Source organism: Miscanthus floridulus, chromosome 19 (genome assembly GCF_019320115.1).
Source record: "Miscanthus floridulus cultivar M001 chromosome 19, ASM1932011v1, whole genome shotgun sequence".
Taxonomy (NCBI): Eukaryota; Viridiplantae; Streptophyta; class Magnoliopsida; order Poales; family Poaceae; genus Miscanthus; species Miscanthus floridulus.
The window spans coordinates 6,943,397-7,003,098 of record NC_089598.1 but is presented as its reverse complement, the minus strand read 5'-3'; the positions used below and the strand labels follow the sequence as shown (position 1 = coordinate 7,003,098).

Here is a 59,702-nt window from a genome sequence, read left to right as displayed (position 1 = left end):
TGTTCAGGACTAGTGTTGTCTACTCGTCCTGGTTTCCTCCTAAACACGAGCAAGCACACAGGTACAGGTAGCTTGGCTAAATTATGGCATATATGCATCTACATGTTTGGTGTGTGTAGTCTGAACATTGTGTGTAGTCTGAACGTTTGAACATAGTATAAAATCTTGTATATCGAGATGCACTGAATATATGTCTCACACATCATCTAGCACAAGTTCAGGCAAGTGCTTGCTAAATCTCTCCGACTAATAAGGTCATAGCTGACTAAGCTTTTCAGTACAAGTGATCTGTGGAGAGAATACAAAGCTTCAAAATGGCAACTTTGATCAAGTATAAATTGTAGTGTCTATCGCAGTTTTGGATGTGATGATGATGAGGGCATGATGCTTTTGCAGGAGTGATTTATTCTGTGTGTTACATTGCCGAAGGAACAGAGAAAGGAGAAAAGATTTTCCTGCTTCATTTGTTGTCATCTGTATAGATTCCTGGGTGCATGCTGTAGAATGCTATAAAAAATTATTAGAGTTCATATGTAATAATACAATTTATACAGCCATGGAAGAGAGTTTCTTCCTGCCACTGTCCTGCTTTGTGGCTAGCCTGATACCCTGCGTGCCTCGTAGTTTCATGTATGCTTTAAAAAAATGTTATTTATCTATGCTGCAGCTTCTTTACCAAAATAACCTTTTTTCTGGCAGCAGGGATTCAGAAATAAGATGTTCGTCTATAGTTTCATGTATCTTTAAAAAGTAAAATTTATATATGCTACAGTGTTTTCACAGTTGAACTATCCCAAACAAATCCAGTGTTTTCATGCAAGGGCACAGATAGACAGTGATTGTGCTATTAGCCATGCTATGTGCGTGCGTCATCTGGCTGCATAAACAAATCCTCTGATGGTTTGGACTCTCTATTTGTTTCATTTCAGTGCTTGGTCTCTTAGTTTGGACTCTCTGTTTGTAGTAAGATGTTGACATGTTTGGAAGTATTCTGGAAGTAAGGTGTTGAGATGTTTCAGTTCGTGCATGTGTTACACCGGAAGAAACTCATCTGACAGGTGTAGCCTGTAACTAACTTCCCATTCCATTCCATATTTGTCTATGATAAAAGAAAAGAAAAGCCTACACTAGTTGATCTGAACTGAACTACTGCTACATGTGTTAGCTTGCTGCAGCTTTATTCTTTAAACTTCTATTTTTTTATATGATACATTCATATACAAACTTGTTGGGAAAAAGCCAAATCTGTTACAAGAGTTCACCATTTTTAGAGGTTTTGGCGTGGAAGAAATGCATGATTTGAGACAAGTGAAGTGTGGTAAAGTTTTATAATGATTGTTGAACATTTCTGGCTTCTACGTAGCTATGCAAAGACTTGATTTCAGTTTGAATACCTATGTATTTTTCTGTAAATAGACTTATTTCTGATATTTTTTATGATTATATAGGATAGTAGCATTGATATGTATGGTCCTTCTTATATTTTTTTTCCTGAATTTTCTTTATTTTCGTATTTTTAAAAGATGTTTCTATACTATATATCAGCCAAGACTTTCCTATAATCCTGGACATCGTAGATGAACACCAGAGAAGCCGAGAGCCATCAGGAAGGACTAATTCATCACATAATGTATCTCCTCTGCAATTCCGTGCTTCCAAATAGCCACAGTAAAATAACCCCGCATGTGAAATCTCTCCGCCGGAGAAGAGGGATTAGCATTGTCCAGAAAAATCCCTTCCCCCGAGCTGCCAAAGTAGTCCTAACTCTGTTCTAATTGTCCAATGTGTGTGAAAAAGACATTTTGACTGAGGCCTTGTTCACTTTGTAAAATTTTTTGAACCTGATGAATAGTACCACTTTCGTCTTATTTGGCAAATATTGTCCAATCGTGGACCAACTAGGCTCAAAAGATTCATCTCGTGATTTTCAACTAAACTGTGTAATTAGTTATTTTTTTACCTACATTTAATACTCCATGCAAGCGGCTAAAAATTGATGTGATAGAGAGAGTGAAAAAACTTGGAATTTGGATGGCATCTAAACAATATAAAGAGTAAAAAGAGTAAAAAGCATGTGACGCAGTGGCGGATCCCGAAAATTTCAACAGCCTGGGCGAGGTACAAAATCGAGTTATGAGCATTCGTGCGGCGCTTGCCATTCCATTCCGCTGCGATCATGTTCAGTAGCGAGAGAAAAGACTACGCCTTTGACCAAAAAAAAAGTCATTTTCACCTCTCAATAAGTCAGTTTTTTAACTTTAATCAATTATATATAAAAGAATATTAATATTTATAATACATAATTAGTATCATTAGATGAATCGTTGAATAAACTTTCATAATAAATTTATTTAGAGATATAAATATTATACGCATTTTCTACAAATCTAGCCAAAATTCTAAAAATTTGATCACGCGTATCCCATAACGACTTCTATTTAGGACAAGGGAGTACCCCCTTAATGGGCTTCGCAAGGGATGAACTCGGGCAAGGGCTTAGGCCTTGTTTGGATCCCATAGTCTAAGTCATTTTAAGTTCTCGAGGCTTCAAACAGGAGGTTAAAGTTTAGACCATCTTATAAAACTTTAGATCGCACGAGTGGGCTAAAAGTGGTCTAAAGTTTTAGTCTTTAACTTTAGTCAATTAAACTTTAGACCTAATAATCCAAACAAGTCCTTAGAGCCGTTTGGTCCTAAGTCTACCCTTGATGTCATAGATCGATATTGTTCCAATACAGAAACTATATCCATGTCATATATAATACTCCCTCGGTCTCAGAAACAAGGTTGTTATGGGATGCGTGCGGGTCAAACTTTCTCAACTTTGATTAGGTTTATAGAAAATACGTGCAACATTTATATCTCCAAATAAGTTATTATAAAAGTATGTTTAACGATCTATCTAATAATACTAATTATGTATTATAAATATTGATATTCTTTTATATATAATTGGTCAAAGTTAAAAAAAAGTTAGACTTATTGGAAAACGAGAATGACTTCTATTTTGAGATAGATAGAGTATTAGAATAAGATTGGATGTTTATGGGTCTGTTTGGTTGGGTGGCTAGGTTAACCATCTAATCAGGATCTAAAAAATCAGCTTCCAATTGTTTAGTTGCCTATAAATATCCTATAGCCAGACTTAGCTAAGCCACTTTAGAGCATCAGCAGTGTATAGGATCGATCCTGGTTCTATCCCATGACATAGCAATGTATAGAACCGACATCGAACCTATAAATGGAGCCCACGACATTAAAAAAAAGGCAGCCCAACTTGTGATCCTCGGTGACCAACAGGCCAACAGCGCCCGGTGCCGGTGCCCAGTGGCCCCCACCCTTCCTTTCTTTACGAGATGATTCTGCGGCAGGAGAGAGAATGGTGGATGGGAGCGGGTTCTATCCATCGCACCTGCTTCTCCAACGAACCAGCGACGCAATGGCCCCGTTCGCTTGTCTTAAAAATAGCTTGTTCGGCTTCTTTTTTCAGCCGGAACAGTGTTTTTCTCTCACAATAATTCAGCCGGAACAATGTTTTTAGCCAGTTTCAGCCAAATTTCAGACCAGCGAACGAGACCAATATATCGACCCAGGTCGATAAAAGATAGGACCGGTGTAGAACCGCACACTGCAGACGCTCTTAGAGGCTAACCAGGCTAAAAAATAAATGTGACAGGGATCCGTTTTTCCGTGGCCAGTCGACCTAACAGTAAAAGTTTAGACCATCTTGGCTATACTTCTTTTAAAAACAAATAATTTTTAGCCCTAGTTTATCTGCCCTTCACCAGCGCAGGCTGATGTGTTTGTTAGCTTCGTGCAAAAGTAAAAGTCCATGTAGATGAAAACACGAGGCTAGTACTTTTCCCAACATTAGTCACTAGTGTATGTCCTCTCTGCTCCGGCTTTACTTTTCTGGCGCGCTGTTGGATCCCTAGAAAACTTGTACCGAGGTCACCCCCTTTTGTTGCAACGCGCGTCCTGGAGAGTGCTTCAACATTTTGTCAGATGAAACATTTTGTCAGATGAAAGCTCGAGGGCGGTGTGGGAGAGAAAAAAGCGTGAGGCGCAACCGCAAGCGGCGTGCGGCGCCGTCGTCGAGTTCCTCCAGCACGCCGCCTGATGTGCCCGCCATCCACGCACATATGCACTTGCGCCACCTGATGTACCTGCTGTCATGGTCACGCGAGAGAGATTGAGAATTCGGTAGTCATGATAAAGCACCCGTTCGGCTTACCCATATTTGTCTGGTTCGGTTTGTTTTTTTAATAGAAACAGCGTTTTTTTCTCACAACAATTTAGCCAGAAGAGTGTTTTTCAGTCAGTTTCAGCCAAAATTTAGACCAGCGAACGAAGCCAAAGTTGGCTAGCTTTCATCTTTCTCTATTCTTTTATCTTTTTGTATTTGTTTTTTTACAACATTTTTTTGTTTTTTTTTGTTTTGTTTGGACTGCATGTCGATGTGTTGTGTGAAATTTTTTCTAACGTGCCGGTTCTTTGAAAATTTTAAAATAGCTGCATAGTTCACGTAGACACAATTGATCACAACATCTCGTACGAATTAAATGTGGCAATTAGTATATGAAACAGTGAAATGAAAGTGTGTACTGAGAGAGCTAGTTTCATCCACAATTACTAATATTGTTACGTCTCGAAAACAGTTAGATAAAACTCCCTACTGAGACTGAACTTATAATAAAATAAATTACAGAAGTCATCAGTAATTCACGAGGTGAATTTATTAAGCCTAATTAATCTATCATTACCATATATTTACGGTAGCACTACATTATCAAATTATGGACTAATTAGGTTTAAAAAATTCATCGCATAAATTAGTCGTAATATGTGTAATTAATTATTTTTTAAGTCTACATTTAATACTTTATACATATGTCAAACATCCAATGTGATAGAGACTAAATTTTAGAAAAAAAAACTAAAATAAGGCCTCAATGTCATCATCCTCTTGTATAAGCCTACTCTAGATCAGACAAAAATCCTATTTACTTATGCTAAAATTTAGCTTTCTCGCAACATTTCAGAATCAGCATAAATCAAATTTAAAATTAGTATTCGAGTCGAGCAGGGAAAAAAAAAAAACAGAACCGGGAGTCCGGGACGAAGTGGAACTGTGGAAGGCGAGCGTGACGTCGGCGGCGCATCGCATCGTACGCGTCTCTTCCCTCTCCAATCTTCTCCTCCACTGCAGCGGAAGTCCACCAAAGCGAAACCAGGAGCGGCCCGCCAGATCCACCTTCTTCCCCCGTCCATCGAACCAAACCCTAGGGACCAGGGCTAATTCCCCTCCTCACTCCCATGGCCTCGGATTTTGACGAGACCGACGAAGCCTTCTTCGACAAGCTAGTCAACTCCGACGACGACGATCCCCCGGCCGCCGCCGCCGCCGCGGGCGGCCTCGCCGCGCTATCGCTGACCGACCAACCCGACGCGGTGCCGCCTCGCGAGTCCGAGCCTCGTGACCAGCCTGCAGCGGCGCCACCGACGGAGGAGCCGGAGCGTGGCCTCTCGTCGGAGGTTGACCCTGCGGCCGCGCTGCAGCATCCGGAGACCCAGGCCCGGGCCCCGGAGCCGGTCGCCGACCTCGCTGCGACCGCCGAGGCAGATCCGTCCGGGGACCTGGCTGCGGTTGTGCCCGGGTATCATCAGGGCCTGCAGGCGTCGCCGTCGATTCCAGCAGGTACCGGCGATGTCAGCGCGCCGGATCGCACCGTCTCTGGCCAGACGGAGAGCAATGCCAGTTCCCAGTTGGATTCCATCACAGCTGCGGAAGGGTCTGGGGATCAGAGCGCCAATGCGCAGTTGGAATCCACCGATCCCAGGTATCTAGAGAGCCTCTACCCTGGCTGGAAGTACGACGACGCCACGCAGCAGTGGTATCAGGTAGACACTCTCAGCGCGCAGAGCTATGCTGCTCAGAATACTGGTGCTGCTGTGGCAGGCCATGGAAGTGATGATGTTCTTCAGCAGCAGCAGCAGCAGCAGTTTGGTGCTTCATACCTGCAAACCACTTCACATGCAGAGGATGCACTTGAACACGCGCAGCCGACTACTCAGCCTGAGGCTGACAATCAGCCTGCAGTGGCACCACGGAAAGAGGAGGTACAACCTGAATCCGTGCCTACGCATCGTGCGGCTCATACAGAGGTGGGATATGGGGAGAGCAATGCCAGTTCCCAGTTCGATTCCAGCACAACTGCTGAGGGATACGGGGATCAGAACGCCAATGTGCAGTTGGAATACACCGATCCCAGATATCTAGAGAGCCTCTACCCTGGCTGGAAGTACGATGAGGCCACACAACAATGGTATCAGGTGGACACTCTCAACACACAGACTTATGCTGCTCATGATACTGCTGGTGCTGCGGCAGACCAGGCGAGTGGTAGTGTTCAGCAGCAACAACAGTTTACTGGTTCGTACCTAGAAAACACTTCACATGCAGAGCCTGCGCTTGAACCTACAGAGCTGACTTCTGAGTCAAAACCTCAGCTTGAGCCTGCGGCTGCCCCTCCTGAGACTGAGGTTGATAATCAGCCTGCAGTGGCCCCACAGAAAGAGGAGCGGGCGGAGCATGAACCCATGCCGGTGCATACGAAGCCTGAAGCTGAGGAGATTCCTGCCGATGCTGGTGACACTGCCGCAGCGAAAGAGGGTGGGTCCCCAGGGTCAGAGAAAGGCATCCATACCACCATCAAGCAGGTGCAGTGGAACGACTTTGGTGCCAGCACTGGTGGCGGTGGGGCGGATCTGTTTGATGACCTCTTGCCCGACGGAGCTGAGGACGACTTCTTCGGGGACACTGTCCCTGGCAACCAAGGCGTCCAGTCATCCTTGGTAGGTGCTAAAAATGTTAGCGCACCAGATCACAGCTTCTCTGCAGGAGTAGATAACAGTGCCATGATTAGTGCTGGACACAGCTTCTCTGGCGGAGTTGATAAAAATGCTAACTCTTATTTCGGTTCCAGTGGAAGTAGTATAGGGTACGGGGATCAGAGCACTAATGCACAATTGGATTCCACTGATCCCAAATACCTGGAGAGCCTCTACCCGGGGTGGAAGTACGATGAGGCGACGCAGCAGTGGTATCAGGTAGGTACCCACAGTACACAGAGTTACGTTGCTGATAATACTGGTGCTGCTGTAGCCCTTGGGAGTGACTATGCCCAGCAACATCAGCAGCAGTTTAGTGCATCGTACTTGCAAAACAATTTACATGCAGCACTTGAGACCATTGCGGAGGAGAGCAGCACGAATGCCACGGGCTGGGCCCAGGGTGGGACCAACACAGGACCCACAGAATACCCACCGAACATGCTGTTCTATGCAGAATACCCAGGATGGTACTTTGACTCCAACACTCAACAATGGCAAACACTTGAGTCATACCAGCAAAGTGTTGCACAGGTTGCAACTACTGCAGCAGCCTCAGATGTGTTAGCAGGGGCAGGCCATAATGTAGCTAATTACACTGAGGATTCTTATGCAAGTAGCTATAACCAGCAGAGCCAGTGGCAACCAAATTTGTTGGGTAACACCATGCAGCCTGATGTTTCGGGGGGCAGGAGCTTGTTAGGTAGTTCCTATAGTTCCAATCAGCAGGCTGGGAATCAGATTGGGCAGCAAGCCAATGCTGAGTCTTTGCAATCGTCTATAAATTACAAGCCTAATCATATAGAGACATTTATGCCTTCTACAGGTCAATACACTGGTAGTGAGGGAAATCAGGCTAGCTATAAGGGGTTCGAACCTTTTACAGGGAACCAGAGTTGGTACAGGGGTTTGGAGCATTCTACAAGTAAGGAGTTAAGATACAAAGGGTTTGAACCTTCAACCGGTTTCCAGAATAGTCGCAAGGAATTCCAGCCTCCTAAAGATCACCAGGCTGGCCACATGGCAGATGAACCTTTGATAAGAGATGGGTATGTTAGTTCAAATGGTGTTGCCAATACACAAAATTTCGTACCAAAAGAAAGCATATACAAGACACAAATGCTTGATGATTCCACTGCACATACTCATGCAGCAAGCAACTATTGGGGTAATCAGACCTCAATGGGCATTGCTCAGCAGCAACTGATTGGTACAAATGATCCATCCCAACAGTTTGGTTTCTCACCACACGAGCAGAGATCATCAGTTGGACGCCCACCACACACTGTGGTATCCTTTGGATTTGGGGGGAAGCTTGTAGTTCTTAAAGAAACCAGCTCCATGGCTGCAAACTTTGACAGCGGAAATCAGGTACCACAAAATTATTTCCTTGTAATATTCTTGCTGTAATGAGTTGTAACTAAAAGCTTTTTGTTGCTGCAATCCAAGGGCAATTCTGGTCGAACGGTATCAGTTCTTAATATTCAAGAGGTTGTTGCTGATAAAATTGACCACTCAAGCATCACTAACAGCGGTGCATTTAGCTACTTCCATGCTTTGTGTCGCCATCCTATTCCTGGCCCTCTTGTTGGTGGAAGTGCTGCATCAAAGGATGTGAATAAATGGTTTGATGATATGACTGGAGTATATGAATCTTCTCAGACGGAATTTCAGGGAGGGGATGTTCAGAAGGTGCTTATTTCGTTGTTGAAAATATTGTGTCAACACTATGGAAAGCTTCGTTCACCCTTTGGGTCTGACCCATCACAAGAGGTATTTTCTGCCTGTCAATGATCCTGTCCGTGGAATTAATATTTTGTTTGAACAACATTTTTCATTTGCTGTATTGCAAATCCTTCAATAAGTGAAATATATACCAAACACCACTGTCATTCGGTGTCAGTTCTTCTCTATGATTGCACATCAATGATACTCTGGTTTCTGATAACTTGTAAGGAGACATGTTAGGTATGGATCTGTTCAACATTAATATGTTAAGGTGGCACTCCTAGATACTTGAAGATTTACTCGATGTCATCTATCTGAATGCCTTTTGCGTCTCTTTTTAGTCTAATCTTTAAACTGGGATTTGCATTCTTGCTTAAATGACAGTATCTTGATGCTTAAGCTGGCCTCGTAAGAAAATACTTAAGGTGTTCTGTATCATGATTGTGTTTTATTTATCGACCGACCACCAAAGTATCAGTTTTTAATAGAAATTGATTGAGCTATGATAGTGAAACAACAGAAATATGTATGGAAGATGATTAGTAATCAGTCTGATATTGCCCATGTATGCAATTTTTTTCTCGAAAATGCAGGAGAGCTGCGCATCATTATATTGTAAGAAAAAATATTATATATTCTGACATGAGAAATGAAAAGATACATTACTCTCTTTATTCTCTTAATTAAATCCAGCCTGATGAATCATGTGGTGGGAAGGGCTCTTTTCAACAAGATGCTTCACTCTATTGTGATTATTTTCTAATGGAATACTGATTTTGTTGAACTATTTGCTAAAGGGTATAGATGGCCCAGAGATGGCAGTGACGAAACTTTTTTCATCTTGCAAGAGCAGTGCTAATATGAAAGGGTATGGAGCTGTTGTCCATTGCATGAGAAATCTTCCCTCAGAAAGCCAGATTCAGGTAATTCTAATTTCTCTTTATCTGTGGTGCATTATTTAGCAATGTATACCCTTGTTTAGACAAATACCCTATTGCAGACTACTGCCCAGGAGGTTCAAAATCTCCTGGTTTCTGGTAGAAGGAAAGAGGCCCTTCAGCATGCACAGGAAGGTCAGCTTTGGGGCCCTGCACTGATCCTTGCTTTGCAACTTGGTGATAAGGTCTGCTGCAGAATTGAAATCTTCACTCTAGTTAGTTGGATGGCGTGTACATTTCTCTTTCCTGAGTTATTTCTCATTGTCTTGCTACCTGACAATGCAGTTTTATGCGGATACTGTGAAGAAAATGGCTCACTGCCATTTTGTTTCCGGATCACCCTTGAGGACATTGTGCCTTCTTATTGCTGGACAACCTGCAGATGTTTTCAATTTTGAGAATCCTGTTAACAGTGGTTCTTTGTATTCTCCCCACCAGCCTGTAGAGGTAATATTATGTTATTATTATGCTCCCTCCCGTCCATATATGCTGTTTTGGGCATCAACGTGGTTTCTAGCAGTCTACTTTGATCACTAGTTTTTATATGACCTTTTTTCTTCAAAGATTGTAAAACTGCTTTATCATAAAACTATTTTTTTGTTACAAATCCATTGATACTATATTCATTGATCTATTGGATTAGTTCTTTCAAAATTACAGGTCAAAGTTAGAGAGGTTTGACCAATTATTTGCATATGGAGTTATTGTAATTGAAATAGTCTTAAATACAACAACGAATGCTGCAATGGAAAATAAATTTGTCATCCATGACTTTAGTGATTGTTTACTTTGAAGCAGGAGCATCTACATTCTACATTTTTTATACCATGATACCTTACATTTCTGTATTATATTATAATCATGTGCTATTATCTAAAATTATAGTCACATTTCGTATGTATCCTTAAATGATTTTTCGATTCACCGCTCCCCTGCTCTCGTGTTTTGATTCTCATATTTTGAGAAATCTTGTTAGACATGGCCTTATTTTTTCATTGTAATATTCGGGTTTGGACAGGCTGCTCCTAAGGGTATGCTGGATGACTGGCAAGAGAATTTGGCTATTATAACAGCAAACAGGACAAAAGGTGATGACCTTGTAATTACCCACCTTGGGGATTGCCTTTGGAAAGAGAAGAATGAGGTTTGAGTCTTGTTTGCTGTGATGAATACAGCCCCTTTTCAGTTTTAAGGTTGAGTCTAATGGACCATTGATTTTATGCAGGTTGCATCTGCTCACTCATGCTATTTAGTTGCTGAACTAAATATTGATTCGTACTCTGAAAGTGCAAGGATGTGCCTTATTGGTGCAGATCACTTGAGATGTCCACGCACATTTACCAGCCCTGAAGCGATCCAGGTCTTTTTCAATATCAAATCTGCACCATTTTTTCCTAGTTTACTCTGAAGATTATCTATCTAATTCTGGTAGTGCAAGTGTTAGGTTCCGCACCATTTGTTTCCTAGTTTACTCTGAAGATTATCTATCTAATTCTGGTAGTGCAAGTGTTAGGTTCCGACTGAGGGTGCTATGGATAACATCATGCTTTGGTGCCAATTTTAATGGCATGGATCAAATTAACCCTTAGGGCTTGTTTGGCTGCACACCAAACCACCCCAATCCACATGGTTTGGGCAACCCATGTGGATTGGGTGGTTTGGTGTGCACCCAAACAAACCCTTAGGCAACCACACAAATGCATGTAAAGGATATTTTCATGACATAATGCGATATGAGCATTTCTGTATGTGCTTCAAAGTTCAAATTCTCTATAGCTGTTGGGCAGATATATTTCCTGATCTGTCAAATAGGATTTATGATGTACTCCAATAACTTGTGATTTTTTAACTTACTCTTTTGTTCTATTTTGGGACTCTCCTTTGGCCATATCTTTACTTTGCCCCATTACTGGTTTCCATACTCTTGTGTTTTTTCTTGTTTTTTCATTGTCCCTGATTAATATCCTCCTTATGCAACTAACAGAGAACAGAGGTTTATGAGTATGCAAAGGTTCTTGGCAATTCTCAGTATATTCTCTTGCCATTTCAACCATACAAGCTGATATATGCATATATGCTTGCGGAGGTTGGGAAGATTTCTGATTCACTAAAGTAGGTTGTTGAATTATCATTTCCATATTTGTCCTTGGTTCATTTCCTTATTTCTTGGGTTCTTAGTTGACATTGAATTGCATTATGAAGGTATTGTCAAGCATCTCTGAAGGTGCTGAAGTCCTCTGGTCGTGCACCTGAACTAGAAGCATGGAAGCAATTGTTTATGACCCTGGAGGACCGGATACGTACCCATCAACAGGTTTGCGTATATTGTAGTTGTTTTTATTTTAATTGAGCATTTTTTTTTTCTTTTCACTGATAGTCGACTCACTGCTATTTAGGGTGGATATGCAACAAATCTTGCCCCTGGAAAGATTGTTGGAAAGCTTTTCACATCACTTGATAAATCTTTGTCCCGCATGATGGGTACACAAGCTGCACCGTTGCCTCAACTGCCGCAGGGTGCTGCAAATGAGAGAGATGTTTATTCTCCTCCTGATACAAAAGTTGTAAATAGCCAGTCAGTGATGTCCATGGTACCTTTAGTGTCTTCTGCTTCAGAGCAGTCTATGAGTGAAATTGGAGGAAATAGTGGCTATGGCAGGGAAGTTGCGCATAACAGAAGTATTTCTGAGCCAGACTTTGGCAAAACCCCCCAACAGGTACTTGTCTCTTGGTATTGTTTTCTGAAGATTTTTCAATTCTTTTTATACCTATACATATGATAATGCAGCAGGGTGCTGTATCAAGTAAGGCACAAAGCACAACAGGTTCAGGCAGTTCACGCTTTGGATGGTTGGTGCAGAAGACAATGGGGCTTGTTTCGAAATCTCACCGCCAGGTACTTGTTAGCACATTAAATACAATTTGTCTATGCCTCTGGTTCTCTGCAGTAACATGGTTAACCTCCTGATGTTCTATAGGCAAAGCTAGGGGAACAGAACAAGTTCTACTATGATGAGAAGCTGAAGCGGTGGGTGGAAGAAGGCGCTGAGATCCCTGCTGAGGAGCCCCCACTTCCCCCACCTCCGTCAAAAGTGCCATTCCAGAGCAGTGTTCCAGATCCCAACTCGAATGCTCCTCCCACTGGTGGAGGTTATTCCTCAAATCCTCCGGAGCCTAGTTCCGGGATGCCACCGATGCCACCAACCCAGAACCAGTTTTCAGCACGTGGAAGGATGGGTGTTAGATCAAGGTGATTTGTTTAGTTCTTTCCCCTAATTCCTTTCTATATCATCTGGTTGCAACTGTATAACATTTCCTTCTGTAGATATGTGGATACTTTTAACAAGGGTGGTGGTGGTGGCGGTGCAAATGCCTTTGGAGCAGCGACATCATATAGCAAACCAGCGGCTCCATCTATAAATCCAATGGCTGGTGCGAAGTTCTTTGTGCCAACTCCAGCTACTGTTGCTTCAGAACAGATGGCTGAGCCAGGTGCCCACAGTGAAGCCACCCGACAGGATGAACCATTGTCCTCACCAGCGATGGAGACAGCATTCAGTTCGCCGCCACCACTGATACAGATGCAGTCAACCATTCAGCGGTACCCAAGCGGTGACAACATTCAGTGGTACCCAAGCGGTGACAACATTCAGCGGTACCCAAGCGGTGACAACATTCCACGGCACCCAAGCGGTGACAACATTCCACGGCACCCAAGCAGCGACAACATTCAGCGGTACCCAAGTATGGACAACATTGTGTCCCCCTCAGGCAGTGTTAACAGCTCAATGTCAAGGTCAAGAGCGTCGTCATGGAGCGGAACATTACCAGAACAGTTGAGCAGCACTGCTGCTACCAGGTCACCTGATGGACAGATCATGCAGTCACCATCGATGCCTGGAAAAAGACCTCCGCACAGCCGTTCCAGCAGCACTTCTTCTGCCCAGTTCAATGGTTTGGGTGAGGAACTTCACGAGGTGGAGCTCTGACACTTGGCCGCAGATTTCGCCTTTTTGACCATCATGTGATTTATTAGTAGCTGGATGTGTGTCTAGAAAGCAAAGGGAAGGAAATTGAAGGAAAAAAAAAGAGTGGTGTCCCTTTTCAATTTTTACATGAGAAGCCTGTGGATGCCGCTGCATTGTACAGATAGTTCACTCGTTCGCCAGATGAAAAATGTATAAGAAGAGAAGTAGGTTCAAGATAGGAAGTTGTAGAAAGGCTGACAATACGTCTTTTGTTTTGTGCTTAACAAAGATTAAAACCATAATGATTCATCATTGTTAAGATGGACGCTTGGAAAAACTTGGACAAATAAGGCCTTGTGGCTGGTAACCCGTAACCTCAATAATGTTGGTCCGCATCTTGTGCGTCCACCCTCCTGTACTCAACGAAACTCTCTTGTTTGTGTTGTGTATGCTTATTTCTTTTTTCCTGTATCGACAAATGTATTTGTGTTGTGTGTATGCTTATTTCTTTTTCCCTGTATCGACTAAGGCCCTGTTTAGTTCCACTTTAAAATGCCAAATTTTTTAAGATTTTCCGTCACATCGAATCTTTGAACGTATGCATGAAGCATTAAATATAAATAAAAAATAAACTAATTACACAGTTTAGACGAAATTTACGAGACGAATCTTTTAAGTCTAATTAGACTATGATTGGACACTAATTGTTAAATAACAACGAAAGTGTTATAGTGGTATTTTACCAAAAATTTTGCCAACTAAACGGTACCTAACGAGAGAATGTGGGTTTTGTATGGATGAAGCTTGAAAAATCGCACATGCATGACCCTTGGCAGCCATATGCATCCAACTGTTTGAATTGGCTGTCAAGAAATATAAACAATTACAATGGAATGGGCATCAAATCAAAATAAAAGACCCTTCGGTCGTCTCTGTTTTGCCCCCCTGCCTGAACAAAGAATAGATTACAATAGATTAGCATACCACAGCAATTAAAAAACAAGAATGTCATCACTCGAAGAAATTAAAACATGGCGATCATCTGAATACTTTATAATTATTACTACACCACACGTCAGGAATTAGGGGCAATTGGAGGTAATTCTACTGTTATACTTATTAAAAATATCAGGATTACTCTTTCGCAGGTGACTGATTTTTTATTTTTTTTTATTTTTTTTCCAAAGAATCAATCGCCCACGCTCGACCGTGCCATCTCTCTCCAGTGAGCTCCTTCCCGGCGGCCGCCCCCGCGCCCGCCCTACTCCCTTGTTCCCCAACTTCGACGGGCTTAGAAGAGAAGGGGTTTGGGGAGGAAGCCGGCCAAGCAGTGGGGACGGCGGCAGGGTGGTTTAGTGGCCTTGGCGGCGGTGGAGGCGAAGGCGGAGGCGGATGGCCAAGTCGGGATGGGGGAGCTCCATGGTCAGACCGTCGGAGCGCGTCGCAGAAGGAGGGGTGGAGGGCAAGAAGGCAACCACCGCGACACTGGAGCTCCATGGCCGCAGCCGCGGAACTCCGGCAAAACCCTAGCGCGCTGCGGCTGGGTGGTAGGAGGCGGCGGGGGCGAGGAGGAGGAGGGCGCCGGCGAGGACAAGGAGGAAGGCGCCGGCATGACGTTGTGCTAGTCACCTGCAGCAGATATACACCCTAAAAATAAACAAAAAAAATCATATTTTTTAGGGCAAAACTATATAACACAATAAAACTCCAATCGCTAGGAGTACTTAACTGCCAGGCGGCAGCCCTGATTTGGGTGAGTCTCCGAACCGAACCGCTGCCGCCAAGACGTCGACCTTTCCTCTTGTATCGAGTAGATAGTTGTGAGACCTGTTTTTTTTTTGTTTTTTTTTTGTTTCGCTAAACACTCATTTCTAAAACAGCTTCATGGGTAAAGTTGTTTTTCTTTTCTAGCAAAGACATGAGTTGGGATGAAGCTGAAAATAGTAGCTTATCCTAGCTCTCTCCCTCATCAGCTCTCTCTCACCCATGCATAAAACTGTTGATGAAGCTGTTTTACCAAATAGTTTTCCCAAAACAGCTCAGCTTCACCTAGAAAGTTGCTCATAAAGTTGTTTTTCAAAAAATAGCTTTGCTAGTGAAGCGGAGTGCCAATCGCTATTAGCACGTTTGGTTGGAGGGAATTGTTAGAAGAGAATGAGAGTTAAGAGATGTGTGATTAAAATTCGTTTGATTGGTTGGTAGGCATGGGAAGTATTTGGAATGGTTCAGCTATGTTAAAATTGGAGAGTATTTGGAATATTGAATGGTTCAGCTATGTGAAAATTCGACCGCCGGAATGCTCTCTATATTACTCTGAATCGGCCATCTGGAAACATCACAATCTAGTGCATGCTTCTTAGGTGTCATAACATGTTGATGAACCGATCTGTTTTGGTAACATGCAATCTTTTCGATTTAGATAGTAGTCTCATCAAAGTGTGGCTGTGCAAGGAAACAATACATTTCTGGTTTCTTAACAGGCTTGGCAATGGCAGGCGTGAGATCTTTGTCCAGAGGTGGACTGAATGATGGAGTCATCTGTATCCGGTAACGGGAAGAACAATGAATTTCATTGTTTGTAGCAATGTTATGCTAAAAGTATAGTATCTGTCGTTCAAAAAAAAAAAAAAGAGTACAGTATTTGGGCTTGCATTGGAGGCCACATGAATCCATTGACATAGGTCGGAAGGAAGTAGGATTAGCTTCTAGTAGGCCGTAAGATACACTCCGACACTACTGAACACATACCTGCATCACGTACTCACAAGATTCTCTGTTAATCTAGCTTAACTTGCAGTCTGTTTCGGCAAACAATATAAAAGTACTCCGGAATATAATTTGAATAATAATGCGTGGATATTTCTCTTACGTAAAAAAATGTTGTATTCAATCAATAATATTTTTTTGTTTGCATTTAGAAGTTCACTTTGATCTTACCTACCTGAGCACCCTCTTAGATTTCAACTATGTGTTTGCAAGGATTGCCAGAGCTCAGATTCATCTGCGCTTGTTGTGGCTCTGAGAGACGCCTCTACTGTACACTGAGCTTGGATAAGTACTAGTGGCTTCATGTGACGATGAAACAGTGCTAGGCTTTATTCTGAGAGACATCTAATTAAGTTAAGTATTATATTGAGTGATTCCATTTGTGATTATGGTAAGGATAATGTCTCAGACCATGTTTTGCTTTATTATGAGTACGTGTAACCAGATCAATTTGAAAGGGCTAAGATCATGTTTTGCTCCGGATCAATCTGAAAGGGCTATGGACACGTGTGCACTGAATTGTAATGATCCCTAGCCTAACGGAACAGCAAACAGAGAGCAGCAGGGATTGAGGATTAGCTTGGGGATTGGATTTTAATCATAAACAAGGCAGGAGATGAAAGATGAAAGCAGCATCGTAGAATGTGCTCTGCATGGAGATCATGGCCATGCACAACCGCACAGGAGACGAAATTTTCGTCTCCCCTTCCTCTCTGTGTAGTTGGATCACACAAATTGAGACATCGGAACATCATGTAGATATATGACAGAAATAGTAAAAATCCGAATTCATTACCACAGACTGAGAACTGAAGTAGCCATGAAGTATTTATTTGGCTTATGCAATTCGGACTCAGGACTTGTAATTATTCCAATCACAACCACAGTAATTCCAACACGTGCAATCATTCCAAAAACGTTATCCCTTGGTGCGGTCCAACTCTCTCTTCTCCTGGAATTCAGGGGTGATTTCTTCCTTGAGTTTCTCAGTCGCTGTGTAGCCCATCTCCTCTGTCCTCTTCTCCTTCTTAGATGGTTTCCCAGGCTTGCGGTGGCGCTTCTTCGTGATGCCGACGCCGCACATGGCGCCGTCGGCAGCCAGACCAGGTGCTTGGCCGGGGGAGCGCATGGTGACGACTGATGATGCCGTCGGCCGCCATGGTGACGATGCACCCTAATATATTGCTCACAGCATCCCTAGGCCTGCGCTAGCTAAATGGGCCATAACTAACCACAAGCCCAGATCATTGCTCAGGTTGGGCTTCCGCTTCCTCCTCCGAATATATGCAAAAGTTAACAGCAGCATATCGTATTTCTAAAAAAAAACACAAAAAAACAGCAGCATATTGTGGAGTTGAACGTTGATGGTGGGCTAGAGAAACAAAAAAAATCAAGATCAACACGAGGACAAAGCCCAAACAAATAGATCTAAGAAGGTTGCACTTGAGATTGTTTGCCTACACGGCCATTTAACATGCCGTGTAAACGCTACACAGTAGCTGCCGTGTCCGTTTAATCAGCCGTCTAATCTATTTAAATGGCCGTTTAGCCCGAATAATAAATAGCTAAACGATAGGTGTCATTTAAATGTGTAGCCTAACACTGCTTGATATATAAGCGTCCCGAGCTGAGGTTGCAAAAGAATGGACTGAAGTCAACCCAAACTTTAAATATGGTCGACCAATATTAACTGAGGACAAGCTTTAGAGTACGGAAACTGCTATAGTTGCCCTCCACAAATACGGAGTACTACATGGAAAGATGTTTAAGGAAGCAGAAGGAAATAATGGTCACGTTCTGGGGTTCAATGATCTATATGATGGTTTTGCATGGGTTGGATGTGTTGATCACATTTGCATCTTCACCCTGTAAGTTCTACTCGCTTCCCTCGCATCATCATTAACAATTGTTGTTTGTTTTGAGTTGCATAGGTAATAACGATTCAATAATATATTATTATAATAGTAGTGGTAGAATCATATTTTTACTTCCTGGATCCTGATTATTGGTTCAATAAATATAAATTTGCATTTGAAAAATTACTTACAGTTTGGAATGCACCTCACTGCCTTCTCTCGACTCTCTGTGGTGTCAAACAAATATTGAGGGGCTATTTGGGATGCATGAATTTCATAGGATTTTCATAGGAACCAGTTCAGTTTTACATGAAAAACACAGAAACAGAGAAGAAATCCCATGTTCGTGTCTTTTCTAACAATCACAACGCTAGCTGTGGATATATATGATCATGTCTAAAGATCGGCAAGATGTTCAAAAATCAACAAAACACAGAAAATGCTATGAAATGTTGAATAGTACGTATATATATGTTTGCAAGAGGGTGCAACTATTCCTTGCCGTGGCCCCTCGATCTGGATATTATATATATTATATCATATTATATAATATAGGATGGTGCATGCGCAATCTTGTGTTCCTCTTGTTGACTTGTTTATTGTCCCCAATGGCAATGGGGAATGTGACTGGTAATGATAAAAGGCGATCGAGGAGCCCATATCAGGAGGCTGTGGTTGCAAAGGCATCCGCGCGCAGAAAGGAGAGGCAGGCAGCGAAAGCTTCCTGCTTATTGAGACCTTAACCATGACGGCAGGCACAGCCATCGCCATCATGATCGAGATTAGGAGAGAGAATGGATAGCTAGCTGTTTCCATCACGCCCTTATTGCATCGTGAACTCGACGTGTTCTTCATTTGTATAGGTGCATATATATAGAATGCCTAAATCCGATCACGATAAGATATGCAGCCTTCGTCTTATCATTATATACTTCTACAATTGAACTCAGTGACAGAACATATCATTGCATCGGCACCACCGGCAAATCATTTCGCCAGACAGACAAATCAAAGGTCGTATTTTACAGTAAGGACCAAGCATCAGCTATACCTGTACTGTACGTATTGCATACAGTTTTTGCATGTTATCATCTTTGTCCATAATGCTACATCCTGTGTTTCCTAGCCTAGCTACTTGAAAGAATGGAAGCATTTTCATATCGTCGGGAGGTCAGGTGTCGTTGCCTGTCTGTAAACACGTTGAACAGCAAAAAACAACTGACGAGATGCCTGCGTACGAACTTTGCTTGACAAGTGCAAAATACCTTTCCTGGGCGGCAAGAGATCGAAGAGATCAACCAAGCCGTAAAGCACATATGTAGCTACCTTTTGTCTCGTGAGGTCAGGCGAGTTCATTGACCTGCAATGCAAGGCTCCGGCCGGATCAGCTTGTTTTCTTTGCATTTGCAGCATGCAATTGAGGACTTACCTGTACTATTTACTGTTCATCTCCGGCTGTACGTTGGGTTGGAATTGACTTTATCACTAGTAGTTTGAGTTTTTAACGAGATGTTGGCAGGCATCCGATGTAGGTAATGCATGGTCTGTGGTCCTAAGTACGAGCTATACTACCACTTTAAAGGTCATCACTACTGGATTCAGGTTCTTTGCCGACTGTCTGAGGCACTCGGCAAAGGCCAAATTGCACTCGGCAAAGCCTTTGCCGAGTGTGGTACTTAGCAAAGAACACACGGCAAAAAATTGATCGGCAAAGCTCTCTTTGTCGAGTGTCTTTCATCGGGCACTCGGCAAAGGCTTTGCTAAGCGACCGTCACGGCGCCGATCCTGTTGACGGTCGCTTTGCCGAATGCCAATCCTACCGGCACTCGGCAAAGATTTTTTATTTTTTTTTTAAATTTCTTTACCGAGTGCCCTCTATCCGGCCCTTGGCAAAGATGTTTTATTTTTTTTTCTAAAAATTCTTTGCCGAGTGCCCCCTGGTCGGCGCTCGGCAAAGTTTGATTTTTTTTAAAAAAATTCTTTGCCGATGGCTCTCTGGCCGGCACTCGGCAAAGTTTGATTTTTTTTTAAAAAAAAATTATTTGCCGAGTACCATGGTCATGGCACTCGGCAAAGCTGAAAAAATGGTTTTCCGAGCGCCCATTTTTCCAGCTTTGCCGAGTGATGTGACCATAGCACTCGGCAACGGGGTCCTTTGCCGAGTGCAACACTCGGCAAAGTGACCCAAAACGGCAATTTTTTTTATATTCCATCATGACAAATAAATTCATACAAACATATATCACATATATATCTCATTCATCACATATATATCTCATCCATCACATATATATCTCATCCATCCACATATCCATCCGCACATATCACATCCATCACAATATATATCACATATATAATAATAAGTGCTCAAGTCTATCCAAATAAATCCACAAGTCCATCATAAGTCCACAAGTGCATCACAAGTATATCACAAGTCCATCACCAAGTGAACAACAAATGAAAAAAATACAACGTGCACTCATCTCGGCTACTGCGACTGTGGTGAAGGCCCAGCTCCATCATTCGGAGGTGCATGAGGTGGATTATTGGAACCACCGTCAGATGAAGACTGCATAAAGAAGAAAAGATTGCATGTGAGACAAGATTATTTGGATAGCTAATCTAGGAAGGTAGAGGCCATACAAGCAAAGCACAAGCGAAAGTAAAAAAAACTTTCATACTCACTGGAGTAGCTGCAGCTGTAGGACGCGGAGGCGGAGGTGGAACTAACAGTCCAGCTGGCAGAGAGAAGCTCACACGTTGTCCAAGCCCTTATAGGAACTCAGTAATGTCCGTCAGCCTCTGCGCCTGGGCCTACCGCTCGGCCCGCTCGGCCTCCAGCTGTGCCGCCATCCTCTGCTGCCCGGCCTCCAGCTCCTGACATTGCCTCATTTCTTGTTCCAGCCGGGCCTGCAATATTTCACTCTAATGTTTCAGTAATACAAAGCTAATTAAGGTGTGTAAAGATCAATGTATGATGAGTAAAACAGAAATAACCTCGAGTGCGTCGACCCGGTGCCGTGCAGCGGTCGGCCGTGTGCGAATGGCCAGGCTCTCGTTCGTGCTTCGTGCTTGGATCTAGGAGAGAGAGGGAGTAGAGACCGTGTCGATGACGCCATTGCCAAGCCAAAACCGCCCATACTTCTTGCCTTGCCCCACCCTCATGACGGCCTCTCCATCGAAATCCTAGGTGCTCGGATTGTGGTCTGGCCCATGGAGCGACCTCGCCACCTCAGTGTACTCACTGATGCGGGAGTGGACGCTCGGGTTCGTGTATGCCTCGGGCAGGTCCTTCAGGTTGAAGGAGACGTCGGACGTTGCCTTACCCTTGTGGGCCATACACCATGCCTGGAAGTCCGAGCAAGCCTAGCCACTATATGATGCCGACTGCGAGAAAGACAGCACGATGATTAGAAATCAGGCAGAACTGAGCGTCACAATAGATAAATGAATTCACGTACCCATGCTTGTTTGTATCCGGTGAGGCTGTAACTGTCTTGATGGTGTGTTGGACCTTTCATCTGCAAACGACGGTCCCGTGCATCCCTGTGCATCTTGAGGTACTCCTCCGTGAACCACCTCTCCACCATCATCGTCCAGCACTCGGGATACACTTGGCACCACCAGGGAATCATCTACACGTCATCAAGTATTGGACATATAAGAAGATCAAATTAAACCAACTTAATCTCAAAATAAATCAATATTGATGTTCTTCATTTATCTCAAGGTACTTCTCCCGGGTCAGCTGCATCTCTCTTGCATCTTTCTTGGTTTTCCTCTCTCCAAGCTTCGACTCATAGTAGGTTACGATGGCCTGGATGCGCACCTCATGATGCATGTCGGTGACGAGTTTTTTACAGGCTTTGGTAGTCACCTGCTCCGCCCTGGCCTCAAATCCCTCCTTGCATCTGTAATAAGTCTGCATACAAAAGCAATATATCCATTCATTATTTCAAGAAAAGTCCAATGAATGCGACGTATTGAGCAATGTTGTGCGAGAGAGACTTACCCAAAACTCTGTCTTCACCCGTGTCGCCTTGTTGGGGTACTCCGCATCGGGGGCGATGGCGTAGTGGTCAAACGAGTAGGCCGGCTCCGTCTTCGATGCGTACGTGACAATGCCGGGGAAGTGTTGCCTGCACAGAAGATCTAGGATGCCGTTGACTAGCCGTGCGCTACCACCCGACACAACCACCCAGTTTCTGCACAAATGATTAAGAAAAATTATTAGTTTTTTTATCATATCATATGGAGTAGTGGCGATAACATATAAAGTTACTTTTGCCCTTCGGGGCGATCACTGGGCGTTGGTGAGGAAGCGGAACCTGTGGGAGGCTCGTGGGACCTCGCAAGTAGACACTTGAAGAGGAGTCAGAGGAAGCGGAATCCGTGCCTGCCACCTCCCACGGCGTGGGAGGAGACTCGTCCTCGTGCGGCCCCTCCTCCTCGTCCGTCTGTCGAACCAGCTCCTCCTCCGACTCATCCACGGGCGCCACCTCCTCCTCCAGCTCCTCCTCACGCAGCGTGGGAGGAGACGGCCCCCTCCTACGGCTAGCGGTCCTAGTTTGTAAGCATCGTACGTGATAACGTGCACCAAACCTTCTCAAATTTTTATCACATCCTCCACATACGATATCATGACATCTTGACAAGTTTCATGATTTTCGAACTTCGTTTGCATTTTATAGAATTTAAAAATAATTCGTCCGCAAGTTTGTGGTCATGTTTCGTGAACAAGATGTTCGAAATTTCGGGTCCGTTCCTGGATACGGCCTCAAACTACACTCAATACCATGAATATCATTTTTTGAATCATTAAATTCCATTATTCGATGCAAGTGCAGTTCAAATTTGTATTTTTCGAAAAAATTTAATTAAATGAAATAAATTAACTAAATATAGCAAAAAGCCATAAAAATGTACCAAATTTTAACATGGAGTCTCATGTACTGTAGGAGGACTCGAGAAAAATTTTGGAGTTCAAAAGTGAGAAAAAATAGTTTGCCGTTATTCTTTGCCGAGTGTCAGGGTCTGGCACTCGGCAAAGAAGTGGTTTGCCGAGTGCCTACCCGCTGGCACTCAGCAAACCTGGACGGCAGGCGGCGGCCGTTACCTGACGTCGCTTTTTGCCGAGCGCCAGGGTTTACCGAGTGTCTGACACTCGGCAAAAAGAGCCTTTGCCGAGTGTATATCGTTGCCGAGTGCGGCACTCGGCAAAATAGCTCATTGTCGGGTGCCCGATTTTTAGCCCTCGGCAAAAAAAGTTGCACTCGGCAAAGGATCTGTTTCCCGTAGTGCATAATACTCACTCAAGAAACGGCCGGCACACAGTGCAGTGGTCCTCATTATCAGAGATGCAGACATCTGTGCGTCTATATATCTCTTCCTGCAGTAAATAAAATTAGATTAAAGGTGAGACAAAGATTTCGATATATATTTTTCAGCTGAGAATTTTCTGGGTCAGCTGGATATATTATATAATCATGCTAATCCAGAGGAATTGAGGAAGTCATGGATTAGCTGGCCGGATTATATTATTGGACATGCTGATGCAGGAACATGTACACTCCTACTAGCTACCTAGCTAGCTTGTGTCGTGTGGAGACTGTCTATGATATGATGTAGCTCGATCATGCCTTTAATTTGCTAGGATGAGGCATGTCACCACATAGAAAAAGAAAAATCATGCCTGCATGTGCGTGGTGAGGGGCAACGCCCATGTGATGTGATCACACCAAATGATTCAACTCTAGACACAATGCATATATGTTGTATGCACTAGATATACAGGAGTGTGTAATACTTAATTGGTACACAAATCTTGAAGCTTTCAAAAGTGTTGGATATATATATATGGATAGAACAAAGAGGGCCAAGTAATGTGTGATGCCTGACTAAAATACTACAACCAGTTGATGCAAGGAGATTTGTTTAAGATTACAGTACTACTACCTTCTAGCTAGGACAAAACAAGAATATATATATATATATATATATATATATATATATCAACCAAATAACGACAGCACTACAAGAGTTTTTTTTGGTGTGTGACTGAGCACTACTCCAAGAGCTTATCGAGGTTGCAAAAATTGTGAGCAGAGTCTCACTCTAACCGATGAAATGAAAATTTATTTGTCAAAGTTGAAGTGCAAGCTAGTAGCCATTCACTATCACCAGTTCAGGGTAAAAACGCTACCTTTCGTCCTGAAACTTGTAAATTTGAATACTTTCACCACTTCGGGTCAGATTATTATCAGTAATCATGGCATAACCAGCCCTGTTTGTTTGGGCTGGTTTGGTTTATAAGCCATGGCTGAAAATACCGTTGGTTGATTTGGTGTGAGAGAAAAACACTATGTAAAAAATGATTTTTAGCAACGGTTCGAATTTTTTGTAGGGGCGGCTGGTGATGGAGCCGTCCCTACAGTGACGTGCTTGGGTGCCCAGACACCAGCCACCCATACAAATGGAACAGCAGGGGCGGCTGGTGATATGAGCCGCCCCTACAAATGGGGTCTAATTTGTAGGGGCGACTCACTCACCAGTCGCCCCCGGCGTTGCTATTTGTAGGGACGGCTGGTGATTGAGCCGCCCCTACAAATGCCCCCGTATAAATAGCTCCGATTTATAGGAGCGGCTCAATCATCAGCCGTCCCTATAAATGACCCACATACAAAACAGCTGCAGCACCTTCTTTCTCCTCGGGTCACTCACTTCAACCCGTGAAAAAAAGGTGGGGAGGCCTTGGGCACCTCCCAAAAATTATTCTACTAAGGGGGGAAGGTTTTGATCTCAAATCCTTTGGTGGAGAGGTTGTAGAAGGTAAGAAAATGCCATTCCACACTTTTTTTGAAGTTTTAATGGTTGATTAGTGAGTAATTAGAGTTTTATTTTTCTCTCTCTTCTATGGTGCTTGAGCTACTTATGAAGCAAATTAGACCCAAGTTTTAAATGTACTAGGGTAAATTAGGGAGGGGAACAAGATTATACCCTTATTTGGTCCATGTTTCTTGATTTTAGTGAACAATTAGTTAGTTTTATGGATGTTTCATGTGCATGTGGATCTAGATCTAGGGTTTGGTTTTTTTATTAATTTTGTTTTTATAAATTTATGTTTGATGAAATTGGACTAGGGTTTGTATGAAAGATATTGGGTAAAGTATAATTATTGCTAATTGTTGTCTTTTAAATTATTTATTGTGATCAATAAATATATATTTTAATTATTTATGGATAAATGGGCCATTAATTAATTTTCCTCTACCATGGTGTGTTTGTATGCTTCATGTAATTATATTAGATTTATATTCATATATATCTGAAGTATATACAATTATTCTCAAGTAATTATTAATTTGATTTATTTTTATATATATCTGAATAAGTAGTTCTTTAATGTTTGTTTTGTTATTGTTGTAAAAGATGGAGTACATGAACTATTGGATGTATGGTTCGTTAAGGTTCAAGACAGGTTTCCGTGAAGAAGTGGATAAATTTATTGAAGCCACAAAGAAGCATGCAACGACATTGAAAGAGAATAAGGATACAATTATTTGCTCCTGTAAAGATTGCAAGAACCGTATGTCATGGACAGATGTGACTATCATCATATCACATTTGATTATACAAGGATTTGTTGAGGACTACACAGTGTGGATTCATCATGGTGAAACGATTATTGTTAACGACGAGGATGAGGAGAAATACGACGACGAAACCATAGAATCCCTGTCCCAATATTCAGCAGAGCTTGATGCACGAATGGATTTTGAGTTTGGCAATGAACAAGGTGGTGATGTTGGTGGTTGGGATGGTAATGACGAAGGTGGTGCCAATAATGATGGTGGAGCACGTGTTGGGGATGAAGATGATTTGGAGGACATGATTCGAGCCCTTGGACCAGAGATTTTACTAAATAGCCCAAAAGGTCTAGAAAATTTGGAAATGGTGATAAAAGCATCGAAGGAGACTGTGTATGGTGTTGAAAAGGGCTGTCCAATACATTGGACATTGCTACATTTTGTGCTTGAGTTGCTCATCCTAAAGGCTAAGTACGGCTGGTCAGACTATAGTTTCAATAATCTATTGCATCTCTTGTCATGGGTGCTGCCACAACCAAACTCAGTTCCCGCCAACACATACCAAGCGAAGAAGGTCATAAGTCCATTGACAATGGGGGTTGAAAAAATCCATGCAGCCCCAACCACTGTATACTTTTTTGTGGTAAAATGTTCAAGTCACTAGATAAATGTCCTCGGTGTGGGGCTAGCCGGTATAAAAACAATGACCTTTATGGTGGGGACAAAGCCTCCACGGGGAAAAAGAGGAATAAGAAGGGTATAAAAAAGGTGGTACAAGAATCTCAGCCCCTAGAGGACACTCCATTACGCAACGATGCAAAGCAGAGAAGAATTCCTGCCTTGGTAATGTGATACCTGCCAGTGACCGACCGCTTGAGACGTATATTCCTAAACACTAAAAAAGCCACACTCATGACATGGTGGGATGATGAGTGCAAGGTGGATGATGATAAGATTGCACACCCGGCTGATTATAGTCAGTGGCAAATGTTTGATGAGAAGCACAAAGAATTCAGCGATGACCCAAGGAATGTACGGTTTGGCTTGAGCACCGATGGAATGAATCCCTTCAATGAAAGGATGAGCGACCACAGCACATGCCTAGTGATCTTACCCATGTACAACATCCCAACATGGTTGGGTCAGAAGAGAAAGTACCTTTTCCTCACTATTCTTATTTCTGGCCCTAAACAACTAGGCATTGATATAGACGTGTTCCTCGAGCCTTTGATGCAAGAAATGGAGAGGCTATGGAGGCATGGGGAGTATATGTACGATGCGTTCCAAAAGGAGGACTTCATATGTAGAGCGATAATATTTGTTACTACCAATGATTACCCCGCGCTGTTTGCTTTGTCTAGACAAATCAAAGGAAAGATGGGATGCTTAGTTTGCTTGGATGGTACTACCTGGGTGTACCTAGATGCATCCAACAAGATAGTTTACCTAAGGAACCGACACTTTTTAAAGACAAGTCACAAGTACCGCAGCAAATTGTTCTTTAGATTTTATGACAACGCCCCAGAGATTGAACCCCCTCTGGAGAGACGTCATAACGGAGAACACGTGTACAGAATGGTGAAAAACATATGCATCGTCTATGGAAAGAAGAATCCAGATGGGACGAATAGATATAGAAGCACACCTCCTATCGAAGGCGTACCTTTTAAGAAACAATCGATCTTCTTTTAGTATTTGCCTTATTGGCCAGACTTGGAGGTCCCCCATGCCATTGATGCTATGCACATGCAGAAGAATATCTTTGAGAGTCTCATTGCTACCTTGATGGACACGGACAAGTCAAAAGATGGTCTGAAAGCACAGAAAGACATGGTGCAGCTAAACGTGATGCCACAGCTTCACCCGGTACTTGAGGCTAATGGAAAATACACTCTGCCCGTGGCATGCTTCAATCTAACACTAGACGAGAAGAGAGCTACATGCACTTTCCTAAGGGAGATCAAAGTCTCAACTAGGTTTTCAGCAAATGTGAAGAAGCTAGTGTCGATGAAGGACTTGTCAATAACACATTGCAAGGCTCACGATTGCCATGTGATGCTGACACTATTTCTACCTATTGCAATCAGGGCTATAAAGCCAGAGTTCTTAAAAATGTCCATCACCCACATGTGATACTTCTTTTCGAAGATCTCATAGAAGATGATTGGCAAGCAAGAGCTGAGTGACCTACATGAATTTGTGGTGGAGACACAAAACCAACTGGAGATATGTTTACCTCCTACTTTTTTGATATAATGCCACATCTCATGATTCACATGGTTCATCAGATACAGGCGCTGGGCCCTTGCTACTTGCATGAAATGTGGTCCTACAGATGGTTCATGTCTATTCTAAGTCGATATGTGCATAATCGAGCATACCCAGAGAGCTCCATGATAGAGGGTTACAATACTGAAGAAGTCGTCGAGTGCTATCAAGAGTACCTAAAAGTATAGAAAGGGATTGGTAAACCCGATTCTTGTCACAAGGGTAGGCTAGCTAGGAAGGGCACCAGTGGTAGAAAAGTGTTCATCGACCATGATTACAAAGAGGTGAGTCGGGCGCATTACAATGTCTTGCAGAGTACACAACTAATGCAACTGTATATTGATGAACACTTGGCTATCATTATAGCGGAGAGAAATGACTGTTTGGATGATTGGGTCATGAAACAACACAAGCAATGACTAACTACGTGGTTGAAGGACCAAAACATACCACCTGGAGAAATCATAGACTCTATTACCATCAGTAGGTTGGCGGAGGGGCCATCGAGACAAGCGACATCTTGGAATGCTTATGACATTAATGGGTATATGTACTATACCCACGTAAAGGATAGTAAATATGTGAACCAAAACAGCGGCGTTCGAATAGAGGCTCTTGATGGATTGGGGCGAAAGATCCAATACTTTAGCATCATTGAAGAGATATGGGAACTTGACTATGGAAGGGATATAACGGTGGCCCTGTTTTGATGCCGCTGGATCAAACAACACCAACTAAACGAGATCAGATTGAGAGTCCTGGACCTCAAGAATCTAGGCTACCAAGATGACCCTTAGGGGCTCACTTCACATGTCACACAAGTTTTCTATATGTCTGACCCACAAAGTAACCTCCCCCCGAAGAAGAAGACAAAGCATGTGGTTGCCTCCGGGAAATAGCCTATTATTAGAGTTGATGGCATAGACGATGTTGAAGCTTACAATAACTAGGATGAGATGCTGCTATTCATAGACTTTCCTAAGAAGATCAGTATTATGGAAAAGAACCTTCCCAAAGACATATTGCTATGGAAACAAAAAGGTGTCAAGGGAAAAGTTGTTACAACGGGCTAGCTAGTTGTTGAACGTAGAGTGTTTGTGTAAGTGTGTATTTGTAAGACTTTATTTATGCATGCGTATGAGACTATATATTTATGTACGTGTATAAGACTACATATTTTTATACGTGTGTGAGACTATATTTATGCATGTGTGTGAGACTACCCTTTGCAACATCCAGATGACTCTATTTGAACATCCACTCCATTACTACTAAAACTTTATGAAATCACTTAACACTTCAAATTTGTAACTAGTCTTTCTCCCTCATACTAACTCCAAATGTGACGATTTTTTCCTAAAATTTTCTAAAATCTTGCCCTATCAAGTTAGTGTGTTGATTTGGTCATTCTTTTTATTTGACAAAGTTTGAGCACTTCAAATTTTCAAATTTTAAAAAATGACAAGTTCGAACAAGATTTTTAACCATTAAATGATTTCAGCTGAAAAAGTGATGGATACCAAAGTTGTATAACTCATCAAGATCTACAACTTTTATTTTGATCATTTCTTCATCTAACAAAGTGATAGTAAACATTGTTCACAAATCAACATGTTTCTCGTATAGTTCATGAAACTTTGAGTCATATGTGAATTTATGAACAATGTTTACTAATACTTTGTCACATAAAGAAGTGACCAAAATAAAAGTTGTAGATAGTAATGAGTTCAACAACTTTTATGTTCATGACTTTTATTGTTGAAATCATTTAAGGTTTTAAAATCTTGTTTGAAGTTGCCATTTATTGAAATTCAAAATTTCAACTATTCAAATTTGGTCAAATGAAAATATGATCAAAATAAAAGTTGTACATATTGATGAGTTCTACAACTTTGGTATTCATGAGTTTTTCATCTAAAATTATTTACTCTTTCAAAATATTATTTCAAGTTGAAATTGTTTGAATTTCAAAATTTGAATCATTCAAATAAAGTCACATGATAGGATGACCAAAATAAAAGTTGTACATGTTGATGAGTTATACAACTTTTATGTTTACAACATTTTAAGTTTATTTCATTTAATATCATAAAATTGTAGTTAAAGTTTTAAAAATCAAATTTTTATTTTTTTTGTTTTCTATATTATTTTGACTACAATTGTTTATATATACATTTCTTCATATATAGAATAATACAAAATATTATATTTGTGTATATACACAATTATTTTTATATTACTTTGTGTTTTTATGATATAAAAAATACATAATTAATAATTTTTAAAAATAGAAAATATTTGTAGGGGCGTTTGGATCAGAAACCACCCCTATAAATGCATTTGTAGGGGCGGCTAGATCAGGAACCGCCCCTACAAATGCATTTGTAGGGGTGGCTGGATCAGGAATCACTCCTAGAAATTGTCCCGAGTATAAATTCAAGGGCGTACGGGTGTTAGCCTGTTGGGTGCTTTCTTCTTCCTCCGATGCCGTCAGGCTACCCTATTGACGCCACCTCCCGGACCTGTCCCGACGCCCGCGCCCCCTCCCCGCACCCACATGCCCCATCTCCGCACCCGCGCCCCCCTCCTCGCACCCATGCCCCCTCCCTGCACCTGCGCGCCTGCTCCCCTCCCTAGGGTTTCCGACCAGTCGACGACGCTAGGGTTTCCGACCGGCCAGCGGCGCGAAGACGAGGCCCACGTCCCTGCGCTCGGCCATGGCCACGGTGCGACTCCGCCGCCTGGGTATGGCCACGGTACTGGAGGAGAGCGGCGTGGAGACGTGGGCCACAACCCTTGCGCTGGAGGAGTGGAGGAGATGGCATCGAGTTCTCACCTGCATGGTCAGGTCAGTATCCAGTGTTGGAGTGCTCCTTTTTCTGCTATAACTTATGCACAAGTGATTGTATTTCTTGCAAAAATAGAACATGAATGCTACTTGTTTTGTAGAGCTTATCATGCTAGTCTCTTTTCTGTTTTGATTCAGCTAATGCTTCAGATTAACTATGCCATCACTATTTTTTTCTTATATATTAGAAATACTCATGGGTGCAAAGATAATTCTTTATTCTTTGTGAAACATAATATACTAGTTATAGGAACTAGAAAGCAATGGATCGGATATCACACTGAGCTGATCATGGAAGCATGTTTGTTCGCGTTGGCACCTGCCATGCTGTGCCATGTTTGTTCGTATTGGCACCTGCCATACTTTCACAACTCACAACATCCCGCTTGCCCATTTTCAATGAAATTCTGATACCTTTTTTTTGCGGTGTACTGACCAAGAGTTTGGTTACCAATTTTGTAAGTTATTTACTTCTACCCATCTTTTGTGAAAATTTCTGTCAGTTCAAGTTGTGTTACTGAATTTACGTTATGGTCTTCTTAATCTTTTCACTGGCAAACAACTACTTATGAGGCGGTTGTGTGAGACATGCCTGGGCAGTTTCCTACAGCAGGTATCTATTTTGGTTGACTGGCCGTAGTGCTTCATTAGTAGTGGTGGCAGCTCTGCCTTCAAGATATAGTAGCAGTTTGTGTTGCCTGGACAACATGACCTTGTAGTGCTCTTAAACAATGAAAAGCTTTGCTATATTTCTAGTGTGAGGCTCACAATGATGGTGTATGCTTTATTCAGATAATGCCTTTACATTTAGCCATGTGCTAGAATTAAAGCTTTTTGGTCAAATATGATTTTCTTGACTGGTTTTGTCTAGTCTTATCATTTTAATGATGCATGAGAGCATGAGTTTTTATCTACTCAACAAAGTACTCTTGGGATAGAATCTATATGTCATATGACAAATGATTTTGTGCTAATGCTTTTTACAAAAAAAGAACAATTCAAGTTCCAACAGGTGTTCAGGTAGATGGCACTTAAGCCCTGATTATTTACAAATTTAGTGCATAGTTAAAATAAGTAACCTGTTTAGGTCATGCACACATTCAGTGATTCAGTATGCATCCTGTATGGTTTATTTCAGCATTTTTCACATGAGTTGTGTGCCTATCCGCTTCATCTAGTGCTACAACTAAGTATGCTTGAAGGCAGAGCTGCCACCACTACTAGTAGTTATGGACTCTGTAGCAGTAGGAATACTAGTGGTAATAGTGGTAATCTAATTTCTCTTTTCAGCCATGTGTATTTGTAATGTATCTCTGCAGTTATCTCAAATAGAACATATGGGTATAATCTTATCATGTTTTTGTTCTCTAATTGACTAATTGATAATATCTCCATAGTTATTTCAAATAGCCTTGTTGTGCATAGGACCAACTAAGAACTTTTTATGCTTCATTGCACCTAGCTGAAACATTATTGATGTCTAGTAGTTCCAGAGTTAATGTTAGTTTATTCAGGATACATGCCATCTCAGGCTAACTCCATTAATAGTGTACGTGGCAACACTTTCTAAAAATAGATGGAGGTTGAGTTGTATGTGGTCTATATCCCCCCTTAGGATGGGATTTAGGTTCTATTTGTCACATCTTTTCACACAGTCATATTTAGTTAGCCACAAATCATTGCCTCACATATACCCTGTAGGTACTGTCTTGCTGCATTTCTTTAATTTTTTGTGGTCATCCAGTTCCTAGTCTTGCTGTATTTTTTTCAATTTTTTTCAATTTTTTGTGGTCATCTAGTTGCCTCTATTTTGTTTTTCCTGGGTGGTACTCAAACAAATCAATTTATTGTATATTGTTACTGATTTTCTCATAAATAAAATTGTTTTTAGGCTGTTCATAATCAAGGGATTATGTTGTTTGCATCCTAGCAAACTGAGTGGAGCATGAGATTATCTCTTACTACTCCTAAATTTTTGTACCATCTTTTGCCAGGATTCTCCTATTTTGTGGCACCCTTTGACCTCAAATTAGGAATCTATGGTCATGTTTTCTAGTTCCATTTTTCATTATATAATCTGAAATCATCTTGCATCGAGTTCTCTGTCATGTTTAATGGAATTACTAGTGCAACTTTAGCAGTCGCCTATATCTCTGTTCAAGTAATTTATAAAACTCATGCAACCCCTTCCTCCTGTTCGACGAGTTCTTGGGTCTAAGGATGAGGAACCTTGACTGATTTCTACCTAAAATTCTAGTCTTTTGCAAATTGCATTACCAAATCGTCGTCAACTACTTCTTCTATCAACTACTTCTACTACTTTCCTACTACTACTACTGTCTACTACTTCTACTTCTGTCTTCTGTCAACTACTTCTACATCTGTCAACTACTTCAACTACTTTCCTACTACTACTGTCTACTGCTTCTGTCTTCTGTCAACTACTTCTACTTCTATCTACTACTTCTACTACTTCCCTACTACTATTGTCTACTACTTCTATCTTCTCTCAACTACTTCTACTACTTCATTACTAATACTATCTACTACTTCTACTTCTATCTTCTGTCAACTACTTCTACTTCTGTCTACTACTTCCCTACTACTACTGTCTAATACTTCTATTACTTCTGTCTTCCCTACTACTTCTGTCTACTACTTCCCTACTACTATTTCTAGTCTTTTGTCTACTACTTCTATGTTTGGCAGTAGCTGCTCTATTTTTTTGGCAACCAACAGCTGTCTTTTTTTTGGCAAACTCTCACCTCCTCTCTCCTCTTTTGCCTATGATGAAATTTCCAACTCTATATGTTTTGCCGAATCTCCCCTCTCCTCTCCTTTGTTTTGCCCATGATGAAATTGTCTCAGTCCATACATTATATGGAATATGAGCTAATGATCAAGAACTTGTGAGGAACTTGGCATCATTAGCAGCCGCCCCTACATTACCTTCTCTCTTCTCTGTTATGATGCCTTAATGCTCCAAGTTCATGATTAAATGATGATTGGCATGTTTCAAAGGCCTCTACTACTGCTACTGCTCATTTTTTTTAATATATTGTTGTTTTATAGGACTACTTTGGTTTATAGACCTTTTTTATTTCTTATACCTAGAAGTGATCTAGAAGTGATGCTTACTCAGGAGCAAGCACTAGAGGACCAGCTAACTCAGGAGCAGTTCAATAACGAGTTAGAAAAGGATCTAGAAGTGATGCTTACTCAGGAGTAGTGTGACGAGGAGGAAGGGGAGCAAAAGGAAGAGCAGGAGAGGCTGCTGAAGGCGAAGAAGAAGAGAATGATGATGATGATGACTCAGAAGAGGGATATAAAAGTCTCAAGGATCCTTTCCCACGTGAAGCTAGAAGGAGGCCAACAGAGGAAGATTTGGACAAGGATTTTGACCCAAATAAGGAGGTAGGGAAAAAGCCTTAGCTTATAAATTTTGCTAAAGCTTTGGCTATGTTACCTCTGCTAACACTTTGACCTGTTATATATACAGGTCCCTCCTAAAACTCAAAAAAGACGACATCAACATTCGTGACATCTTGCTGGACAAGATGGAGTAGAGGAAAGGAGAACAAAGGCAACAGCCATAGAGACGGATCACGATGCCTCTGCTCCACAACCTCAAGACACAACCATGACTACCAAGCCTAAGAGGAAACAACGGGATAGAAAAGGAAATCTATATTCAGATAAGACATGTTATGTGATAACAGAGGTCGGGCCAACAGAGGAGATCCTTGAGCCGAAGGAATTAAGAGGATGATTCCATAATGCGATCGGGGCCCTAGTAAGAGATAAATTGAACTCAGCAATCCCTAACTAGAAAGAGGTACCAGAGAATAAAAAGAATGAACTATGGGATAGGCAGCTAAAGCTAATTTTAGATTTTTAGAGGATAAGCATGAACTGGTAAAAATGCTTTCGGGATGATGGGAGAGTCATTCCGACATTGGAGGTCAGAGCTCAAGATAAAGTATATCCAAAAGGGGTTAACTCCCTTCAACGAGTTCGATAAAATAACTCCTAGTCAATGGGAGGAGCTCGTGGCTCAGAAGACTTCACCAGAGGCATTGGAGCTCAGTGCCCGTAACACCGAGCTGGCGAAGAAGAACAAACACCACCACCATCTAGGCTTCGGTGGCTACTATGCCAAGGAAGAGTAGTTTAAGAAGATGGACGAAGAGGCCGCATCTACTGAGATTATCGATGTGACGAATTTGAAGGTACGCTCAAGGAATTGGATATATACGAGGAGTACAAAATCATCCGACGGTAATCTTAAGTTTGATAAGCCAAAGATTCAAGAGGCAGTATCAAGGATACTGAAATATGCTAAAGACAAGGAGAAGGGCTCATTCAATCCTTCCAGAGAGAGGGACGAGCTTAGCCTTGGCTTAGGAAACAAGGAGCACACAAGCTGCACCGGGGGCTAGAGAAAAGGACGACCTGGAAGCAAGGATTCGAAGAGGATAGGCACATGTACAAGAAACATGGCAGAGATCGGAAGACTAGTCTTGAGCTCCAAGTGAAGGCTCTAGTTGCGAAGGCGCTGGAGGAGCAAGGACTGTCTATGGAGCCACGGATATTAGTGACGTCGCCGGGAGAACTAACATTAGTTGGCAGCCCTCCAAAAGTTCCTAGCAGCCAAGGTTCCACTACAGCCACAACCCCCGTCGATCGCATACAGGAACCAACTAGTTGCACCTTGGTGTTTCTCAGTGGCCGGCAGAACACTGTGATGGAGGTGGCAATGAGTGTGGCACATCCTCCCGGTGGCTTACACCACAATAATAAGATAGCGCCGGACTACACTAGGGTCGAGGTGCATACAGTGAAGCCCGAGTTCATGCAGTGGAGGATAGACTACGCAACTCCTGAGGGGCTGGTGTTACTCGGAGACGTTATGGGGCAGTTCATCCTCTGGCACAAACAAGACATTATATTGACTGCTTCTTCGCTGCCTCCCCCTCTCCTAAATTTGGAGCGAGTTGTTGAGGTCGAGGAGATATTTTCACTGTCTCATGACCACCACATTTCTGAGATGTCACATTCTTCCTTGCCTCCTAGCGAGCATGTGCTTGATGAGATACCACAACCTTCTCCAGCTCGTACCGAGCAAGTGCATGATGAGATACCACATTGTTCTCAACAAGCACAACCGATACATGAACAACGAGTGCCTCCTGAAGAAGGTGACGCACAAGAAGATGAGGACGTGCCTGAATGGGAACTTTGAAAGAAGCATCCAATCACCATAAGGCCAGTTTATGTTTCGATGAAAGACGTCTCGTCGGTGTCCAAGTGGTTTTCCCATGACCAGTTCAAGCCTAAGAACCAAATTAAAAAGTCCCATCACAGGGTTCTGAGGAGGCCGTCACTAGCAAACTCCACCAAATTACAAAGCAGTATTCAAATGTTGATGCCATCAAATGGTCAAAGGATTGCCCAAAAACATATGAAAGAGGCAAGCCCTTCCTACCAAACCGGGACATCTAGCGCCTACCACTTGGAATGAGAAGGTTCCATAATTGGTACTTACGTGTTCTCCCAACAAGCATAGATCTCATACTAGCATGCTTCTCCACCGGCACATTTGGAAGCCCAGCCAGAAAAAATATCTTTGACTTCAATGACATGCACACATGCTTTCATCTGGGAGAAATGGAGATGAATCTAATTCGCACGTGGCGCCTATAAGTCTTTGTCCTCCCGATATGATATGAATGTAATCTTTGAATTTTATTGAAACTAACCCACGCCGTGATTTATAGAATGCAAGTGCACATTATCAAACAAATGCCAAGTGTGAAAGCTGGGTATCTAGACCCTCAAGCTATAGCCCAAACAAATTTTAATTACCCTAAACAGTGGACACTGGATGCCAAAGAGCTAGCTACTGCAAAGACTCTTCAGGAGAAATAGCGCATCCGTACGGCGAAACTAAGGGAAGAGTCCCTTAAGGTTGCGACATATATTGCCATGGCTTTTAAAACTCTCCAACAACACTCTACTATATGGCTACCATACAACTTCGAGTAAGTTCAACTCTATACTTAAAGCTTTGTTCGATATGTTTTATTCGATGCAAAAGAATTTATCTAGTTCTATAATTAAATTCATGCAGCAACCACTGGATTTATATAGCCATCGATATCGGGAGGAGCATGGCATGGGTCTTGTTTTAATAGATAGGGACCCGGTGACATACAAAGACTTCATATCGATTCTCAAGACATATACATATCGACAATCCTCATTAGCTTATATGTTTGTATACGTACTTGTAATGTTCACTTTTGGATACTAACAAGTTATATTTGCTAAAATAATTCGAACAGGGCATTTAGGTTCTATGTCACTAATCATCACGGAAGGTATGATCCAGCAAGAAAGGAAAAGCTGGCTATAAAAACACTATGTGCGGTAAGTGTAACTTACTTCTTCAGTACTCCGTTACATGGCTGTCAAAAGCATTACTTAATATTTTCATATGCAAAATACACAGTGCCCCAAGCAGAAGCCTGAGAATGTACATTGTGGATACTATATATGACACCGGTGCCTACAGGAGACACCCCTTAAGGGTAAGTTTGAACCTCTTCACCCGTAGTATAAAAACTTCGTACATGGTAAGAAATATTAAACCAAAACTTGTTCTTTTGTAGTTGAGAGAAGAGAAATAAATGAAAAGAGACCCATACAAGGATGACCAACTCTTAGAGCTCGTCGGCGACCTTTGCAACTTTATATTGGACTAGATTGTACACGTCAAAGGCACCTACCATGACCGACAGTCTGAGTTAGGTACAGATCTTCAGTACCAACACCTTCGTGAGACTGAAATGCTAGCTCTAGGACGTTGATAACAATATATATGGAATTTGTATATTTAATGATGGATTGTATATATTCTTATGAATTGGACTTGTGATTGTAGTTTATATAATACATACTCTTGTGCTTGTAGTCGCAGTCACAGAGCGTTTGGCAACGTGATTTTGAATTGTAAATTTGATATTTTTTTTGCGGAAAAACGTACGGTTCTAGATTGAATCGTCACTACAAACAGCTATTTGTAGGAGCGGCTGGTACTATAGCCGCCCCTATAAATCAATTTATAGAGGCGGCTGGTACTACAGCCGCCCCTACAAATCGATTTGTAGGGGCGGCCTGGGAACCGCCCCTACAAATGCATGATTTGTAGAGACGGTTCGATAGGGGCGGCTGGCCAAGCCGCTCCTACAAAGGGTTACGAGCTGCCCTTAAAAATCAATTCTATAATAGTGAAATATTATTCGTTGACTGATAAGTCATGGCTTATAAGTTAGATACGAGCAAACGAACATACTGAAATGGATCTGAAATGCAGATTATGTACCACATGCATGCCCAACTAACGCGAGAGTAGTCCTAACAATTAATGGACCTAGCAACTAATTGCATGGGCAAATGACTAGCAGCTAGCTACATGCATGATGTACGAGTGACCACCTCATTATTTTGACAGTCGTCCAACAAGCAAGTTGTCACTGCAAATCTGTGGCTTCCAATTGTTCCTCAAATAGGTACTGACGACAGGGGACGAAAATTGCTCATATAATCCAAGGTCGGTGGCTTCCAATTGTTCCTCAAATAGGTACTGACGACAGGGGACGAAAATTGCTCATATAATCCAAGGTCGGTGTCAAACTGTCATATCACAGATGATGAGGACGCACAAACAGAAACCACATCCCCGGCCGTGTTGTTCACTGGTAGGTACGGGTGCATGCATGTATATGTGTTCCGCAACTTCATCATTTCCATGCCATCTCAACGACCCTAACTCGGAAAACAAAACGATCCCTTATATAGCTGCATCATGAAATTTAGATGAAAGAAAATATATAAGTAGCATCTTTTTTTATAAAAAAAAAGTTTGTATATGCACCGCCGTTGCATGGGCTAAACAAAAATTTTCCTACTGTATGTAGCAATTAAGGAGCGCACTATATATGCATATATAAACCTGACGGTGAAAAATACAATGGATTGGTGAAGGTACGTCACAATCATATCTGTTGCACAGGTTTGTTGTACATTACAAGAGACAATGGACTATGTTTACAAACCCTAAAGGAGAGGAGAGAGAGATCTTACAATATGATGATCAATTACTTTTGTACAACTGTAATGATTAGACCAGGGCGTCCGTCCGGAGGGACGGACCAACCTGCACATGCTGCTCGTCCGCATCGTAAAAAAAAAAAGAAACCATCGATGCGCCCTTCGCTCTGTACCCGTGGCCACCGCAGGTGACACCGTCGGTCCCACCCCCGCCGGTCGACGCCGCTAGCTCCGTAACGTCTGCGTCTCCGCCCTAGCCTCCCCATCCTCTCTCTCTCCCTCTCTTCCGACGTGGCCCAAAGCGCGGCCACCTCCGTGCGCTGTGCACGGCTGGCCCGACGGCGCCCTAGCTGTGTGGCACATCCCCTCGGTGGGTGGTCGCTCGCCCGCATCGCGCGCCTCTGCCCCACTCTGCCTTACTGCTCCTTCCATCAAATCCGCGACGCGGCGAGAGATCCACGATACCAGTGGGCACGAAGGGGTCCCCGTCGGCCTCGTAGTAGGCGGAGTCCATCTGGTCAATAGTGGCGACGGCGTGGCTGTCTCCGATGAACTCCACACGTCGGCGAGCCTCCATTTCGCAAGCAGCAAGGAGATGTTGCGATGTGCTGAAAATGCATGTGCGTATGTTTTAAGTGTTTTGGATGTTTTAGAGGTATGTTGTAATTGTTTCTGATGAATGTTGCAAAAAGTATATCAGAATGTTGCAAATGTTGCAATGGTTGTACACGTATGTTGCAAAGGTCTATTCCCACTGTTTCATTTGTGTTTTTGGACGTATTGTTGCAAGTGTGTTTATCTAGATGTTGCATACGTTTCACACATATGCTGCAAGTGTTTTATTTAGATATTTGCTTATGTTTACAATGGCTTTCAATTGTTTTTGCAAGTGTTTCAGAAGCATGTTTCAAGTGTTTCACTTGTCTTCAGACGTATGTTGCAATTGTTGCATCTGGATGTTTCAAAGTAGATCGGGTCTTACACATATTGCGATGCGTGTGAGAAGCGGAGGGGACGCGAGAGGTCCCCGCACGCGGTCTGGTGGCGCGGACCCCGCATGGGCACGTGAAGCCCAGGCACAGGCGGGGGCGTGTTTTTTTTGCGAGCGAGGGAAACTGCAGCACAGGCGTCCGGACGCGGGCCTCTGACCAGATGTCGGGGCGCTAGTCGTCCTGTTTGTACAAACTTGTCTTGGAGGTGCCATGATAATAGATATTAACGGTTACATCCCAGTTCAATTGCTAATTGCTATACCATCACAATTAAAATTATAAAACAAACAGCTTGACAACAGTAAGTTAGCTAATTTTACAGCACGAGAAAAGAAAAAGATTCGGGCCTTGTTCGTTTATTTTATAAGCAATACTTTTCCAACAAAAATTTACAACCAGTACTTTTAGTCATGACTTATGAGCAAAGCTAACGTGGGCTCAATCTCTACGGGAACTGTCCCAGTGCCGGAATCAGTAGTTCATCTTCACACCGCCACGCCGACACCGTCACCAGCTCCGATTCCTGCCACCGCAGTGCAAGTGCCGCTTGCCGCTTCTCCACATGGAAGCCCGGCGTGGGCGTGCGCCTGACGAGGCACTCGGCCTGCGCCTCAGCGGCGTTGCTGAGCTGCACCGGCGCGAATCCGGCGGAGGCAAGCATGGTCTGCCACGGAGGCATCCTGTCGCCTAGCAACAGGCGCTCCACCCTGGGACGCAGGACGTACTGCTCCAGCCTCGCCACCGCGTCCGCCGGCGCGCCGGCCTCGTCCAGCGACTCGAGGAACGCCGCGCTGGAGCGCACGACGTTGAGCGCGTGATGCGACAGCGGAAGGTCGCCGCGGTGGCATCCGTGGTCGACGCACACCACGACGGCGGGCCGGAGTTGCTTCACGACGCGGAGAGTCGTCGGCAACGGAGTCCCGGAGCCGATGGGGAGGTGAACGGCGACGGTCTCGCCGGGCGCGACGGACAACCCCGTGGGGGGCAACGGGTCAGAGGGGTCGAACGCGACGGCGTTGAACTCGAACGAGATGCCGAGGTCGGCGGCGAAGCGCGTCTGGCCCTCGTGCGTGAGGTGGAGCTCCAAGGGGTGCGCTGACCCCTGCGACACCAATGCCGTCACTTTCAAGCACGGCGGCGGCAGCGGCAGCGGCGAGACGGGCGCTCGGCGCCACTGGAGTGCGAGCTCCTGCATGAGCGGCGCCCACCGACCGCCGAAGCCGACGTCCAAGTCGACAACGTGCACGCGGCGCGCGGCGCCGAGCGCGTCGAGGAGCGCCTGCGTGGACGTGAAGCTGGCGAACTGGACGGTCGGCGACGCGTCCGCCAGTGCCCTGTGCGCGGCGACCTTGAGCACGACGTCGAGCGGGGTCGAGACGGAGGAGCCGGGCGGGAGGCCCGCGGCGGGCGCGGTCGTGACGAGGAGGCGCAGGAGCGCGTCCCGGAGGTGAGCGGCGGCGCGGAGGAGAGGAGGGTGCGGGTGCCCCGGCGCCGTCGGCGGCGAGGGGAGCCGGTCATTGAGCCGCGCCAATATCTCGCGCGAGCCAGTGGAGTCCCCGGCGTCGGCGCGGCGTGCCGCCTCGAGGAGCTCGTCCACCGCCGCCGCCCCTGACTCAAGGTCCTCCTCGGCCACGGGTAGCTGGAGCTGCGGCGGCAAGAAGGCCTCGATGGCGGCGGTCTCTTGGCAAGGCGGCGGAGGCAGGAAGGGATCAAAGGCGTCGACTTGGGCGTCGGCGTCCATGATCCAGCGGAGGAAAGAGGTGTCTTGAGACCGCTCGGCGGCTGGTGGCGCGGCCATGTCGCCGCCGGAGAGGACGGCCTCCCAGTCGTCGGCGCTGATGGGCGGCGGCTCGGGCGCGGAGGAGGAGGCCAGGGAGGAGGACATGGGCGGGCTGGGGCTGCGGTTGTAGAGCACGGAGGTGGGCTCCGGCGCCGGCGACCTGCGGTGGCGCTTGACCAGCGAGGCGGAGGCGGCGGCTTCGTCTTGGACATTTCCGCCGGCGCCGTCGTCCTGGAGCTCGGACATGGGCGGCAGCAAGCTTATCATGAGAAGAGCAGTGCTGGAGTGGACAGCATGAACGGACCAAGGTGGTGTGGGGGAGGATCGGAGTAGTCGGAATCGGAGGTGATGGTGGTGTTGCTGTTGGTATTGCAAGTTGCAAATTGCAATTGCGAGGTGAGGGAGACAAGACACGAAGGGATGACGATGGATTAATAGGCCGTCACTGTTGCTAATGCTGAATTGCTAATGCCAATGCCTAGGAGGAGTAGGAGGAGCGAGGAGGTGCCTTTTGAGGGGCTTGCATTGCACCAAATGTGGTGCACGACCGCGGGCCAATGAATGCATGCCTCATTTGATGTATGGTCGCAACTCAATCCCATGACCCAGACATTATTATAAGTACTAATTTAAAGTGACCTTGTCTTCGCCATTATAACAAATATCCCAAAATAACATCATGCATATACTCCCTCGGTCCAAATTATAAGTCGTTTTGATTATTTTGGTACATCTATTTTGCTATACTTCTAGGTATTCTAGATACAAAGCAAATTTTATATATAAAAAAAAAGTCAAAGCGACGTATAATTTAGAACAAAGAGAGTACTATATAATATGGAACTGAGATAGTACTAAATTTGCATCTAAAGTGTGCATATGTCCGCTGTTATTTAAAAGTAAGCAACCAAAGGTACATCTGAATTGCATACATCAACCAAAGTGTGCATGTCCACCGTAAACACTTTAATTTGTGACCAAATAAATGATATGATCCTTTGTATCCACTTTAACGAATCTTGTAATAAATATTTGAACAATTAAAGATTTAAATTGGAAAAACTTTGATCCGAAAAGGTTTAGATCTCATCAATTACTACAACTATGGTTTAGGTCATGTATCCATCTAAGGTCATTTGAAAAAAAAAGAGTGAAAATTTTGGTTTTCAAAATTCAAGAATGTAAAACATATTTTTGGACCATAAATAATTCCAAAACAAAAGGTCATCAACTATAAAATTGTAGATCTCTTCAAGCTCTATAACTTTATATAAAGTTTGTCTTCATATTATTCGATTTAGAAAGGCTATGATCTTTTCTTTTTGCTAAAATGGGGCACATTGCTAGCCGCCTTCCCACCTCTAGAAATAGATTTCTAGAGACAGATGGAGTTTCCAATCATCTTTAAAAGTGCTTCAATTTCTAGAAGTGGTTAGAAACACTAGTCGCCTTTAGAAGTAGGGGTTTTAGAGACGATTTGGCTTTCTAACCGTATCTAAAAATAGTGGGCATGTATTTCTATTGGGGGTTGGAAATGCAGAGGCATCTTTTAGAGGCAAATTTTGCCCGAAAAGAGGACGTCTCCACAAAAATCGTTTTTGTGTAGTGCTATATAGCACTTTTGACATTATTAATATTGGAGAGAAAAAAACTAACTTGAGATATTAATGCATGACGTGTGTTAGAATCAAAATATTCAAGAATTTGTCTCCGGCGCCTCCTACGAAATACATATGTAGGTCTAATAGATGATCACCTATCTATTTGTATCGCTGGAGAGGAGCTCGTGGTGTCGATGGAAACAATGACTGATGACTTGACAACCTGCCTGTTTGGGTTGAGCTAATATATACTCCATGTACATGCTTTGCCCGGCCTTGACATCACAACCGAAGAAGTTTGACCAAATTTATATAATAAAACAATAACATTTATGACATCAAATAAACATCATTAGATTTTTATTAATTATATTTTTATAGTATACGTATTTGATGTCATAAGATTTTGTAATTTGGTTAAACTTAAGATGCTTTGACCCTACAAGATAGTTGGAATGACTTATAATTTGAAACGGAGAAAGTAATTGTTTATACTGCAGCATGACAGAATGCCATGATCCAGTTATATATATTGTTTATTACTCTAACAGTCTAGTCATGAGATGGTCATCAGCCTATCCCAATTAATTACTTTAATCATCCATCGTAATATATATATATATATATATATATATATATATATATATATATATATATATAGGGAGAGGCTATTCAGTAGCCGGCTACAAAATAAGTTATTCTGTAGCCACCTCCATTTACTATAATTTTATATACTAATTTACCATAATGTCAATACATATTTACGATAGTTGGGTTATCAGTTTCGCTACAGAAGGCCCACTTGACTTGAACCCTCACAATTTAGAAAGTCGACGGATCAACTATATAATATACTATAAATTTCATTGTTGTCGGTATTGACATGTAGAATGGGGTTCTCTCTCCATTCACTTTGAGCTGGGTTTCTTGTGATCTTTGTAGTTGTTTTTCCGTCCAATTTTATGGTAAATTCAGTCATAGGAATCCAGACTCCGCTTGATTCGATCTTCAGTTTCGACCTTCATCACTCAGGAAATTTTTGTTGCCACTTATTCCACTCAGAGAGACCGAACCAGGCAACAAAAGGCTGAAGGAAGTTCTCTTTCCATTCCAACTAAACTAAGTGAAAAAAGGGATAGAGCAAATTGTTGAGGAACAAAGAAAATATCTCCAAACCAACGACTCCTTTCCTTTGGTCGACTCTAAAGAATGTATCGGGAGTTGGGAGTTAGCCGTCTCATAGGAGTGATAGCAGGGTTTTGAACGGAGTTTCTTCGTACGATTGAAAAAAAGAGTGCTCTAGGTCGGAGAAAACAACAAGAAGATTGTTCAACAGTCTGTCTCCCAACCTCTTTAAAGCAGCTACCTACCGTGATATGGTCTTGGGACAGCATTGGCACCTCCGTTTGCTGGATCTTCTAGGCACTCGAAGCGCTTCCACGAGAGACAGATGGACTTTGAGTTATAGACGGAGAAGAGCCCTTAGAGGATGAAGAGTGATTCATAGCCCTTATCCGAGCGATGACTACGACCCACGAGCGATACCTTTGTCTTTGGTGCTTGAGTTGTCCTCCCAGCGGTGTGCTCCTCGGTTTCGGAAATGACATATTGAAGCGGTATCTTTAGCAAAGCCCAAATCCGGCATCCCCCTTTACTTTAAACCGAGCAATCTGAGGGTAGAACCTTCCATTCTTACGTGATGCTATCCATAGCTAACTTACTTGATATGCTTACCCTGACCGGACAACGGCGGCTAGTTCGATTGATCGTATGATCATCCTTCGATGAAAGAAGGAATCACAGCTGAATCCAGTACATTCCTAATTACGACCAAGGCATGGTCGGAAACTATCTCTTCGTCTTCCTAACTAGCTATCCGCATGCTCGTACTTCGTAGCAGGGCATCCCGAACTCCATTCTTCTATATTTATATATTGGTTAAATGGGGACCAAACCTTAATGAGAAAGAGCCTATACCGACAAGAGGAATAAACCCCCTTTTCCCTCGGTAGACTTTCGTGTGAAAAAAGTAGGATTCCCCCGGATGTTCAACAAAAGTAGCTTGATCGATAGGTGCGCCAACTCCCATCTTTTTTCTGTTCCAGCAAGGAGAAGCAAATGGACGAGGATTGTTCCTTCTTTCCAAAACCTGCATCCTGTTTGCTTTATCTCGCTGCTTCTTCTGCTTATCCTTACTTTCCTACCATCCAATCTGACTGAACTGAATCCGAATCCTAAAAGGCAAGACCCAAACCACCGGTCGATCAACAGTTCTTCTTTCACTTCCATCTCTTGATACCTGTTTTCTTGCTTTTCTTACCACTGCTGTAGTGAACCGCATCTCTAAGCACCGGGAGTCGTGAACCGCGCACAAGGTCCTTCTTAAACTAGAAATAAGTGAAATAATTGTTAAGGGTCACCTTGGCAATGTTATTACTAGTAGCTGAGATGGTGAGTTAGAAGCTAAAGGCAGTAGAGCTTATTCGTATTGTCAGCTAGAAACTTGTTATCAGATCTATACGGGACACAATCCTGTGGTGAAAGCCGCCATCAACATTCGCGTAGAGAGTCCCAAAAAGGGAGGGGAAACGAGATGATTGCTTCGCCCAGTAAACTATGCTTGCTCTGATGACCTGGCCTTTTCTCCCGTTAAAAGGTGGGTACCTTTCCCTAAATCCTTCTCCCGTGCATGCTATTCTCCTGTTCCCCCGAAGGGCGGTATCAATACGGCAACCCGAAAGCTCGTTATCAAAGTGGTCTCTTCTCAAAAGCTTATCTGCCAGATGAAACAAAGTTCGTAGTAACAGGGGGCAGCAGGTTGGATAAGGGTGCCAGTGAAGAAATCAAGAGAATATGCTTTGGAGTATTCATTGAAAGAAGTCTTCCTATAAGATAATCATCTTTCCTTTGTTTTGACATTCTTGATGTATTTTCCACTGTATGGACATCCTTCTATCTTTGTATCGGTAGCCTCTTCAAAGTATTGCTTTAAAGTTCCTCATGAAGACAGAGAACCAGCTGACTACTAGAACTCCCCATCTCATCCCTGCTGCTGATCCGTGGTACCATTTCTCTATGGAGAAGTGTTGATTGATTGATGATCTGAAATAAAAAGAATGCAGAGAATAGGATCCACGGCTATGAGAGAAAGCAAACTATACTAGCTTCCTGTTGCCGATTAGTTGAAGGGAAGTAATAAATAGTCTTAGGAATTATAGAGCAGTAGACAGCATTCTAGACCTCCAGGATAGAGGAGTAGCCAGACATATATATAGACATCAAGGATAGAGCTGGAGACTCAGATCCAGATCCGGAATAAGAGAAGTAGGTCAAAGAAGAGTGATGGGACTCACCCGAAAGGTTATGCAGCTGGCGCAGGAGGCCAAGCATTCAGCCAGACGTCCTGGGAGCCCCGTTTGCCTTTACTAGAGTCTTGAGTTTATCTTCTAGCTAAGTTTCAAAAGAAAAGGTGAACAGCCCCCTACGCCAAAGGGCATTTGTCATCCTTGGTCTTCGTTCAGGCAAGTCTAATCACACAAGATCAAAAGAAGTGATTCGGGAGTATCAACTAATTTCATTTAAATGGCTGGGAAAGAAATCAACTAATTGGTAGCCCGCTTGGTACTAAGAGGTTCCTTGCCCTTCTTCCATTTGGGAAAGTGATATTTTTTTGATTTGCTGGCAGGGAAGTATGTTTGTAGGTAAAAGTTGGAATTAGAATCGGGGAACTCGGTAAAGTAGCTTTCATAGCTTTCACATATTTGTGAGCCCTATGGGTAGATATAAGAAGGTACCCGACATCATCCACCTTACGTTGAGATAGAAGAGAAAGAATCCCTCGCTAGGAAGCTTCTTCTACTACCTGATGATTGAATTGGACTTCCTTCCCCACAGAACCCAAGATGGTTGACTACTAGGCCTCACAACTCTACGCAAAGGTAGGCTCGATGAAGAAAGCGCAGGGTTACTTTCTTGCCTGAGGAAGTAGTTAGAAGTACTTTCTATTAATCTGCTTGATGTACATAACTCGATGGTTAAGGCCGCGCAGCGGTAAGGTTCCCACCGAATCAAGAATTCGGCAATTGAGGAGCTCGATTAGTCATCTCACCACCACCAGACTCTAGCCCCATCGCCCGATCTCAGAACAAGTCAGCAGGGAGAGGGAGTTTATCTAAGCGAGAATGGGGTCGGGGCCAATGCTTCGTTTTGGCTTGATCTATTTCACAACAAGTGAAGTGGGAGATTGACGTTTACACAGACTGCTATCAGCTCGGGAAAAAAAGAAAGAAGTATCTAACTAGAGCTCGCATCCTTTAGTAAGGAATAGGGAAATTACCACTAGATGGCAGACAGAGAAAGCATAATCATATTGCAGACAAAGCATAGTCATGTGATATTACAGACTTTCCAGTCATCTTACGCAAGAATCGAATCCATTTCTTTCGTATCATGAACTGCAATTTGCCTAGGAAGCTGACCTAAAGGTCTCTTCTCGGAACCAGCTCTTAGGTCTTCTTCGCCTTATTGATTAGAGCGAGGCTTAGGGCGAAGGGCTAACGGAAGACCGACCCTTACTTCCAATCTTGAAATGAAAATCAAAGAATTTCATGTGTGTGCGCGTGAGAGCCTTTTGTTTCAACTTTATTGCATGTGAGTGGAGACAATGGCTCTTCTTTGCTTTGGTTATGCGATTAGGAAAAGTGATCCACTTAGAGATGAATGTGATGTTCTTTCGCTTGGCCCCAAGAGCAGGCACCCCGCCTGTATGCTAATCCTTGGTATCTGTAGTATTCTTGAGTGGAATTCAATATTCAAGTCATTTCATTTCATGTTGTTTTTAGTTTTGTTGTGGAGAAAGAGGGCTACTTAGGAAGCAAGGTAACTCTATCACCTTCCGTCCGTCTTTTCTTGAACATTTGACTTCGAATCCTAGCTTTTATAAGGCTCATGCTTCGGTCCCGCTACCGCTTACCACTGTGCTAGACTCCCATCCATACCGCCTGGTCTGAATTGGAAGATTGGATTTCCAATCAACGAGTAAGTAGCTCCATTTGGGCTAGGTCAGAGCTGGCTGAAACATATATGTCCTAGTTCTTTTTCCTAAAGATAACCTATTTACACAATGACGGATCTTCTCGAACCAGACTGACTCATCACTCATCTATCCAAAGCCTTGAAATAGCGCCGCTTACCTGTCTCAGCTAGCATAGGACCAAGCAATCCCCATACCCAGACCCCTCTTCTCCTTTATATTTAATTAGTCTGTAAGTGCATTATTTGTGCCCGAGAGAACTACTGGTAACTACTTGAACTATGGAGCCGGCGTATGGTCTGAATCAACGAGAGTGTGATACTTAAATAAAATCATAATTATAGGGAGGCTGCTATATCTTTATCTATACTAGGTCTTTTCTTTTAGATGAATAAGTTACTTTACTCCTCGAAGAACATTACTTCTCTGGATGCTAATAAAGAGATTGAATAACCTTACTAAGCTTTAAGTAAGCCACTCTTACCCCCGCAACCGGATTCGTATGGAAGATCGTATAAAAGAAGTATAACGTTGCTGTAGGAATTCTAAAAAAGAAAGAAAGACGAATTTGGATCCTTTGAGTCTTACTGTATATCCCCCGATTTAGAACTTCCTATCAAAAGATATGACTGAATAGTTGAAAAAAAAAAGCTTATTGAATCTTCCTAAAATGCTCAATCCAAAAGGACTATTTCGTTGTTTGTGCCACTCTTTAAAGCTAGTGAAATCGGCTCATAAGCGCCCGGTGAAGTGGCCAAGAAAGGCATGCATGGCTCTTCCTATTCTTCACAGGCGGTGGGATATCTCGTAACCCAGCTACCTTGGCAACTAGCTCTATTCGCTTTCCTCGGGTGATCGAGTTTCTGTTCAATAATTCGAATCTAAAGAAGCTGTCAAGTTATGGCTAAATCCCTCATCTCCATAGTGGAATAATAACCCAGCCCAGCCCTATCTTGGCTTGACAGGTAGATACTATAAAGAGATTCAGTACAGCAAGCCTGACACTCATATCTTATAATATAATGGGGACCCATTAATAAGAGAAAGATAATAGAGAGCCATCTGCCAATAGGCAGAATAGATTCCACACTCACTTCAGATTCTGGGTGGGTAAAGGGAAACGTGATCTATTCTGAGAGGGAGCGCGGTCGAGCATAGACTCGGCAACAACCAATACATCCAATACCACAGTAGGCCCACGTACTAAAGCTTAAATGTACTGTATGTGCCATCATAAACCATTTCAGTCGTAGTACCCTAACCTACCAGGCACTTGTTTGCCACCAAGATAACCCTAATTAACGTGAAACCAACTGTATTTCCGCTGTAGTACCTACCAGGCTTGTAACCAAGCTAAGTGAAATTGAAAAACATTTTTCGCTGTACTACCGCTCGTGTAACCGACGTAATCGGTCTCTAACACCTATAAGGAACTCGTGTACAACCATAACATTTATATATTTCACAGGTGTACCCACCGTAACCAATTTCACTCGTGTACTACCGTAAAGCAACGCACTATTATACTAATACCATTCTATTTTGAATCCCCTTCTATTATACAATAAAAGTCAAGTCTTACCTGTGGTGGTATAGTTCTTCCCTGTGGTGGTAAAGTATAGTGTGGTTCTATGAAATGCTAGTGTTTTAGCTTCCAGGTTTCATACTTGAACTTATGTTCTATACTATCTGGTTGATAAGAGCTTTTCTTATGTCGTTTAGCAAAACAAGACTGGAACCTCATCCAGATAATTAACCCTTTAGTAATGGGTGAAAAGCAGAGGGAAAAAATGATCTACCTCAGGTAATACTATCTGTGGGAACCGGTTGTGATTGAGGTAGTGTAGTCATTGTTTGGTGGCAATCGCCTACTGGAGAAGTCATTCGAAATGAGAGTTGTAGCAGCGGTGCGATTGGGCTCGGTGTCACTGATACCCTATGGGATGCATGCATATATTATCCTTAATTTGGTTACTAATGAGCTGGTTTGTCAAGATAGAGGACGAAGAAGAAGCTCTTTTGAAGGAAGCTGGCAACCCACAGGTAAATGCTTTTCATTTTAGGTCATATCCCGTAGCAAATCAAGGTTCGGAGTCAGATGATTGTGAGAGAATGAATGCCTATGCGTCCGATGCCATGGAATCTGCTGCAAAGTCAGTCTGACTAGGATAGGATTTGTTGACCTGAGACTGGCCTTTTTCCTAGGGATTAGACAAAGTCAGAAAAGGGATTGTGCTTTCACAGTGCATCAATAAGAAGGAATAGCTGGTTCACGGTAAAGAACTCAGGCTATTGGGATCGACCCTAAACCAAACGAATTTGAAGCATTTCTTTGAACAACACCAATCATTTAACCTAGGATGAGGAGTAGTTTCAAATAGAAGTCAAGTAAACAGATTCAAGTTAGCCCAGTGTAGATCCTTGGAAACTAGTTCAAATCGAACTCAAAAGCAAAACTAAGCAATCCAACTTCCATTGAAGCAGCTTCCCTGAAAACTAGCTACCATTGTATCGATTCTAGCTACCATTGTTGCGGTTGGTGCTATTTCTTCTCTTGGAGGCTGGGCCTATTAAGATTAGGGTGTAAGCGAAGGAAACTGTTGGGCTGCGAGTGAGCGCTACTTCAATAGGTCGAGGGGTCGGTAGGTAGTCATTTTTCCTGTAGTACCTGTCCCTTTTTAGCCAGACATCTTCCCGCATCTGAACCAGTAGCAGAAGCCCTAGCATGATAAGATCTTATTAGAGCTACTAGATATTCTCATATCAAATTATCATTATAGAAAGTGCTTTCTAATTGACTGTTATTAGAAGCACATGTGCTAGAATAGCAATTTACAGTAGCTAGTCTAGTAAACTCATAGTACGCGGAACAACTTTCTATCAAACTTCCAAGAAGAATTGATTCAGAAAAACAGCACAGTTGTTCAAGTAAACTTGACTCACCTTGGGATGCTACATCCAGTGGGTTGCCACCGGAGCGGAGCCTTTGGTAAGCTTTATCAGGGCGGCCGTTGAGGTAGCAGTTGAAGGACTAATCAATGTGAGGACATGATCCCTCGGGGTAGAGAAGGTCAGACTCATCTCGGACCCAATTCCCATAGAACATATTGCATCTGGCCATCGCCTCAATCCAATGAACCTCTTCTCACCACCGGCATTAGCTGGCCGGCAAAGCGCATTCCAAGCGGGCATTGTTAGGTAGACTGGAAACATCAGAGAGGAAATTTTGATGCAGCATTGCTGGTTCTTCAGGGAATTGATATAAGAAGTTTGAGGCCACGAATGACCAGTGCTATTGCTGAAAGTATCAAGTCTAGAGTGCCTCCACGTTCTTCAAGAAGGAAAACCTCACAAGTGAACGGAATGCTAATGCATATGTCAAATTCTGTAAGCTTGCTTCTAGAGGCCATATTGCTTAAAGCAAAGTCATTGGAAGGCTTTGGTCGAGCAACCGAAACATTTCTGGAACGGCTACTGCCTACATAACTAGTTTTCCTCTTTTCAAGGAAGGTTTGCCTCTTTTCAAGGAAGTAAGTATCAGACCATATGTAGTTCTTTGCCCCGGCTTATGTGGTTTAGGAAAGAAAGTAATTGAGAAAGGGGATGCTATAACCAGACCATAGACAGCGTTTCCACATTCACTTTTGAACTTAGGGAAACAGTGAAGAAGCCCTCGTTCCCACTCTTCTTTCCCCCATACCTACCCGGTAGGTAAGTAGGGGCCTCGGTATCTCTATTTGCAAATTGAGATACCTACACTACCCAAGAGTTCTTATATTTACTTACTAGAATCGCTCCCCTTTTTGGGGGGCTTCCACTGCTCGGTACGTGAGCTATGATATTTTTGATATATAGCGGTGACAAGGTGTTGAGGATAATAATGTCTCTGGGGAAAGTGTGCACAAAAAATAAGATTTCCCAAGGCTCGAGCACTTCGAGAAGTGCGTCGATATTATCAACCAAACCTGGGAAATCCTTATATTCAGATTGCAAATCCACTTTTGAAAGTGGTCTTTCGAATTTGCAGATGATCCGGAGGAGAAGCACCTTCTGTTCTGAATAGTCGTCCTCCTCATTAGAGTCCTCCTAGAATCCAAGGCATTTCGTCGGAATACATCCTGTCTTTTCATTTGTAGTCCTATGCATAGTCAGTACTATAGCCCCAATCATAGCTACTAATAAAATCAAACTAGAAACCAAAAACCAGACGGAATAGTAGGTATATAAAGTAAATTGCCCAATGTTTCCAAATTAGTCCAACTTCGACCTTTCCGGCATAAACCGTATATCCCAGGGAGGTCGTATTTCTGTGGGTTGGTAGTAATGGAATGTTTCATTATCTAAAATGAAGAACATTTCCCACCAAAAGATCAGTCCAATAATACCACTCACTGGTAAATAGCGCAATACTTCTTCGTGAATCTCCGCTATTTGAATATTGAACATCATAACCACGAATAGGAATGAAACGGCAATAGCTCCTATATGAACTACTAGGAAGATCATAGCGGAGAAGTCGAGACCTAACAAAATAAGTAAACCAGAAGTGTCGCAAAAGACTAGGATGGGAAACAAAACGGAATGTACCGGATTTTTAGCACGTACAACCATCAAACCAGAGACCAAAGCAGGGCTCGACAAAACAGAAAGTATCATGGTACGTCGTCCTTCCTTGAAATGGAACTTGAATGCTGGAGCAAGAAGACGCATTCAAGTCGATCTATTACGACCAGCGGTTGTTCGTATTTCATTTTCTTCTTCCAAGCCGACGCTCTTTCCAAAATCTGGAAGCTCTATCTATGAAATTGTTCCCAAGCAGCGGAACAATTAGGACCTCTCCAGGTATCACCCTTACAACCTACTTATTAGGCCCCAAGTATATGGATTTACCATATTTGGGTTTGTCATATTCCTCCCTGTCTACTCCCTCTGAAGACTCTCAGCCCCATGTACTCCTTATGGAGATTGTCCTCAGTGCCTTAGTAGCTCTGAGGTTCATAAATCATTATATAGACCCCGGAAATAGGGGAGCTTGCACCTTTATCCCTAAAACTGCGTAGGATTTTGGGCATGTGCTCAGCCCCGTGTCGTTCGACTAAGTCATCGATTAAGTGGACGGCTTGTAATTCGCCCACATGCCGAGCACCCAATTCACGGTGCATACCCCTTATTATGGGCTTTAATTTGTCTTCTATACGGAACAACTCTTCCATCGCCCTTAGGTCAGAAGGCGAAACGGGCCGAGAAGGGGCACTGTTGTCGCCGAACTCCGGCTGGCCCCCCGGAAGCGGAGCACTCGATGGCTCTCCCCGATCTGCCGAAGGGCCAGGGTTGCCCGCAGCGGATCCGGAAGGACCCCGCTTCACTAGGTGAACCCCTAACAGGGGGGTGATCCATAGCTTGTACAACTGAAGGGCCCGATGCTAATACTGCCATGAAAATAGCGGAAAGACATGAAAAAATGGAGATTATACTTGATGGAGGGGAGGAAAAATCCTCCTTCTTCTTTAAAAGAATCAAACAAATAAGGCAAAAAATAAGAATAAGAAACAGTAGATCCGGGGACAAATAATCTTGCGAAAATAACAACTTTCCAATGAATCGGGAACACGCACGCTCGAAGCGTATCATGAGAAACATGAAATTCCATTCAATGAGTAATTCAAAGGAGAAATGCATTTTCGGCATGCGGTCGGTAGGGTGTACTTCCCCCTTCCTCGCTTCCGTCCGCTATCCGTTGTGTCATGGCACAGTGGGACATCTGTCCTTAGAGAGTTCCCCAAGGAAAGCCTGATTTTCTTTTCTTTTGAGAACATGAACATGAGCGGTAACTGAACACCCACACAATCTCGATTTTAAAGAGAGAGACTGTCATCGCCCATCTCTTTGGACATGCATGTGTTAAGCAAATGGACTGAACTGAATGAAGAGTGATTTGACTAAGCATTTTCGATCTTAGGCGAACGATGGGTTAGGGTCTACGACCTCGCAAGGCACTACTGTAGAGCTCTTTGGGCCTGACGCTTTGCTTTCTCACTTTCCCAGAACTGCTACTTTCCTGCTTTTAGTACATTGCTTTTCGTATCATCTATGAGAATTCTCGTTTCCTCCTCAATATAGTCGTTTCGGTAGTCCAAAGCAAGCTATCGACATTGAGACTGTAACGCTTAACAAAGCGGGCATTGTGCGTTGTTTGCATTCGAATCGAAATCGGAGCTACTACTACACACTCAAGCTAGGGAAGAAGAAGCAGCTTACTAATAGAATAAGCAGACCAGAGTTTAGGCGTAGTAGTTCCAGAAGAGGGTTAGCTGATGAATTGAGTAGAGCTGGCTTGTCTTTTGGATTTCTTTGATCTCGTGCATTTGCAACGCGGTGCTCGTAATTTCCCCAAGAGGTTGCTATGGCTTGGAGGTCTAACGGACTTTCGTCCTTCGACTCCTATAGGCGGCTTCGCTATCGCTCCTGAATAGATAAGGATTATGCCATAAAATACATAATACGGGTCTGGTGCAGGCTGCAGAAGTGAGATCACGTCGGTGGGTCCGTATGCGGATTGATTGACTGCCTGATAGAGTGAACGATTTGGTACGTGGTAACGCTGTAAAGTCGATATCTCACCCATGAATAGAGGGCTGGCTAGCATCTCACCTCAAAAAAGAGAAAGTTGTCTCACCATATCATATGCTCGTTTTCGAAATCCAGTTTTCTCTCTTCTTTGCTTACACCTGTTACGCACCTTGTGCAGTGAAACACTACCCGGGAGTTTCTCTTAGCTGTCTGGGACTTACTCTCCCCACCACTGGTACTAGTCTGTTGGCCAAACTTTAGTAATGATCTTGGACAATAAGGAAGGCTGATTGGTCTATACTTTGATTGTTAATGGAGTACTGTAGAAGAGTTCTCCCAACCCAAGTATCTTCGTTTCAGTTCTCTCTCTCTTGACCTGCTACTCTGCTGTTGTTTTGGCCTTCAAGGGAGTTTCTCTTCGGGCAAGGGTTGTTGAATTTCTGAATTAAGTAAGTAGAGCAGTTAGGTTATGAGCCTTGCGAGCTGTATGGGGAGAACATAGCCTTTTGGCTTGGAATAAAGTACAAAAAAGGAAGGACAAAATCTCAATATGACAATCTGAATTACTTTATGCAGTAACATCAGGTTGTTCTGTCGTTCGACTTATCGTCATCTCGCTTTTGTTCGCTGTACTTCTCTATCGAAAGATAAGGTTCATCGAAGAAAGGGAAGGGAACTATCAGCTCTTGTCCTTCAATGAAAGCAACAGACCCGGATCCGATGAAATCTTCACTCGGTAAAGTATAGAGTAGAGTGCTCCATTGATAGTGGTGGATTGGACTTCTTGAATAGATATATATATTGAAAGAAAGAGATGGTTTCTTGCTCGGTTAAAGGAATATCACTATCCCTCGTCCTAGGGTTTCCTGCTTGATTCTCTTTTCACGTGAGGGATGCCCACTTTATTAACTCCTAACTCTCAAAAGGGCGATGATGAATTTTCAATCATTTCAATCAGGAAATGTATTCAATCAATCATTTGTTGAAATGCGCATAAGAGTAAACTAGAATTTCAATCAACCCTTCACTCGGATAGGGATAAGGCTCTCGGCTCTCGGGTGCCATCTCGCACCTCTGATTCGGATAAAGGAGAAGGACCACGATCAGAAAGAAAAGGGGAATGCCGAACTGGATACTCTGCTTAAAGGAATAAGCCTCCCTTGGATAGATCGAAGAATTCCTACCAAGATATGTGCGTTACCAGGTGTAGTGGAGAAAGCAAGGGCAAAGGTTTCATCAGAAAGAGATGCTCGAGCGATACCAGGATCACGATACGATTAATCTGATGGCGCAGCACGAACAGGAAATAGATAACCTAGCCCTGGCAAGGAAAGGGAACAGTTTAGTCCCTCCGATCCGTCAATCAACGATAGGGTTACCCAGAATTCTAATTAATAGGAAGGTTGGACTACCTCGAATGGCAACATGCTCGCTGATTCCTACCACTCCTATCTACATAACTGCTCCAGAGAAGGGAAGGCAGATGTCGAACCAGCGATTGAGTGTACTAGTTCATTTAATGATTGCAAAGCGGAGGCTAAGGACATAACGAACAGTGCGCAAAGAAGAAAGCATGGGCATGGATACGAGACCAGAAGGAAAGAACGATCACCGTAATGCGATTAACCAGAGTAGCCGCCAGGGTGCACCCTACGCTTTGAATTCTTCTTGGCAGCTCAAGACCTTTCTTGTTCCTTGCTCCGAGGATACGAATCCGAGCTATTAATTGGAAAAGGGAGGGTCCGAAGGATCGGAACTACAGCCGTCTAGTCTACTACTATTGAATCCGAAAGAGGAGCCTACAACTATTTAATTGATTTATTTCTTTCATTCGTGGGGATAGCATCATTGGATAAAAGCGCTGGGAATCATAGGAGCAATTCGTATTGGTTTTAAGCCGAGAAAAAGGGACTATCGGAGGATGTGTCGAGCCGTGGCCTAGCCCAAGCTGTCGATGATCACCTAGCGCTATCAATTAACGTAGGGAACGTACGCTACTACGAATGGTTCTACACATGCCGTAACAAAGCTAAAGGAAGCCGATCAATCGAGTTGGAACCTACACCGTGGCCGTTGAGCTCCTAGTTTGACTGTTGGTGCCAGACTAGAATGGAAGAATGCCCATAATACTGAAATGAAGAAGAATACCTCACTAATAAGAAATAGAGCAACACCCATTGTGCTTCCTTTCTTTTACTAGAGAGAGTAGTCCAAGCCTCTAAATATCTTGAGGGCTTTGTGTTGGATCTGATGGTTGAGCCTTTGTTCTTTGCGAGCCTTGCCTTTCTCTTTTTTGCTCTGCTGTGGAGTTCTTTGATGGTCTATCTCCGTTCTCTGGCGCATTCTCTTCATTTTGGTCTTGATCTTTCTCGGAAGCCTTGTATTGAAAAGTCTTTTCATAGAATCAGGACGTTGGCCTTTGATTTCACTGTCATAGGGACAACAAAACAATTCTTTTTGCTCTCATCCATCCTGGTCACCCAGGTTGAGGTCTTTTTGAGGATGCTCATTTTGCGTCTTCCGGAAAATTGGACTGATTTTCTTCATCGATCACTCTTTTTTTTTCCGCTGCTTGGGGAACAATTTCATAGATAGAGCTTCCAGATTTTGGAAAGAGCGTCGGCTTGGAAGAAGAAAATGAAATACGAACAACCGCGCTGGTCGTAATAGATCGACTTGAATGCGTCTTCTTGCTCCAGCATTCAAGTTCCATTTCAAGGAAGGACGACGTACCATGATACTTTCTGTTTTGTCGAGCCCTGCTTTGGTCTCTGGTTTGATGGTTGTACGTGCTAAAAATCCGGTACATTCCGTTTTGTTTCCCATCCTAGTCTTTTGCGACACTTCTGGTTTACTTATTTTGTTAGGTCTCGACTTCTCCGCTATGATCTTCCCAGTAGTTCATATAGGAGCTATTGCCGTTTCATTCCTATTCGTGGTTATGATGTTCAATATTCAAATAGCGGAGATTCACGAAGAAGTATTGCGCTATTTACCAGTGAGTGGTATTATTGGACTGATCTTTTGGTGGGAAATGTTCTTCATTTTAGATAATGAAACCATTCCATTACTACCAACCCACAGAAATACGACCTCCCTGGGATATACGGTTTATGCCGGAAAGGTACGAAGTTGGACTAATTTGGAAACATTGGGCAATTTACTTTATACCTACTATTCCGTCTGGTTTTTGGTTTCTAGTTTGATTTTATTAGTAGCTATGATTGGGGCTATAGTACTGACTATGCATAGGACTACAAAGGTGAAAAGACAGGATGTATTCCGACGAAATGCCTTGGATTCTAGGAGGACGACTATACAGGGAGGGGGCAGAAGGTGCTTCTCCTTCGGATCATCTGCAAATTCGAAAGACCACTTTAAATGGATTTTGCAATCTGAATATAAGGATTTCCCAGGTTTGGTTGATAATATCGACGCACTTCTCGAAGTGCTCGAGCCTTGGGAAATCTTATTTTTTTGCACACTTTCCCCAGAGACATTATTATCCTCAACACCTTGTCACCGCTATATATAAAAAATCATAGCTCACGTACACGAGCAGTGGAAGCCCCCCAAAAAGGGGAGCGATTCTAGTAAGTAAATAATAAGAACTCTTGGGTAGTGTAGGTATCTAATTTGCAAATAGAGATACCGAGGCCCCTACTTACCTACCGGGTAGGTATGGGGGAAAGAAGAGTGGGAACAGGGCTTCTTTCACTGTTTCCCTAAGTTCAAAAGTGAATGTGGAAACGCTGTCTATGGTCTGGTTATAGCATCCCCTTTCTCAATTACTTTCTTTCTTAAACCACATAAGCCGGGGCAAAGAACTACATATGGTCTGATACTTACTTCCTTGAAAAGAGGCAAACCTTCCTTGAAAAGAGGAAAACTAGTTATGTAGGCAGTAGCCGTAGAAATGTTTTGGTTGCTCAACCAAAGCCTTCCAATGACTTTGCTTTAAGCAATATGGCCTCTAGAAGCAAGCTTACAGAATGCATTGACATATGCATTAGCATTCCGTTCACTTGTGAGGTTTTCCTTCTTGAAGAACGTGGAGGCACTCTAGACTTGATACTTTTAGCAATAGCACTGGTCATTCATGGCCTCAAACTTCTTATATCAATTCCCTAAAGAACTAGCAATGCTGCATCAAAATTTCCTCTCTGATGTTTCCAGTCTACCTAACAATGCCCGCTTGGAATGCGCTTTGCCGGCCAGCTAATGCCGGTGGTGAGAAGAAGGTTCATTGGATTGAGGCGATGGCCAGATGCAATATGTTCTATGGGAATTGGTCCGAGATGAGTCTGACCTTCTCTACCCCGAGGGATCATGTCCTCACATTGATTAGTCCTCAACTGCTACCTCAACGGCCGCCCTATAAAGCTTACCAAAGGCTCCGCTCCGGTGGCAACCCACTGGATGTAGCATCCCAAGGTGAGTCAAGTTTACTTGAACAACTGTGCTGTTTTTCTGAATCAATTAGTTCTTGCCTTCTGGTGCATAAAAAATGAAGTTAAATGATGCTTACAATTAGGTTGAACCCAACCGATATGTTGGAGAGGCTGAGGGGAAAGAGACAGGTGTTTGTCGGTGATTCGCTCAATAGGAACATGTGGGAATCCCTTGTTTGTATCTTGAGGAATTCTATCAAAGACAATAGGAAGGTCTTTGAGGTATCCGGGAACCACAAATTCAGGGCTGAGGGATCTTACTCTTTCTTGTTTCAGGTAGATATGCAATGCTTTTGGTATTCCATGTTTTGTTTC

General features: G+C 43.2%; 3 protein-coding genes and 1 pseudogene across 5 annotated transcripts; 2 read left to right on the top strand and 2 right to left on the bottom strand.

The window, feature by feature from the left end:
* The first annotated feature begins 5,153 nt into the window (after positions 1-5,153).
* Positions 5,154-13,972, top strand: LOC136529395 (protein transport protein SEC16A homolog). 2 transcript variants are annotated; one of them, XM_066522467.1, is made up of 13 exons: positions 5,154-8,262; positions 8,341-8,664; positions 9,417-9,542; positions 9,620-9,742; positions 9,843-10,004; positions 10,576-10,701; positions 10,783-10,917; positions 11,542-11,669; positions 11,760-11,871; positions 11,954-12,274; positions 12,349-12,453; positions 12,536-12,807; positions 12,883-13,972. In XM_066522467.1, the coding sequence occupies exons 1-13, from the start codon at positions 5,317-5,319 to the stop codon at positions 13,544-13,546; spliced, it is 5,544 nt and encodes a 1,847-aa protein (XP_066378564.1). In that variant the 5' UTR covers positions 5,154-5,316; the 3' UTR covers positions 13,547-13,972. The 2 variants fall into 2 exon arrangements, with proteins under 2 accessions (XP_066378564.1, XP_066378563.1); XM_066522466.1 differs by having other exon boundaries at positions 12,346-12,453.
* Positions 13,973-40,257: 26,285 nt separating this feature from the next.
* LOC136529397 (scarecrow-like protein 6) lies at positions 40,258-42,202 on the bottom strand. Of its 2 annotated transcripts, XM_066522470.1 has the most exons (2): positions 41,179-42,202; positions 40,258-41,139 (listed from the first exon to the last, which is right to left on the bottom strand). In XM_066522470.1, the coding sequence occupies exons 1-2, from the start codon at positions 41,998-42,000 to the stop codon at positions 40,399-40,401; spliced, it is 1,563 nt and encodes a 520-aa protein (XP_066378567.1). In that variant the 5' UTR covers positions 42,001-42,202; the 3' UTR covers positions 40,258-40,398. The 2 variants fall into 2 exon arrangements, with proteins under 2 accessions (XP_066378567.1, XP_066378566.1); XM_066522469.1 differs by having other exon boundaries at positions 40,258-42,202.
* A 9,730-nt stretch (positions 42,203-51,932) lies between these two features.
* LOC136525175 (NADH-ubiquinone oxidoreductase chain 6-like) lies at positions 51,933-53,076 on the bottom strand (annotated as a pseudogene).
* A 2,914-nt stretch (positions 53,077-55,990) lies between these two features.
* On the top strand, positions 55,991-58,632 carry LOC136529497 (NADH-ubiquinone oxidoreductase chain 6-like). The gene has a single exon (XM_066522571.1). The coding sequence runs from the start codon at positions 57,617-57,619 to the stop codon at positions 58,469-58,471; it is 855 nt and encodes a 284-aa protein (XP_066378668.1). The 5' UTR covers positions 55,991-57,616; the 3' UTR covers positions 58,472-58,632.
* The last annotated feature ends 1,070 nt before the right edge of the window (positions 58,633-59,702 follow it).

Coding starts and splice junctions, on each gene's coding strand:
- LOC136529395 (XM_066522466.1), top strand. CDS start 5,317: ATGGCCTCGGATTTTGACGAGACCGACGAAGCCTTCTTCGACAAGCTA. Junction 8,665..9,416: donor GGTCTGACCCATCACAAGAG/GTATTTTCTGCC, acceptor TATTTGCTAAAG/GGTATAGATGGCCCAGAGAT. Junction 11,872..11,953: donor GGATACGTACCCATCAACAG/GTTTGCGTATAT, acceptor ACTGCTATTTAG/GGTGGATATGCAACAAATCT.
- LOC136529397 (XM_066522469.1), bottom strand. CDS start 42,000: ATGATAAGCTTGCTGCCGCCCATGTCCGAGCTCCAGGACGACGGCGCC.
- LOC136529497 (XM_066522571.1), top strand. CDS start 57,617: ATGCGTCTTCTTGCTCCAGCATTCAAGTTCCATTTCAAGGAAGGACGA.